A 51,533-nucleotide genomic window follows, 5' to 3' on the forward strand; every position below is an offset into this window, starting at 1 on the left:
GTTTTAACTTTTTTTTTTCTTTTTCTAAACGAATTCTAAAACTTGTTGTTTTGTTTTCAAGATCTTTGCCACAGCTTCCAATCCTTCAACACCTGCTACAAGGATACCGGTTTGTGGGGAATCTACTGGGTTTGTGATCCACTCCAGAGCGAGGTAAACAATACAGTCACGTTTCTCTTATAACAATATCCTCTCAATAATTATAAATCTTTCCTAGAACATGCTCTACAACGTGACACAAGAATGGATGCGTCTCTGCACCATGATCACCGATGCCGAAGTTGAACGTGCAAAGAACCTCCTCAAGACCAACTTGCTTTTGCAATTGGATGGAACCACACCAATCTGTGAAGATATTGGTCGCCAAATGCTCTGCTATAACCGTCGTATCCCATTGCACGAATTGGAACAACGTATCGACTCTGTGTCAGTGCAGAACATTCGTGATGTTGGCATGAAATACCTCTACGATAGGTGTCCAGCTGTTGCTGCCGTCGGACCAACTGAAAATCTACCCGACTACAACAGAATTCGTTCCAACTTGTACTGGCTTAGGCTTTAAACAGTTAAATTATTCAAGTAATAAAAAAAATATTTCCCAATCATACATAAATTAATAAAAGAAAATCCAATTTCAAACCAAGCTCCTGATGTAATCGATACCAAGTTAAAGAAAAAATATATGTTTATTTAATGTGAAAGAACGCACTACAATGATCAAGAGATGATGTTTAACAAACAAAAATAATAAAATTAAATACAAAATTATCTAAGTGTTTTTTATTTTATATTCTTTTTTTTTTCGTAGAAATTTTTTGTAGACATGTTTATTTTTTTGTACTGGTTTGTTTTGAAGACTTGCTTTCGAATAATTGCTTTAAATTGAGTTTGAAGATTTATTTTTATTCGCTACTTTTTTTCTCAAGACTCGCGAATTCTAATTGTCGGCCCTAGCGAGGTAATCCGTCGGAGCGGATTTTGTCCCATTTCATCCGAATCGGACAGTTTTTACCTGTCGGAGGCACACCTCGAAGCATGTTTCGTATAAAATCGGAGAATTTTCCGCTCCGACGGATACCTCGCTAGGGCAGTGTATGATGCAAAAAGCTCAAACATTGCATTGTACATATTCAATGTACACCCTCTGTCAAAAGTTTGGAATCACTTGAAAGAGATAAGAAAAAACTTATTGTTGCAAAGTTAATTTTTATTTTATCATATAATCATCAATATCATATCAATAGTCGATTGCACCAAGGTACGGTTATGTGCTATGCGCTGTTTCGAAGATAAGGTCTACGGCTTTCTTATACCCTCCTTTTTACCCCTGAAGACGTTACTGCGGCCTGAGATGCCGATATTCATTCTAGACTTTTAATCCTTCTTAGCTGGTTGCTTAGTGTCCTTCAGCCTCACGATTCCTACCTTAATCTCATTTCGTTCTGGTCGTTGGGGCTTTAGTTTATCAATGGAATTGACTTTTTACGACTGGTCGAGGGTGGAATGATGAGCTTCATTGTCATTATGAATATGTTATATTTTATAATCATCTTTATCTATGCCTATAATGCAAGTTTTTCCACTCTTCGGTAAAAAAACAGCGCATTTGATTCCTTCGAAAGAATCTCTGCAATTTTCTTGAAGATACCTAAGTACAATTCGTAATTTCTAGTCATTTAAGAAGTCTAATGGGATGAATAAGTCAATAACCAACCATCGATTTTGTGAAAATGTCACATAAAGCAGAAACAGTTGCTATTTGGGAGTGGCTTCGTTAAAAGGAAGCATTCTCTCGAGCAACGACGGTGTCCCTATACACGACTCTTATCATTCCAGTCCTATTTTATGGTCCAGAAACATGGTTATTGACGAAGGCGGATTAAAACTTAAGATTTTTTCGAGAGAAAAATGGAAGGGGAGCTCGATCAACTTGGCTTGCAAATCGGGAAGCAGCTGGCTGGAAAAGCTTTACAATGGATTGAAGCGTAGGTTAAAGGCACTGGTAATTCAAAGGAAGTGAGATATCCTTGAATACAGGAAAGAAAGGAGACGTAATCATCTAAAGATTTGCTGATGTCTTGCGTTGGTGGTTCAACGTAAGATTTTCAAGATTTACAACTACGATTTTTTTTTTGTGGCGTGAATATATGCATATTAGCTTCTCAGGAATTTAATTTGGAATGCTAAAAGAATATCAATATAAGAAGGAGCCTAGGTAGATGAAGTCACTTACTACCTTGTATTCTTTAAAACGTGGATGTTGAGGGTCCTTTTTTGAGGACATCATTAACTTGTTTTTATTCTCATTGGCTGATCCCATTTTTGTGACTTCTTTACCGAACCTGTCTGGCTGAATAGAATGTTGCAAATGAAGCTGTAGTTTGTAGTACTTTCAAAATTGTATTGAGGGAAAATCCTACAAAAGTAGGCTGCAGCTGAGGTAAAAGTTGAAAATTCTTCAACTTCCGCTACAAGCTACAACATTGTATTTAGGGGGTGTATGAGCAGCGTGCATTCTCCATCGTCATCCTGCAGATGCGAACGAGTTTGGCAAGAATTGAAAAACTGCACAATACATGGATATTTACAACTTGTCTCTATAGAAACTATCAAACCCGGCTTTGAAATCAATGAAAAGGTGATGGGGTATGGATTTGTACTCCCGTTTTTGTTCTTAGATCTGCCGTAATGTGAATGTGGTCTAAAGACAAACTGATAAGGACTTATTAGATTGTTGGCGGAAAGCTTCAGAAGTTCACATATTACGGCAGAGAGGACCATGTTAGGGAAGCTGATTCCTCTGTAGTTGGCGCAGTTCAGAGGGCTTCCTTTCTTCTGCGGACATGCTTTTATCCGACCATATTCGACAGGTGATTGGTGCATAGGCAACCGGGTCATCGCATTCAGCTGTAAACAGCTCATGAGCGAGGAAGTGAGCTCCATTAAATTTATTGAATGGTGTAATCTACCTTTGGGCGGAGTTGGTTTGGTCATCGCCATCGTATAGATCTCATCAGTCAATTCTCCAAATGCTCAGCATCATTGTTCTCTTGTCCGTCTTAGCAGGCTTTAGTTCTAGCAGAAATAGTATTTGAAAATTCTGTCTTTAAAGTGGAACAATCTACCCAAAAATAAAAGCTAGTGAGTGTGATAAATGTAATACGGAAACGGTACTTAGGTAATCTGAAAAAAAAGAAAACACTTTCCCAAACTGCTAAATGGAGAAGACATTCACTATTTTTTTTTAGGTTTTAGTGAGATGAATAATACTACGGTCGAACTATTTAAACAGATGGCATTTAAAAGATGGCTCTCATCAAAAAAAAATAAAAAAGTACTCTTTTTTGTAATTTTCTTTAATAGTACCTATTTTCTTATGAAAACATACAATTTATTGATTTATTTACCGTTGAGGAGCAGGTTTAGGTTTGGGAATTTTAGCCAGCAAAGCCTGTATTTCATCCTTTTCCTTCCAATCCTTCCACAATTCAAACAAATTTACTATAGAACGTACAATTTCCTGTACTTTGTCTAAATCTACATTCAATTCGGCAAACCATGATTTTAAGTCTTTTTGTAGAATAACACAAGCAATTTGTAGGCATCCAATCGCAATCTTTAATAAAGTAGTAAAGTTAAAACAGAAACAACATTTAAATGGCTTGTATTCTTACTTGATATGGTGGATACAACAAACAAACATCTGTCCTCAAAGAATCATTTATAATTCGCCAAGCTAGCGTCAAGAAATTATCTTCCTGCCCACCAATATCTTGAACCAACTGCAACAGCGGTCTGTATGGTTGATAAACAATCAAACAGCAGTCTAAATTCTCTAATAGATAAAATTCACACTCCAGAATGTGATTGATTCTGTAGGGGAATTCCTGGGCATAAGCATAATTGAATTTTGTCTTAATTACTGATTGGCAGATTGATATTAATCTCGAGTTGGAAATTACTCCAAATTCTTCTACTTTGGAGGCAAGTAGAATGCAAGTGGGCGCAAGTAACAAAGGATCTATGTTTTTTAATGAATTTCTTGCATAGAATCGTTTAAAGTAGACAGTGGCAGTGGCAATGACCTGCTGACGAAGTTTTAATTGTTCTCCTAGCACTTGAATAATGTTGGCAAAAAATATAAATATTTTTTGGTATTCATCTTCGGTGAGAGATTGTAGGTCGTGTTGACGTTCTCGGGCTAGGTCTTGTCTGTCTAGTATCCATTGTTGAGCGTGAGAACTTTGCCAAAAATTTCCAGCCATTATTTAATTAGTGTTTTTTTTTTATTATTTTATTAAATTTTGTTCGATATTGTTTAATACTGATAGATGCGTTGGAAATTTGTTTATTTTTCTTAAGAAATTTTTTTTTAGTTTATTTCGGTGGAAAAAAGAAACTTGGAACAATAATGAAAGTATTCAGAAGAAAGGTTAAACGTCAGATGGAAAAAGTGTGTTCAGTGAAAAAGAAAAATGTATGCTGTTTTCCATTTGCAGTTAGTATTTCACTCCGATTTAGCTCCTTAAGAGAACAGAATGCACCGCTTTTGGCTCAGCGAATACAATGACAGCAGCTGTCTAAAAATTCGCTTTCCAAAATGGCCGAAGAATAAATGAGCGGTCACGCAATGGGCTGTCACATTACATAATAAAAAATTGATTAACAAACTCGTTTTTGTAAAATGTTTGCATTTGCACAGGTGGTTTCATTTAAGCTGGCAATTAAAAAAAAAACTGCTAAACCAACCCTTGGACTTGAACCCACGATGCCGGCTCTGCAGTCAACTACCTATTCCTCTGTTCCACCCACTGGACTGGAGCCACTTCAGAATAAAAAAAAAAAAGCGAGCGCTGTTCCCCTCCGTTTTCATCCGACGATCCGATTATAGTTCTGGCTTGTCTTGAACACACCGGATGGTATGCGGTGTAACGGTGCGAGTACTTGTATGAACAAAATTCCAAACTGACACATCAGCCCTGTTCCATTGGAGGTGGTTGTTTACTCGTGAGTAGAAATCTAGTACAACAACTACACATTCCTATCTCCTCGAGAAGATCAAGTGTTAATTGTAGTACTAGATCTATTCATGAGTAAACTACCACCTCCAACGGAACGGGGCTATCAACGTTCAGATATGGAAGCCTTAATACAAGTACCGTTACCGCTACCTTAAATAATATGACCCCAAACTTCTTGCAAAGTTTGAATTATTGACGTCATTTTTAAAAATAGTACAGTCATATTTAATGAAAAGGAAGGCTAAAGGCTTTACAAGTACCCGCGTAGGTACTGTACCCATACCGCTACCGCATACCTTTCCATTGTGGTCTTTGGTCTTTCCTTAAACCTCGAATGAATGATGATAGACTAAAGCCTGGTACGCTGCTCGCGCTAAAATTTAGCTGAGATAAAATTCCCATACAAGGTATCGATAACTTGTATGGGATCCATTTTATCTCGGCTAAAAATTTTCGATAATTTGTATGGGAGCAGCGTACCAGGCTTAAAGTTTTGTAAATTTCTTTGTATAAACATACCAGCGTAAATTTTCAAACATTTAAACCCAAGTTGGATTTTTGCTAGTAAAAAGTTTGTGAGAAATAAATCCTCACAAAATCGAGTTATGATCACCTTGTGAGGTTTTTGTGACTTGTGAGGTTTCCTTTCCCAAAACAGGGCTGGGGGTCAATTCCCGATCTGTGAAACTGTGAAGTGATAAAAATAATATAATTTCAATTTTCACATCTTTTTTTTCATTTTATTATTCACAGGCAACCCTTATGCGATTCTCAAACTCAATGTGATAAGATGTGTACTTAAAAGTACTAAATGAAAAAAACTTTAATTTTTGAGAAAAATAGCTTATATGAACAAAAGTTTTCATAATAAACAAATTCGAATTAGCATTGTGAGTTGCCTTACTCTCCCGACCTATTTTCGAATCCGGGTGTAGTTGAGATTGTTTTTATTTTTTTTTAAATTGTGTTTGTTATTATGTGAAAAGATTTAGACATTTTTGTTATATTTCTTTCACAAATCAAGAATCGAATTTATTATGAAAACATGATAAAACTTATCACTTCACATTTTCACAGATCGGGAATTGATCCCCTGGAGTCTCTAATTTAAAATAATTAAAAAAAAAATATAAAAAAAAGCTTGAATGCCATTTATAAGGAAATTTTACACTTGAAAACGAAATTTCGGAAAAATTCATAAAACCGTTCTCAAAAAATTGATTTTTCAAAAGAAAATTTGATTTATTTTTTTTTAAATGAAAAATATGTTGTTTTTTTTCAAAATGTACCAAAATTTGTATACACTACGATTACCTTAACGCTTTTATATAAATTTTTTTGTTGAAATTGGCTCAATCGTAAACTCATCATGTGTGATTGTTATCATTTTACGGTATGTACCTATTTTCAAATCAAATTTAGAAAAAAACGCGAGTGTTCACATTGGAGAAGTTCCAAATTACTCTTAAATTTAGGTAGAGAAAAATTGAGCTTTATCTTTTGGGTTGAAGCAGGGTGGTACTGTAGCTTCAAGCTTACTTGAGAACTTTAAAAACCCAAAGATTTTAGGTTAATAAATTCCTTTATCTGGTCATAACTCTCTTTTATGAACAATAACCTCCTCATTCTTTCCTGGAAACATTAAAATAAAAAAACATCAATCTGTAACTTTTTTTTAATTAATTGTTTTATTAATTGCAATTATAAGCGAGTTTTATTGAAAAAGCGTATAAAAAATTGTCAAGAAAAAAAATAATTGTAATAAAATTAAGTCTCTAGTCATGTGTATAATTTGTTGGAATCCCACTTAAACCTTTCTGAATTTTTGCTGGTTCAGTACATCCCAGCTCTGGATCTAATCCCTTCCACGTTCGATCCTCAAACGTCAGCCCATTACTTGTTTCCATTAGATGCATTTTTCCAACTTGTGCTATCGCCTGTGTTCCATTTTCCACACTTTCCTCACCATCACCAATTCCCGAACTACGCATCCGCCCACTAACCAAACTAACATCATTTTCAGTAACATCATCTGCTTTGAATTCCATATAATTACTTCCTTCTGGAAGAATTTCCTTAAAATCAGTCACATACGCTTCTGGATATTTCATATGCCAAGCTGGATTCAATGCCATTTCAGCTTCAAACACCGAAACAATTGGTTTATAGAATTCCTTTGAAGTATACATATTATTGAAGGGACATCCAATCATGACAAAACAATCAATTTCAAGGAAATTTGCCAATTTTGCTGGATTTATCCGGCCAACGGATATAATTTGAGTTTTAATACCATGGCTTTTGGCCATTTCTTGTAAACGAGTGACCACATTTAAGTACCCGTCCGATGTAAGTGTGGCCACAATCAATCCAAGCATTTGTGCATCTTTACATTTTTCGATATAAAAATATCGGCGACGAATGTAACTGGCAGTGAGCGGATTCTTTTCTTCGAATATATTAAGTTTTGGATTGTAAATGAACCATTGGGCGGCTTTTGATGTTAGGGAAAGATTAAAGAAGCGATTGTTGTCGGCGCCGATAAAAATACAAATTCGATCGCCCGTTGTTTCGTGTTCCTCATGTGATTCTTCATCGAATGGATATGTTTTGATAGAAACTTGTGCTCCGGACAGCAAAACCCTAACGTTTTCAAACATATTATCAGATACCTGATCCAACAGGTAATGGTAGCCAATGTCTAAGTAAATTGATACAGGTTTACCTTCGACATTGAGAGCTTTGATGTGTTTTTCAAATTCTTCAATGGCAAAGGGTAACTCTGGGAACATGTAGAGAACTGGTAGACGAGAAACCTTACTGCGACACGCATTACCAAAATGTATCAAACTATCGGCTTCGACGTGAGCAGCAGCGATCTATAATATCATTTACATTTTTATATGAATCGATGAAGAAAGTAGACTTTAATAATAGTAGAGTAACTAAAGCTCAAAAAAGGGCAATATTAGGGAACCGAACAGTTCCGAATTTGATGATCTTTTTTTAAAACGTCGGTATTCAAAAATACTTTAACTCTCTACAGGTTAAAAACTTCCGCTGTTTCCGTATTGTTTTTTTTTTAATTTAATTGAAGATTTTTGTGAACAAAAATTTTTTTTTTTCTTTTTTAAAAACCTAGACGCTTATTTCTATTTTCTAAATTAGAATTAGGTAAAAACTCAAACTCAAAATTTTGAAAACAAATTATTGAAAAAATTTTAACATTTTTTTTTTGTAATTTTCGTAATAAAGTATTAAGTATGCATTTATTTTTCAAAATTTGCTGGCCATATTTGTTTTTATTTGAATTCAGAAAAATACTGAGTACTAATAAAACACGGCTAATATAAAGTTATTTTTTCTTCATTCAACAACCTTTATTGTTGAAGGTTAAATAGAGAAAGTTGAAGGTCTTGTTTGTCAAAGTCTTAAAGAAAATTAATAATTATTTCAATAGGAAAATTCGGTTTTTATCAAAAAAAAATCCAATGAAATTGAAGTAATTTTAAATTTTTTTTCTGTTTTCAAAACTTTAATATATATTACCTTTCCCTTTTTTGAATTAAACGAATAACATTTAAGTAGGGATGGGGGTTGTTAGTACAAAAACCGGTTTTCGGTTTTTTTTCCTTTCGGTTAAACCGGCCGATTTTAAACCGGGCCAATAAACCGGTTTTAGGAAAACCCGGTTTTCGGTTTTTTTGCTTGATTTGACAGTAAAAAAAAATTTAACCTAATTTGTCAACCAAAAAAAAAAAACTTCGAAGAAAATCCCTGATCAAAGCTTTTTTAGTTTGATTTTGTTAATAGTTTTTAACTCACTCTTAATAGGAGTTTGAGGAATTTTTTAAGCTGATATGGAATGAATGTTTTGAGGATTTTCAGTCATTTTGTCTCGTCGGATCTTTTTTTGTTGGACGTTTTTTTTTCAGCCGGTTTTTTTTTCGGTTTTTTTTTGTAAAAACCGGTTTAAACCGCGAGGACAAAAAAACCGGTTGACCGAAGCAAAAAAACCGAAACCGGTTTAAACCGGCCGGTTTTTCCCCATCCCTACATTTAAGCCTAGTACGGTGCTGAAGCGAAAAAAAATTTTGAGTCTCCAAAGTCAAAAGCGAACATGTTAAAGAAAAAGTACCATCGAGTATTATGTAAAAGTCAAAATAATAAAAATACAAATAAAAAATTAAAAAAAAACATCAGCAAATAAGTTTTTCATGGAAAAAGTAAATGCATATATTTAAATTAATTAATACTAAAAATTAAATTATGCTTTAATATTTATATTTATCTATTTGTAAAAAGTAAAAATAATGTATGAATTATTGTAAACTTGAAATGAAATTAATAAATTCTAATTCTAAAAAATTCTAAAAGAAAAAAAAAATAAATTTCGTTCGAAATTTCCTTGGATATTTCAAAAACTCTTCATTACATTTGATTTAAATTTAACCGATAGGAATTAACTTTTAGCTTTTTAAAAATGTACCTATATTAAAATATTGCAGGTGTTGCTGTTGTGTTCAAAATATTATTTTTTGTGTTTGAAGTCAGTTTGTGAGAAAATTGCATCTATCTCTTAAATTATGGAAGATTGTCCCTCACTCACTGGACAATCTCTTGGTGTCATTTTATATGAAATTTAAACAAAAAAAATTATTTTTCTTTTAAAGAACTTAATTTTAATTTAAAAAATATTCCGGCAACAGCGGCAGTTTTTAACCTATAGATCTTACGGCCAATTTCTTCACATGAGTCCTAAGTCAGCCTAGTACCCGATCTAGCTAGACCAGGTCCTAGCACTAGTACTCGGTCCTAACGTAAAGTTAGTACCTGAGCATTTCTTCACATTTATAGGACCTGATCTAAGTTCACAACGCAGTCCTAAGAATTAATTCGTATAAAACTGGTCTAACTGTCATTTTGACAATATTTTGATGTTTTAAATATATTATTTTGATAATTCAACAAATTAAACAAAACAAAATAGACAAAAAGCGTTTAAATTTAGTGAAATCACCATTGAGAATATAATTTAATTTAAAAACATTTTAATGACGCTTAAGAACCCCTAACAAGAAAAAATGAAAATAAAAAAAAAATAAAATTCAAGTTCTATCAAGAAGTGTCAAAATTAAAAATGGGATGTCATGATCTGTTAACTACGAGGGTCGCCTGCCGGAAGAAGAATCATATTAAGTTAGCCAATAAAAAAAGATAGTTTGCGTATTAGATGTTTGTACTTACAAAAATAATTTCAATAAAAATAACAGTTTTAAAAAGTGCAGTTTTTTTTTGTGTGATTATGTCTGATAGAAGTAATCGGTGAGAGTCGCGTTATTAACTATAACTTGAAGAAGTAAAAGGCGCCGACTTTTTATTAAAAACGTCTACCCACAACTTTTTTTAATTGCTGGACAGATGTCGTTTTCCAATTGTGCATCAAAAATTAAATCCATTTTCTTCAAACAAAAATTACAAAATGCACAATTTCGACAAAAAAATAAAATGCCAAAATCAGAATAAAAATCCGAAAAAAGCAAAAAATGAATTTAAAAGGACATCAAATCTCAAAACTGGTAATTAAATTTTTTGAATGAATGGAAAAAATCCAACCAAATCAAGTTTTATCGTCGCTAGACTGTCGAATTTTAGGTTCTAACTTTTAGCAAAAATCGGTACCAATTTGACAGTACTAGGGCTTAGAACTTGTGTGAAGAAATCACTTGGTACCAATTTGAGTACTAACGATTGGTATAATAACCAGGTACTACCTAATTTTGAGGACCTAGCTAGGACCAAGTCCTAACTAGTACTCGGTCCTAAATTGACAGTTCTAGGGCTTAGTACTTGAGTGAAGAAATGAGTTGATACCGATTTGAGTACTAACTTTAGGACTAGGACCGGTACCAGCGCTAGGACTCTGTGAAGAAATCGGCCGTTAAAGTATTTTTCATTACCGACGCACAGTTCGGTTATTTTCAAATTTCTCAATTTTTGAGAAAATTTCAAGAGATACCTTTTAAAATATGAACAGAAATAGTATTTCAAATTTTAAAAGAATCGGTGAAGTAGTTTTGAAGTTATGAGGGGGAGAGGGGAACTGACTTTGAAAACGTTAGTTGTGGGGAAAACCATTAAAATTTTTCAATCCTGGAATAAAACATTCATGAGCGAAGTATTAAAATATTCATAACTTCGTCAATTTTGCTCCAATCAACTTAAAATGTTGACGCAATATTCAAATGATCTCAACTCCATATGCGTTTCGACAGTGGGCTCATCAGTTAGATGCTGTGACTTGGGCGAAACGCATATGGAGTTGGTCATTTGAACTTTTTAAATGAACTTTTAGAAACAGGATTTTACGTTTTTTTTATTTTTAATATTTTTTTTCTCCCGGCTAATCGGGAGGCAAGTGGGTTAGCCCTAAGTAAGTCTTACTGTACCCAAAAAATGAAAAAGTTACATATTTGGTACCTAGCTATTTTTGTATGAAAAATTTGCCCAAATATTTTTGGGCAGTTTTTAGACCAAAATACTGCACTGTGCGACGTTTGAAAAAAAAAGATCATCAAAATCGGAGCTGTTCGGCCGGGTTCACTAATAATTTGCTTTAGTTACTCCACTAAGCTTTAAGGGACATTATTTTTTGTGAAATGTTACCTCATCAACACAACAACTGCCATAGGATGTATCGGCCAGAACAAAGACATTTGTTTTGCATTCGGCCTTCAAGCTGTCCGATATTCTCACACTAAAAGGAAGATAATTGTCTGGGAATTGTAGACAAACCTAGAGAAATACAATCAAAGTGTTGTTATTTAAAGTTAATTTATAAAAATAGTAATTGCTAACATTTTTATAATTATTTTGTTTAATCCAACCAGAGCAAACTTTCAAGTGTTTGTCAGACCAAATTTGTTCGAAAGGAGTGTCCAAATCGTTGTCTGTTTCTGCTTGACGTTCTAATGAAACACTTTCAGATGTGGAGAATGCTGAAGTGGACATATTGGATATATTTTAAAGTAAAACACTTTTGATAAATTTAATAAATTATATTTTTTTTTTTCAAGTGAAAATAAAAATATTGCAAAATGCAGTTTCGAGATGTTCGGAGAATTTTGATTTTGACAAAAGTGCAGAAGGCCAAGTCAGGGATGTCTGAGAAATTAGGTATGTTTGATATCTTTTTCAGTAATGAAAACTGTCCGTCCCATCCATTTTTAGGATAGTGTGTTGATGTAAATGGCTGCGTTCACGTACCGATCCAAAGGTATCCGGATACCTTTGTGTTGTTGTAATCCCATATAAAATCTCAGCTGATCGAACACATGTTTTAACAAGCAAAAAAATCCAAAGGTATCCTAAAAATTTCTGGATTCTTGTGTATCTTATGGGAGATTTGAAGAACAGCTGATTCGTGTTCACAAACGTAGCGGATACTTACAGGGCTATTCTGGAGTTGTGATGCTCACAAGTCACAATTTTTTGTGAGGTTTTTTTTGTGAGGTTTCTTATGAGGTTGTCACAATTTCGTATTCTGCGAAAAACCTCATAAGAAACCTCACAACAAATTCACCACGATAGAGGTGAGTTTCTTATTTTGACAACCAGCTGATTTGTCAGATAAAAAAAAAAACAATATTCAATTCACATATTTTAGAATTAATAAACTCTCAAGAAATTAATAATTTTTTTAACAATCCCAACTTAATTTTTGCATTTGATGATATAATTGCACTTGTTTATAAGAAAAGTGTAAACTTGGCGCAGTTCAAGACATTCGTCGAGATGGACTCCAACCTGTACCAGGCAGTCAGAGAGACTCAAAAGAACGTGAAACTCATCAAAAGATGAGATTTAAGTTTGGAAGTGTTTGGATCACCGGCATCGGATGGCATGAGTTACCTATTACAACGGCAAGTAGTATTGATTGCATTTAAATCAAGTCATGCACAATAAGTGAATGCAATCCTTCTCCGCTTTTTGTAAATGAAGATTTTTACTTTTAGGAAAACAATGGCTCTCAAAGCGTCCATATTAGGTTGATCAACTGAAAAGTGAATGTGAAAAGATTGCCACTTTGACTTAAAGTATCGGCAAAGGTGCCGCAACACCAATCGCTAGCCCGAAACTTATTTCGTTCTCACCCAAAGCAACAAAACTCCGCAATCTTGTCAAAAAAAGGACGACAAATTGGTTGTCCGTCTTGGTGGCAATGAAGGACTACAAAAATTTGATCTCTCTGGTTTGCTGGTACAGAGAATCTGATACGTTTAGACGAATTAAGCTGGAAAACAAAGGCAAACATGGAATTTAAATACGAACGCATAAATGTTGACAAAGAATTCTTCAAAACACGCTCACAAATCGGACTCAATAACCAAGCATATTTCATGCACATATGCAGGAAATATAAAAATTATCTAACAACACTTCCAACTAATGGATTACAACCTCCTCCAAATTATTTATATAAGTAATTCAATTTCACTTATGAATAAATGGCTATTTTTTTTATCAAACTGAATATACCATACAACCTTCGACGTAGACAAATTTCGTCATCAACAATAACATCCATACACCTTATTTACCAGACCGAAAATTTCAACCCGAAGTAGGCTGTAATTATTAGAACTGCCAAAAAAATAAGTAATTTCTCCCTTGTTTATATTATTTCGAATGAACCTTAAGTTTTAAAATTAATATTTTTCAGCAAACAAAAAAAAAAAATGGAATTATCAAACCAACTAGAATTGTATAATGGATCATTCACGCCCGCATCCGCCTGTTTAGGAAAAAAAAAGGATTTTCTTTACTAAATCTGCTGGGACTGCATTTTCTTATGTTAAAAAAAAAATGAGGTAAACCAAAAAACAAATCAAAATTAACTTATACAAAATCATCATTCCAATCTAATGCAGGAATATGGAGTAATCTAAAAAGGCAATTTCTTCTTGGTTTGGGCTTTCAAGGCCATATTAGTTGCATGGGAAATCACATTCGCACATTTGTTTCCAAACGTCATTGAGTTCCTGTTAGATGCTCAGATATTCGATGTGATTTTTTGCAATTGCAAATGGGCGAGTATACGACAATAGTGTTGTGATATATTGTGATTGGATGGAAGGTTAATGACTGTTCGAGTATTTGTTGCATCCTCTGTATGAGGTAAGATTGAGAATTAATTCTTTTTATTGAAAGAATATATAATATTTTCTTTTCAATTTTAAGACAAAACTACACATACGCAATTGATTCTCTTTGTATTCGAGAAGGTACTCAATGTTGAGCCCATTTTCTTTGCATTAAGAATTGGCGAGCGGTTTATGAAAGAACATAAAGCAAGAAATATTATTTGGCTGTCGTGACAAAGTTTTTGTGTCCCCATCTTTAAGAGTATACAAAAAACTCTCCATCTGTTCTCATCGGTGACGGAGGAATCAACACTTGCACCAGGTCGTGTATATTAATATGCTTGTAAGACAAATGGAGCTTGAACGCTTGTCTTTTGAACTCCAGTTCGCCTGCCATTTAGTAGATGGCGCAAACCCACGTATCTGAGAAAAAACACTTCAAATTTATGATTTTGGTTGCATTCATACGTTATTTTTATTGTAAGATGGGTTTTAATAAAATAATTTTTCTAAAAAAATATAAATCTCTAATTTCTAGAATTTAGGAAAGATTTTTGTAAATCAAAACAAATTAAATTTTTCAACAGAGTCTGCGATTGGTGATCTTTTGGTGAATTTGAGATCGGTAAAAACAAAATTGAGACACACAGTGTTTGCGGAACTTGGGGTATTGCTTATGGTCTGGTAGTTGCATTATGGCTGCATAAGTGCATACGCTAATGCTTTGGCATTGGCTTCTTGTTGCTATTGCTGATGTTGCTACTGTTGCCGTGGGTGATGATTGTGAGTTGGCCGTTGTAGTGTGGAATGATTTAAAGGCCTGAATCATTGACAATTGGCCTTATTTGTATCTTGTGGTCAACTGGAGGCTGATTTTGGCCTGTTGATTTATTGTGTCAACCTAAGAAAAATAAAGCTTTTGAAAATAGTATGATCTAAAAATCCTAAATTAAGGGTTTACCTGTGATGACTAAAAATTGCCAATTAGGCTAAGGAACTTCAACTGCGGACGTCATTAGACTCTGTTTATTATATTTGGTGTTTGGGGCTGATATACTGAAGTTGTTGTAATTGTTGTATGCGCACTTGTCGATGATGTTGCCGCTGCTGCTTTTAAGCGTTTTGCTATATAGTCTTTTTATGTTGTTTGCGATTGACACCAACTTCGGTGGCTTGACGCAGGTTTTTAAGCATTACTTTGTTTATTGGAAAGCTTCTTCAGCACAGATGGTGGACAATTGTCTATAAATTTAATAAGCTAGTTAGACACCATAGAATCTAGAAAAAAAAATAGCTTACCAGAATCGATGTCTTCCACAGCTTTGTGTTTCTTGTAACCAACCAGTCCACTGGACTGGCAGCTAGTTTGTAAATTCTTTCTTTCAACGGTGTTTGAGTCTCACGCATGAAATCCTAATGCTGGGTCAAAAATAACGTTGCCCACTCTGGGCTTATTTTGTTCGTCTCGTACTGTTTAGGAGAGCACTTGCTCTTGATAGTTTTAACCTGATTGAAGGCTTTTTTCCAGATTCAATGAGAATTTGATTTCGATACAGCAAAAGCTACTGTGACGATAGTCCTGAGTTTCCTACAGAAGTCATATGGGATTATGACTAGATACAACAAAATTAGGTCTAATTCCATTTTTATTGACTAACAAATAAAAAAACTAAAATTATTTGTTCTCAAAACATTTTATGGACATAAAAAATGTCAAAATTCTAGTAATTTGTGAGTTGTGACCTGCTCTGAAGGAGATCACAATTTTTACAATTTTTATGAGGCTCACAAGTTGTGAGGGTACGCCAGAATTCGAAAAACCTCACAAAATCAAACTCACCACACCTTATGAGGTTCTTGTGACTGTGAGGTTTTCGTTAGAATACGAAAAAGTCACAAAATCGAGTTTAACTGGAGTTATGAGGTTATTGTGACTTGTGAGACATCAGTGAGGTTGCCCAGAATAGCCCTGTTAGGTATCTTGGATAGGGTATCTGTGCGTACGTGAACGCACCCAATATCAGTACAAATTTTATTGCCTGGTACGCAGCTCGCGCTAAATTTTAGCTCCCATTATCGAAAAATTTTATCTGAGCTAAAATGGATCCCATACAAATTATCGATAACTTGTATGGGAATTTTATCTCGGCTAAAATTAAGCGCGAGCAGCGTACCAGGCTTAAAGCCTGGTACGCTGCTCGCGCTAAATTTTAGCTCCCATACAAATTATCGAAAATTTTTAGCCAAGATAAAATCGATCCCATACAAGTTATCGATAACTTGTATGGGAATTTTATCTCAGCTAAATTTTAGCTTCCATACAAATTATCGAAATTTTTTAGCCGAGATAAAATGGATCCCATACAAGTTATCGATAACTTGTATGGGAATTTTATCTCAGCTAAAATTTAGCGCGAGCAGCGTACCAGGCTTTACGTACATAATATGTATTATTATTATATTATTTCACCGGTTTTTTCTGTAGTTCTACGTTTGCTGGGAAGCACTCCATATATTTGCCCCGTTCCATTGGAGGTGGTAGTTTACTCATGAGTAGATCTAGTACTAGAATTAACACATGATCTTCTACTCGAGGAGATACGAATGTGTAGTTGTTGTACTAGATTTCTACTCACGTCACGAGTAAACTACCACCTCCAATGGAACAGGGCTATTATATCCTCTAAGCTCACGACTCGTGAGTTCCTTGCTCTGGTACATTGAACACAGCTTGTCCTGTCATTGGTTTATAACAACCCTGTCTTTGACATTTCAAAATTTCTGCATTGACGTTTGTTTGTTTATTTCCTACCTACTGAAAGTAAAAAAAGTTTTTTAATATTTTTCTGCAACATTTTTATTAATAAAATTTTACAAAATGCCCCGCAAAAATGCCAACATTGAAGAACTACAAACTTTTTTCAAGTCTCATAGTAAAATAAAAGAACAAAAGGCCCACACTTCCAAGGTAAATGATGCCGGTTTTGTAGCATCAATTCAATTATTTCAGGAACTACATTTTATCTTATTATTTCTTGGTTATTAGGTTCACTCAGTTGGTTGGAGCTGTGATGGCAAACGCCTAGCATCAGGATCTTTTGATAAAACAGTTGCAGTCTTCACACTAGATCGAGAACGTGTGGTAAGTTGTGTAGCACTTTAATAAACTCAATGGATTCCTAACCTTTTGCATTTACAGAATAAAGAAAACACTTATCGTGGCCATACTGGATCAGTAGACCAACTATGTTGGCATTCATTCACCCCAGAACTACTTAGCACAGCTAGTGGTGATAAAACGGTCAGAATCTGGGATATTCGAGCGGGAAAATGTTCGACAGTGACGAACACTAAAGGAGAGAACATTAATATCACTTGGTCACCGGATGGTAGAACTATTGCTGTTGGCAACAAAGAAGATTTGGTTACTTTTATTGATACTAGAACAAATAAAGTTCGAGCTGAGGAACAGTTCAATTTTGAGGTGGGTTAAGAAAACTGGAATCAGAAAGAAAGTAAACCATTTTATCTCATTTTATCTTTGTAAGCTTTTCGTTTTCTCTGATTTAGGAGTTATTCTCAACAATAAATTGACTTTCACTGACCATTATAACTTCATAGTTAAAAACGCTAATAAAATTCTAGGCTTTATTAAAAGATTTTTTCGTGACTTCCGTGATCCCTACGTCCTTCTATATATATTTTTAGTTAGACCCATACTTGAATACGGATAATATGGGCACCTTACTATTCTGTTCACATAAAAAGACTTGAAGGCATACAGAGAAGGTTCTTCCTTGGTCCGAAAGAACCACGTAGCCTCCATATTCTCACAGACCCTTGCTTGTAAATTTTCCCTTACTTTCGCAATATACACTCAGAGAAAGAATAGTCATTTTAAACTATTTTTAACTATTTTCATAGTTAAATTGGGGATAACTATTTTAAATAGTTCAACATATGTAGTTAATTGTGACTATTTTAATAGTCTATCCAAGTATTTTCCAAAAAACAGTCTCCGTCTTGCTCTCGATGAGTAAACATCATTTAGCAAATTTGACAGCGACTTAGGATCTCGATAAATAGCGTTATATCCGTCCTTTTCTCTCCCGAGTGGTTCATTACTAACCGGTTGTACTTTCTTTATTTTTCGCTAATAAAGCAAATCTTCATCGTTTGCACGTGGTAAATAAGTTTTTTTCCCTTTATCTTTCCCCAAAATGGGGTCAAAAGCTAAAGGGAATCGATATGAAGGGCTGTCTCCTGACGCCTTACTATCGAACCCTCCAAAAAAACAAAAAACTATAACACACGAAATATTCCCAACTCTCCCAAATAAAACTTTTTCCAAAAATCCCAAATTCGTGGTTATCTCACAAAAGAGCGATGAGAATCCCATCTCATCTGTCAGTATTTTTGTGTTAAAAAAAGTTATCGATGGTATTAGCACCGAATACGAAAATATTACACAACTACGAGATGGTAGTATTCTTATTTTAGCAAACAGTGATAAGGTTGCCGAAAAGTTCTTCAAACTAAAAAAAATTGCAGACACGTGTCCAGTGCAGGTTAAATATCACGACCGTCTCAACTCCTCAAAAGGCGTAGTATATGCTCCCTGGATCAAAACCCTTCCAGAATCCGATATAGTTGAGGGAATGAGCGAACAAAACGTTACTGAGGCCTATAAATTTAACAAATTTATTGATGGCAAATTCGTCCCATCTGGTCTTATCTTGCTTACATTCAACCTATATCAAGCTCCTTCTACGGTTGAAATAGGATGGAACAAAGTCAAAGTAAATGAATATATTCCCAATCCTATGAGGTGCCGGAATTGCCAGCTGTTGGGCCATACAAAGAAGCGTTGTGAGAAACCTCAAATGTGCGAAAAGTGTAATTTACCACCACACATACCAGAAATCTGCACACGAACCATGTGCGCTAACTGCCTAGAGCCACACCCTTCTTCCTCATTAGACTGTCCAAAATACAAACAAAACAAAGACATTCTCACAATAAAAACAAGAAACAAGTGCACAATGGCCGAAGCCAAGCGCGCTTACAACCAAATAAACCCAACAAACACACCCCCCAGCTCTAATGCCTACTCCTCCAAAGCTCGTGAAGCTATCTCAAAGACCCCAAATACCCAGACTCAATCAAAAAAACCAATAGTTCCTATCCGCACTCAATTTCAATCATCCGCAATCCCTTCCGGCACATCTTCAATTCCAAAAAATATCCAAACTCCATCCAACAATGAACAAATTTCTACATCTCAACCATCCAAAACACCTCAATTCAACAATTCTAAACCAAACAACAATATTTCATTAACAACAACAACAGCAACAGCAACAATATTAAGCTCTCAAACCCCTCCAAAATCTCCTTTCTCCTCGATTACAAATAATTTAATTGAAAACAATTCTTATTATATGCAAACATCTGATGATGAGCAAACATAATTCCAACAATAACAACCCAAAGCTCAGGCCACGATCCTCTTCGATCGCCGGGCGTGCTTGCCTATCTGATAACGGATCAGCAAGCACGTCTGGCGATCGGGGGGGGGGGGGTCGTGGCCTCCATCCGATCAACAAAATAAAGCAACAACAAATATACTCTCTCTACAAACAAATGATCCATCAAAAAATACCACCAATGATCCGGGCACAGGAAATCACACTCTTTTTGCTTCGTGCAAAAAGAAGCAGTGGGAGCCCTGCCAAATAAAAAACATGACTCTCAACATTCTGCAATGGAATTTAAAAGGTTTTTTCAATAACCTTGACGAGTTAAATGTTTTATTAAAAGAATACAACCCAGGTCTAGTAGCACTGCAAGAAACACACTTACCCTTCCGGTCATCGGTTAACGTACCAAAGAGCTACAATGGGTATTTTACAAATTCAGAAAGTAACACTACTGGTAAACAGGGAATAGGTATTCTTATAAAAAAAAATATCCCACACAAAATTCTTTCCATTAATTCAAACTTGCAAGTTATCTGTATTGAGTTCCAACTCCATATAAAAATTACCTATATAAACATTTACATTCCTCCCCAGCAAAATATACATGCAACCGATCTTAGCAATATTATTTCACAAATAGACCCTCCAATCATAATCGGTGGCGACGTCAACGCATGGAGTAGGTTATGGGGATCTTCTACCACCAATAAAAGAGGCCGTATTATTGAGGATTTCTTGTTAAACTCCAACCTAATAATTTTAAACGATGGTTCGCCCACCCACCTTTCAACCCATAACACCTTTACGCACATAGATATAACCTGCTGCTCTTCAGAACTATTTCCAGGAATATCCTGGAAAACTACAGCTGATCTAAATAATAGTGACCACTTCCCCATTATAACTACCCTGTCTCTTGGGAAAACATTAGAAAAATACCCTCCAAATCTCAAATTCAAAACCGATTTAGCTGATTGGTCCAAATATCAAAACACAATCCAAAATTATATAGCAGACAAACCAACTAGCCTCAATATTAACAAAGAAGCAGCTATACTTCAAAAAGCGGTAAGGTCAGCGGCAAATTCATCTATTCCTCAATCCAATCCTTCATGTAATCCGAGAGTTAAAAGAGTAGTTCCCTGGTGGAATTCGGAGTTAACAAAACTTCGCAAAATTAAAATGTCTGCACTTAAAACATTCCAGAAAAGACCTACACAAACTCATTTAATTTTGTACAAAAAGTCTAACGCAATATTTAGAAAAGCACTTAAAGACAGCAAAGCTAAAAGCATCGGTGAGTTTACTGCACAGATTTGCCCTAGCTCGACTCCAAAGAAAATGTGGCAAAATATTCGCCGCCTTACAGGTAACTCTTCACCATCTAAAATTACTAGTATAAAATGTCAAGATGTAATAATTACGGACACAGCCAATATGGCAGATTGTTTTGCCCAAACATGGTCTGCATATTCAAATGACACAAACTTTGACTCACAATTCAGGTGCAAAAAAACCGAAACTTCCAGCTACATTCCAGGGGAATTTACCACCAATCATTTCGCCCAAACAATTGAAAAACAAATAACGCTTCTTGAATTCGAAGCTTCTCTCAGTAAAACTAAGGGTAAAACTCCGGGAAGAGATAGGATATCCTATCCAATGATTAAAAATCTCCCCGTTGCAGCCAAGCTAAGGCTCATCCAGCTTTATAACAACATTATCGATACTTCCACGATACCCCAAAACTGGAAAAATGGTATTTTGCTTCCTATTCCAAAACCAAACAAGGACACTTCTCTTATAGAAAGCTATCGCCCAATATCGTTAATATCATGCTTATCTAAAGTCTTAGAAAAAATCATCGCGAAACGTCTTCTTTGGTTTACAGAGGCAAAGAAATGCATATCTTCTAAACAGGTAGCTTTCAAACCCAACAAAGGTTGCATAGATGCCCATCTCCATTTAGACCACTACATTTCCAAAGCTATCTCGTCAAAAAACCACGTATCCGTGATGGCCTTGGATTTCGAAAGAGCCTTTGAGAGAATCGGTAAACATGTTATTCTTACAAAATTAAAAAAATGGGATGTTGGTTTAAAAATTTTCAAATATGTCGAATCATTTCTCTCAAACCGCAAATTTTCTTCAAGAATTAACAATTGTCTCTCCAAACTATATACACTAGAAAATGGTATACCGCAGGGATCTCCCCTCTCGGTAATGCTTTTCACCATAGCTTTTGACGACATTAGCTCCATACTCAATGGTCATAAACTGCTAGACCACTGTCTCTACGCCGACGATGTGTATATTCTGAGCAAAATTTCCGACTTAACAAAATGCAAAGATCTTTTTCTAAATGCCATGCAAGATATCCTTGCATGGTGTTTAGAATCTGGAGCAAAATTGTCACTTACAAAATGTAAGACATTGCATATTTGCCGCAAACTTAATTGTCCTAATCTAACTTTATATGTAAATAATACACCTATCCCTAATGTAAATAACTTAAGTATTTTAGGATTAATTTTTAGTAATAAGTATTATTGGAAGGAACACTGTCTAGAATTAAGAAAATCCCTAGCTGCGAGATGTAATATAATAAAATACTTAGGTAGTAACAAATGTAATATCCATGTAAATACAATGTCACATATAACAAAAATGTTAATTTTAAGTAAAATTGATTTTGGTATCTATATATACGGCAAGTGTGCGAAATCAACCCTCAACATTATTAAACCTCCTTACCACCAAGCAGCAAGAAAATGCCTCAATGCTTTTCCAACAACACCAATACGGAATCTACTAACTGAAGCTGGACTTCCATCCGTAGAACAACGTATAGAAGAAATGACTCTGAAATTAACACCGAAATTAGTTTTCTCCAGGAATTCAGTGATTGACGACGACATAGTGAACGCACTGAACCAAAAGTCTATGAAGAGAATCCCATCAACTCTAAATCTAGCCTTAGTCAAAGCTAACCAGTTTCAACTTCCGACAAAACTAGGGTACAACTTCAAACCGTCATTTCCTTCTTGGCAAATCAATCCAGAATTACTAATCATGGACCTAGCTCAATATAATAAAAATGACACCAGTCACACCATTTACCGAGCTCTTTTTTCGAGCATCGCATCGGAACTTCGTACCAAAGGATGGAATTTCCTTTTCACCGATGGTTCTAAGACCCCAGACAACACATCATACGCAGTAACACAAGAGAATGGTCAAATAATGAGCATTGGCATTTTGCCGGGTTTCACATCCATTTTCACAGCTGAAGCTTTTGGTATTCTACAAGCAATCAACACAGCAGCTAAACAACGTAGTAGAACTATAATCTGCTCTGACAGTATGTCTGTGTTAAAAGCTACTATAAACCCAAACAACAATGTAGAACTAGTAACCGAAATAAGAAATCAGCTTTTCAAACTGCAAAATAAAATCAAACTGATGTGGGTACCCGGCCATACTGGCATATGCGGTAACGAAGAAGCAGATCGAGCTGCCAGTTCCACAAAAGAGGCACCCGTTTACTCCTTCAACATTTTTACAAAAAAAGACATGAACAAATTCATACAAAATTCTCTAAGAAAGAAGCAGCTAAATGATTGGAGCCAATACCATCACCACTATAAGGAAATTAACCGCTACAAAACATATCCTCAATACCCGGATCTACCAAAATATAAAATCAGAAATTTTATTCGACTTAGGCTTGGACACACAGCCGTCACTCACGAATACCTCCTCACCAAACAAAACCCGCCCATATGCACCACTTGCAACGAAACTTTAAATTTAGAACATTTATTAAAAAATTGCATAACATCTAAAAAGTTTTTAAAAAATAATAATGTATATGATCTACTTACAACTCCAAATCATACAAATATTGAAATTATAAACAATCTCATATCAAACCTAAAAATTAAAATTTAAATTTATTTTAAAATACCCAGAGCTAATAGTCCTCGCAGCTAGGCTCTTTAAAAATTTATATTAGCTAGTTACTTTTAAGTGCTCGTTAATAAATAATAAATAAATAAAAATAATTTTCCAAAACTAACTATTAAATAGTCAATTTAACTATTAAAATAGTTATTTGTGAATATTTAAATAGTTAGATGGAGGGAGGGGCTATGGGACTACATATATACAATGCATGAGGGGGGTGATTGTATAAAAAGGGAAATTGTATAAAAAAAACCACTAAAAATGAAAAAATTGTTAGTTGTATTTTTTTTTTTTATATTTAGAATCGTTTTTATACAGTGTCCCAAAAGCAGTGGTTCAAACGAAATGCTGATGGACCAAAATAAGGACTCGCGGAATTTGGTAGCTTGGTCTCCCTGTTCATAATTGATTTTTGTTTAACTGAAAAATGTTTTAAATAATTTTGAACAATTAATAATTAATACTAATTAATTATAATGATAATTTCTTACTTTTATTTGGAGCAACACCCTGAAAAAAAATTTGTATGATTTAAAACTGGGGTCGAATTACGGCACACGATTACGATCATACGTTAACATTTGACTATTTCTGTCTCTATTTAATTATTAGAAAAGGATAGGGACACATAGCAACCATTCGTTAACGAACGTATGCCGTAATTCGACCCCTGGTTTATCTCGAAAATGGAGACTTTTGTTTAAAAAAAATTAAACGAACAACAGGTTTAATTCTTTTTAAACAAAAGTCTTTATTTTTGTACCACACGACTTGAAACTTGTAGTCGCACTGGCACGCTTCGACAAGATAGTTTTCTGTAACTATACAAAATAGTTACTAATAACTATTTTGCTGTGGCATGTGATTATTACAATAGTTATTTCTAACTATAAACATAACAGTTAAAAATGACAATTTTAAAAATTATGTACCTACGTAATTATTACTGAATAGTATATTTTAACTATTTTTTTAATAGAACTTTAAATTTTTGCTATTTAACTTTCAACAGTAAGGGTTATTAAATGAATACAAAATAATTTTATGTTTAGATGTCGAACTTTAAAAAAAAAATAAGTTAAATTTTTTTTTAAAACTTTTATTAAAAAATGCAACACCGGCAATTTTTAATCTATAGAGTTTAAAGTATTTTTAATTACCGACGTTTGAAAAAAAAGATCATCAAAATCTAAGCTGTTCGGCCGGGTTCCCTAATATTGCCAATTTTTGAGCTTTAGTTACTCCACTATTATTGTTTTACGAATAAAATGAAAAATGAGTAGCTACTGAGTATTAGAAAAAAACACGTCTATGATTTATTTATTTTGTAGGTAAAATTTGTGTATTAAAATTGTATTTAAATAGCTTTTAATTCTATCGTTAGATCATTAACGAATTAATAAATATAAATATATCCCCGACCTTTCATTTAGGTAAATGAAATTGCTTGGAACAACACCAGCGATATGTTCTTTCTCACAAATGGTCTAGGTTGTGTACATATCCTCAATTACCCTGGACTCGAATTACAACATGTTCTAAAAGCTCATCCTGCCACTTGCATTTGTATTGAATTTGATCCAACAGGTTTGTTTGTTTGCATGTCCAATTTAAAAAGTACAATTATTAAGATATATTATAAATTTCCAGGAAAGTATTTTGCTACTGGATCAGCAGATGCCCTTGTATCTATTTGGGATGCCAATGAACTAGCTTGTTTGAGAGTTCTTTCTCGATTAGATTGGCCAGTGCGTACAATATCATTTAGTTATGATGGGAAGCTTCTAGCATCAGCTAGTGAAGATCTATTAATTGATATAGCTCATACTGAAACAGGTATAATCTTATGAAATAAATAAAGTTGAAATAAATCTGAAAACCTTCATTTCGTTTCTAGGAGAAAAAATATCAGACATTCCCGTAGATGCAGCTACTTTTACAGTTGCATGGCATCCAAAACAATATTTGCTGGCTTATGCATGCGACGATAAAGATAACAACGATAGGCGCCGAGAAGCTGGCAATTTAAAAGTTTATGGTTTTTCTGAATAAAATTTATTTTTCTTTTTTTCATGAGATGTTTTATTTTTGTACTAGCCCTATTCTATAACGGATTCGGGTGAACTTTCTATTCACTTGATTAATCACGTCGAATTGGCTTTAAAAATCTTTTATCTTTCAATAGCAAAACGTTTGGTTTTGAAAGTTTCAAGAAAAAACTTTTTATGCAGAAAATCTACCAATTTTCCATTTAAAACGGAATTAACTTAACTTTTATAGTCCTTAATAGACCCAAAAATGAAGAGTTTGAGGAGATAGTCCTATTACTATGGCCCTTTTTGCGAGTGTCGTTTTTCTATAGATAGACGACTTTTTTCGATCATCGAAATGACTTTTGGTATTGTGAATCTTTATCAATAGAGGACTTTTGTCGAAAATCGATAATGAATGTTGGTGTTGTGAAATTCTGTTGTGAACGAAATTTTTTTGTTTTATCGCTCGATCTTTTTCGTTTACAATTTTAATTTGGAATCAGAAGGAAGTGATTTGCAAAAAGTCAAATCTTTTCCTATGATTACGCAAAAAAACAGGAAAATGTTTCCAAAATCCTGGACGTAAAAAAACAATAAATATAGAAGGCCTTATTTAAATCGTTTTCGATTGTATGTCCAAAAGTGTCTGCAAGCATCTAGATTTTAGAAGTCTTCAGAATTTTTTAAATTTTCAAGCAAGCAATAAAATTCATAATTGACTAGATGCGACTCAAATTTTAAATGTTTGAATGTTTTCTTTAATGAGTGAATCTCTGAGGCAAACCAAACGAAAACGACATTTATCGTGATGCAAAATCCTAAATTTTTTGCTGAATCAGCCATAAACTGATTATTTAATAACTAGACCATTAAAATCGCACCATTTTTTGTTTTTCTTTTCTATTTGGGAAAAAAATTGAAAAAAACCCTTTCATTTGACTGTAATTTCGTATTCAGAGTAATTTTATGGTTAAATTTTTTGTTGAGCTTTATTTTTTTTTGGTAGAAAACATACTTACTCCACATCTGTCTTTCTTCAAGTTCGCTATCTTATTGGAACGTTGTTTCTCCTCTTAATATGGCAATAGCTGTGTGTTTTCGGCATTGCTATCCGTATCCGCAGTTGGCGTTTACATGCACAACAAAAACAACTCGCAGTTGCCGATAGGAATAGAAGCTTAACCAAGATGCGTATAGAATTTTGACGAAATGTTTAAGTTTACGTTTTTCTTTCTCTTTAACCTAATCTCTAATGCCTAATTTCAAATTACCGTCATGGACTCTCTCGTGATTGGCCATTAAAGCACAACTTTTGAAGTGCGGAACGGTGTCAGAATTAACCAAGTTCTATAACAACTTTGGCACTACACACTTATTTACAGGAGCCAATTCGAATTTGATGACCTTCTTACTTGTTTAACAAAGAAGCCAGGAGTTTCAATCTTGTAACATAGTCCAAATCAATCATTTCAGCTGCTTAGTAGTAGTAGTTCTTGAGATATAGGGTTCAAAATTAAAAAAAAAATGCAATTGTCAGATTATCATATGGAAATTTGACATTCAGGTAGCAAGGTAACGTTCTATTTCCGGTGAATTAATATAATATGATTAAATCTCAACATTTGAGATTTGAAACTCAGAGAGCGTGGCACTCACTCTTTTGTACTAACTATTAGGTACCTTATAATCGTAAAACTATGAATCTTAAGATTCACAACCGCCCTTTTAAGCATTTAAAATATCGATAGCTTGAGATTTTCTAAGTAAAGGGCGTGGTTAGATAACCCACAAAATGACGAAAAAGTAATATTATTTTAAAATTCTGCAGCCTTGCGTAATTTTTCACGCAGAATTAATGGCTAAGACACGAACTTAGAGTTAATAAAAGGAAATTTAAAATATGTAGTACTGCAACAACATCCACTTATTCAGCCTGTCTGTTAAATTTTAGTCAGATTGAAAACAATTTTGTTTTCAAAGATTCTAAACTGACTCTCCAAGGTTTTATGCAGTTTAGTTTGTTTTTGTTATATTTTTCATTTCAATGAATCTTTGTTTGCAGTTTTTGTTTGATATATTTATTTGAAAACTCTCCAAAAAAAAAAAGGATGAAAAGATTCCTGTTTAAAAAAACTTTTATCTTAATTTTCATAGAGCGAATCTTTTTGATTGAGCCTTTCAGGTTTCGGAAAAATTACTAATGCTGATGTTTGTTGTAGTCCTTCTCCCACACGTAGCTTTAAAAGAAAAATACCGTCATAAACCCCTTGTAACCGCATTTGACTGTCTTAGCAAATTCTCATCCTTTCCAATAGTTAAATAAAACATCAAACAAAACAAAATACGATTATATCCACCCATTGGAAACAAAAAAATTTATGTTTTATCAAATAAAAAAAGAAGAAACAAAAAAATAAAGAAACAAATTTTTTACAATTATATTTATGTTTTCTAGTGCAATCTTTCTTATTTATTCAAATCTCGAACTTATAAATGTAGTTGTTTAATTTTTTGTTTTTGTTAAATGGTTTCCTTTTTTTTTTCTTTTCTATATAAATCACTTCTATATAATAAGTATGTATAACTAAAATAATATTTAATAATAATAATGAACAGAAAAATTTATTTTTTTCTTCCTTTTCTTTAAAAAAATTATAATATCCTAAAAATAAAAAAAAAATACATAGTAATAAAAAATTATTTAACACAATTTTAATTGTAACTAAATCAGGAGAAACAAAAAAAAAAAACTCAATAATAATGAAAATAATTCTTATTACAAAAAAAAAAACAATTGGTATTTTTTTTTTGTTTTTTTCCTTTGTTTTTCATTTTATTAATATTATTTATTTTACAACAAAAATGCTTCAGTTAATTTATTATTATGTATTGTTATATCATTTATTTTTGTTTGCTTTGTTTTTTTTTTATTTTGTGGTTAATTCTATGAATGAATTAAATGATGTTTGTTTTTTTTTTTGTTTTTATTTTGAATGAATTGTATAATGAATTCCTATCTCATTACGATATTCACTTTTATTATTATTAATTAATATATTTATAAATTTGTTTTTTGTTTTTTTTTTTGTTTGTATTTTATTATTTATAGCTAAGAAAAACTAAATATTAATAAGAGAATTATTATTATTTTTTTTTATATTTTTTGTTGATAGCAAAACGTTTATTTTTTAAACAGGGACGTTCCGTTGTCCGTTTAAAAAGGTTTTGTTTTTTTTTTTTTTGTGTTTAATTTTAAATTTATTGTGGGTGTGTATGTATGTGTGTGTGTGTGTTGGCTTTTAGGATTCATATAAGATCGTTTTCATTTTTGTTTTGTTTTTAGGGTTTTGGGAATTTAAAAGCAAAAAAGCCACGAGCTATTTATTTCACAGATGAAGTGTTGCTTCTAGTTCACAAAAGGTTGTTTCTTTTTTTATTATTATTTGTTGCTATTCCCGTTTAACAATGGATTTTTTGTTTTAATCGAAAATTATGATTGCTAAGCGGAGCTTATTTTTTATACTTTAACTTGGGGTTAGAAAGAGTAAAATAAAATGCACAATTCTGATCCTGATGTGTGTGTAGGTTAAGAAACTCTCCTTCACGAAGCTAAAAGTGCGACGATCATGCTTGCACTTAAAAAAAATTCTTATTGATTAATCATTTTTTTTTTAATGTTTTTCTTCAGTAGTATTTTTTTATGTTTTTTTGTTTAAATAAATACCACGTTTAAAAATGTGTTTTTTTGTTTTTATGAACCGGTTTTTTTTTTGTTTAGACAATGTATTATTTATTGTTTCTACTGTCATTAACAACGACCGTTGGCCCTCCCCGGATACGGATTGAGGGACGCCGTTCGGGCGTATCGTAAGGCCTAGACGAATTTGTTGCAACGGCCATTGAGTCATCGATAGCACCAACAGCGCCACTGCCAGTGCCGCTAGCTCCAACCATGGGTGCATTTCCACCACCGCCGCCACCACCAGAATTGCTGACCAAACCGCCACCGCCTCCAGAACTTGGCACCACAGCTGTATGACTGCTAACAATCTGTGGATTTTGTTTGTTCGCTGCATTCGCCTCGCCAGTGCCATCTTCTTGCTGCTGCTGAACGGCCGGATTGCGTGGTCCGCCGAATTTCAGGAGATTCCAGTCGAAGACATAGTCATAGGTGAAGCCCAAACGATGGAACAAATTGCGGAACAACTTACGCAAGTAGCAGTAATCTGGACGTTGTTCGAAATGCATTTGACGGCAGAAATTTAAATAGTTGACAAACTCATTGGGGAAACCCTTGCACAGGGACAATATCGTTGTGGAGAGTTTCTTCTCGGAAATACGTTCATATTTTTGTCGTTTATTGGCGGCCTTCAAGCCTTGCCAAGGGAGCGCACCCAAATTGAAATACATGAGAACATAGCCTAAGGATTCTAGATCGTCACGACGTGATTGTTCAATTCCTAAGTGGGTATTAATGGAGGCATAACGAGCAGTACCGGTGAGATTTTTATTTTCTCGATACGGTATATGTCGCAGGGTTCGTGTATCACGGAATTTTTTCGCTAAACCAAAATCTATGATATATACTAAGTTACCCTTTTTGCCGAGGCCCATTAGGAAGTTGTCTGGTTTGATGTCCCGGTGGATGAAGTCTCGTGAGTGTATGTAGTCGATACGTGATATCATTTGATCGGCCAGCAAAAGTACGGTTTTGAGTGAGAAACGTCTCGCACAAAAATTAAATAGATCCTCTAGAGATGGACCAAGTAGTTCCATAACCATGACATTATAATCGCCTTCAGAGCCACACCATATTATGCGCGGTATACCAATACCGCCTTGCATCATTTTATAAAATTTACTTTCAATGTGCAATTGTGGGTGTTTTGTTCGGATACATTCTAATTTGATGGCGACTTCTTCGCCCGTGTTGATTGTTGTGCCCAGGTAGATATCACCAAATGAACCAGAACCGATTTTTCGGCCTAATCTGTATTTGTTTCCAACACGTAACTCCATTTTTGTAGTTTTTTTTTTCTGTTATTTTTTGTATTTGTTGATTAACAAAATTTATATATTTTTAAAAATTGGTTTGGTGAGTGTAATCTCTTCTTTTTCTAATTGTTTGTGATTAAATTATTTCTAATTTATTTTTTATCAACTAAACAAAAGTTTCGAATTCTAAAACCAGAAATGAAAAAAAAAAAAAAAATTTATAAATTGAATTTGGATTTTATATAAAGAATAGAACTAACCTTAAGTGGTATCAGTGTTTTTGTGTACAGTTCTAAATCTTAATACGATAAATGCCAACTTGTTGCACTTGAGTTTCCTTTCGATCTGAAAAAGTAAAAAAAAAAAATATATTATAGCAGTTTTTCGTTGAATAAATGTTTTAGAGAATTATTTAAGGGTGCCAAGTTAAATACCAAGGAATTCTAAGGACGTGGGTGGTGAAGTGTAGACAGATTTACATTTTCATAATTAATACTTTCGATCAAAACAAATAGAACACACGCATAAAACAAAAATGTACTACATACAAACGCGTCTAACTCTAACAATTTTAACTATTACATTTGAAAACTGGGTATCTTCTACACTACAATGCCTTCAAGTCCAAAAACTTGAAAAGTAAAAAAAAAAGGGAAGATTACCGATCAAGCCCGTGTCGAGCACACCAATCCCCTTGGACGATGACAGTCAAAATATCCATCCACCCGATAAGACGTTCGAAAGCAATATTAATACTCAAGGCGCATTTGCTCAGAAACCTACACAATTTGTACAATTTGGTCGAAAGAAAGAATGTCTAATGAATGTAAACTCGTCATAGTGAGCGATTTCCAGTCCCTTCATGTACAAGAAAGAAGATGCTCTAAATTGGACCAACTACAAAGGTGTTAGGCTCCTTATGCCTCATAGTTAGTTTTTTTTAAAGTTTATTCCATATTTGTTATTTTATTTGTTGCCATCGAAATTAAAATCATTTTTAAGAGAGTAATAATAAGTAACATTATTAATGAGAAGGAATCTACAAATTATTTCATCTTTGGGGCAATTCCATGATAACTCACGTTACATTCACAAAAATTTCCAATACATAAATCATTTTTTTTTTTTGTCAATTTTAATATAAATTGATGAAAATACTGTCCATGAATGTAGCATAACTTTTACTTTCATAATAATCAAGCAAACAAATTTTCTTTATTTTTAGCATTTGTTTGGGAAAAATAAAAGTCTGTTGGCAACTCACGTTACAATAATCGAACACGAGTTTTAAGATTCCGACAGTATGAAGTTTTTCTGTGAAACTAAGTATCTTAATTTGTTTTTAATGAAGATTCCATACATACAAAATTAGAAGCTTTTAAAATTAATGAAAAAACCAAACATTTGTGCAATATCCCGAGAAAATATTTGAAAATATTTAGGCAACTCAAGTTACATTATTTTGGTAACTCATGTTGCCTGCGATTTGTAGTTGCAAAAGCAAAGAATAGATGCATTTTCATTCAAGTTATTTTAAAATCGAATATTGTGTAACAAAGCTTGCTTTAAAGTTAATTTATTTTAGCAATCACGAGGGGATACTGTCATCCTCACTATTAGATTTATCGTGTTTTCTGTGGGCTTGTTTTTCCGCCATGTTCCATGTTAAATTCTTCTGTAGTTTGCAAACTTATGCTTTAAAAATGCTTTTAGATTATTTATACTCCCTGAATTTAATTTCAAGCCATAAGGGGACATAACAAAGAATTTTTTCTTGCAACTTTCATAAAGAGTTGCCGTTTGCAAAAATTAGTTTTCTATTGGAAAAAGTAAAAATAACTGCATAATTTGTTCAAAATTGTGTCCACTTTGTCATGCAATTACCCTTTACATTAAATTGCTTTAATTTCATCTTTTATATTAAAACTTAAAAAAAAAATCGGGAACTTTTGCGCTCTTTAACTTCTGAAGTAGTAACTACAGAGCGTCAATGCTCAAATATATTTTCCTCTCACAATTTTCCTTATAATCTATAGGAAATTAAATGAGTAGTAATTAAATTTGGGAGAAATGCGGGAAGGAGGAATATCGTCCCGTTTCTGCGTGAACCACGTATCTACACAGAAAATTTTGTTCAGTTCTTAAAAGAAATATACATTTTTCTTGAAATTAAAAATATGAATTGAACAAAAGGAAATCAAGTTACGTTTAAGACATATTGATTGAGTTGTTTTTAAACTAAAACCCGTGTATCTATTCTTTCTGTAAGTTTGAGAGCAATGTTTAAGAGAAAAAACAAATCTTTAAAAAAATTTACTTACGAGGTTCAAGCAGAAACGAAACGATATGCCGATTTGTATTTTTATACCTTAGACTTCAAGAAACAATAAATGCAAAGATAGTCAGATTAATAATGAAGTGTCCCCAAATTCTTGTTGAATTTTATTGTACTATTCGCTAGGCTTTCAAGCATTGAATAATTACAAATAGAAGTGACACCGCAGATTACTCATGCGACTATAAGAGTACCGGAAGATAGATGAACTACATGTTTGCGCCTCAACTATTATGTATTTTCGAGTTGAGTCTTAACTAATAATTTTTTTAAACCTTCATAAAAAAATTAATAATTTATTATTATACATATCAAAGAGCTTATATTGATATAAGTTTTCGTATATTGAAAAGTCATATTAGTCTAGAGAACAAGGACGATGCCTTTTACTCCTACTGGCCTAGGTTCAAATACCGGTAAAATTTGAAATTGTTTTTTTTTTTTTTGCGGAGATTTTTTTTGAGAAATTTAATTAATTTTTATTCTAGTAATGTAAAAAAAAAAAACAATCTCAATTTCCCGTCAGATTCGAACCTAGGCAGGTAAACTTAACAGACATTCACCTTATCCTCTAGGCTATCTCCATTTTTTAAAATAGGAAAACTTTTATCTATATGTATAAGCTGTTTAGGATTTGATTTTGGGTTGCTGGATTTGCTTTTGGATTGTTGGCTTTGCTTTTGGATTGTTGGATTTGCTTTTTTAATTCAACGCACGATACTAGCGACGACAATTTTACAGCGGAAGTTTCCCTGGGTGTCCACTTCTATTTGTAATTATTCAATGCTTTCAAGTCAATTGATGATTGAAATGTTAAAAAGCTTTTGATATTTAAAAAAAAAAAAAATATTTTAAAAGGCTATGCTTTTCCATAGGTTTTTTCTTGTTTTGATCCAACTTTTCCAGTCTATGAAACTTAGAATTAGTCCAGTCAAATTATGTTTAAAAGTATAAAGTTTTGTATATTGTTTAAACAACCCGTGCGTTTTTCTACAACTTTTGATTTTTAACGCATTTTGTTTTGATTTTGATTCGCGAATAAAATTGTAGAAAAAACTGGGTTACATAACCTGGACCTAAAAATAAGTACTAAAATGTTACTCTAAGTGGAGTGAAGGAAACAACATAAAAAGTGACCCGCAATCTTCAACACTAGGTTCCAGACAACAAGGAAAACGGTGTATTGACTATATTTTAATGACCAAAACACCTCGGATACAAAAACGCTTAGTCACGATGACTAAAAACATCATGCTCAGGATCAGGAAAGATCTTTGAAGCATGGTTGGACTGACTGTATTTTTTTTAGTTCCAAATTTTAAGATGTAATAATTATCTTAACATAAACATCAATATTTTTACTTTCTCCAAAAGATCGATAAGTAAAACTTAAGAAAAATACTAACTTATGACTGAGAAAATCAATTAAGCGACCTAATAAGTCACATAACTTCCACAATTAAACTGGATAAAATTACACTTGAAAGAATTTCGATGAAAATTGTTATTTGTTTGTTTAATACAAAAAAAAGTTGTATACAAATATTCTTTGTTTTGAATTCACTTCATTCAAATTCTCACCTTAAGTATTAAAATAAATTCTGATTGTCACTATCATTTCACTTGAGTTCTTGAAAAATATTACTAATCACAGTTTATCACTCATCAGACTTTTCTACATAATGACTAATTTAGTATTCGAAATTCAAACACATTCAAGACACCAAGTCGATCAACACAAACAATAAATCTGCATTTAACTTATCTTTTAAGATAAATACATAACACATAAAATGAATGTTTCTATCTCACGAATAGTTTTGAATACTCAATGACTTTCATATTTTTCCTATAATATCAATACTTGTAGATTTATGACATCGTCTTTATCAAAATGTTAGTAAACAGTCAAAAGAGGAAGATTCTTTTTTTTTCTAGGTTATCCGATTATCAAACATAAAATTGTAATAAAAGAAATACAAAAAAAAAAAAACATCAATATAACAGCTGGTTAACACTTGAATGCTTGCTTCACATCTTCTTTGCACTCTGTTGCTATTGCATCTATGCAATTAGAATACTAATCGCATATTTTGTTGCCACTTTCATTTGAGATTGTAAGTTATATATATAAAGTACATGACTGCGTCGTACATTTTTACTCTAATTTCTGTTTAAGGGCTAGACTTTGATATTAATTTCTATAATAATTACTTTTCTATCAATATCTGAAGATATCAGAAATCATTAGAACGAGATAAGATTGTTTTTACCATAAGGAATGTTTTTTTTTTATCTACCTAGCTTGAAGTTCGCTTAAGTTCGCAAGAGTTTACGGATCAAAGTCGATATTAAAATGTTCTTGGGAGTAAAAACTAAACCGTTTGGGCTCTAAGAGTGTCATTTTTGGCGTCCACGTCCACCGATGCAGGAGCTTAATTAAAGAAACACGGAAAAAAACTGTGAAACACGGAGGTGGATGAATCGTGGTGTAGGCTCCGTTCTTAGGGCACGGTGTAGGTCTTATAATAAAAATAGAGCAGCGTATAGAAAAGTATCCGTATAAGGACATCAAACAAATGGAGCTCTTTACTGACGATAATTTGCCATTTACGTGGACAATTATGCACTATAATGGTCTTTAGCATACTTCGCAGTTCGCACCTTGTGGCTTTTCCACAATGTTTAAATAAACCTTTTGATGGCCTTGAATACAAAAAAACAATTTTTGGAATTGTTTCTCTCAAACACAACAAATGAAAGAACGAAGGGGTGAAAAGTTCCTTAAAGTGATGATCCGACCTAAAATACTAACGTGCTAAAAAAGGCGTAGGCACTAAACTATAAAAAACTACTTGGAGACATGTTTACACTCCTGATACTTTAGCCGAAACGAATAGGTCGTTTTCTTCAAATTTTAAATTTTTCTACAACTCTTATTGATAAGAATTTAAAATGATATATATTTTTGGTTTAAAAAAAAACTATAGCACAGTATTGTAAGTGTTAAAAGTTCCCCTCCTGCTAAAAAAGGGGCAAGGTTCGATTTCATGCTTGTATTGACCCAACCTACACGTTCTAGCATCTTATGCATATCAATTCGGAATTCAAAACAACATGAAATATAATTAAAAAATGATTTTAAATTGTAATGCTGTACCCTTAAGATAAATGTGAAGATAAACATTATTTTAAGACACCACTACTTTCCCTTTAAAGTAAATATAAAACAAAAAAACAACTTTGTTCAAAATTTCAGAATTCTGAAATAGTACAGAATAACAATCAACTGATACAATGGATTGAAAGACCCATGTTATGTTGTCTGTGAAGTTCAACAAACAGGTAAGGTTTATAGTTATTTTTCTCTACTACAGTTTCTTTCCTTTTATTTTTTTTTGCAATAAAAAATGAGTATTTTAATATTTTTAATGAATATTCTGAAAGCAAAAAATAGAAAATTCTGATTAAAATCAAAAGATAAATAAACATAATTCATGCGTACAGAGCAAATTCATATATGTACTTGTACTCGTATAGTATATGCATATATATACTTTGTGCTATTTGCTGATATTGTTTAGAAAAAAAATAATAACACTGGTCAACGTGAGATATTCCGATGATGAGGTAGTTCTTAAAATAGACACTAATCTGATAAGAGGTTCTGTAAGACTTTGAGGCGGTACAATGTGTAAATCAATATTGAGATGTAGTTGTTCGATTTATCTGTGGTAAACAATAATAATAGACAATAGCAAAAATGAAAGTGTTTGACGATAGATTTAAAGCACAATGCACGATGACGGACGTAAGAGGTGCAATGCCACCTACTGCGAGATTTTAATATGAAAAATATAAACACTTTGTGTTCACTTGACTTTTTGTTAACAAAAAAAGATTGTGTTTCATAATTTTTTTAATAAATAAAATTAACAAATATTTCTATTCACAAATTATCGTTTCTTAAAAATTAAAAGTACTGACAAAGGTTTCCTACTAGAAAATTGGACAATGAAAATAAAAATGTGCATTTTTTCACTGTTTCTTTTTTTGTACTAATGTCATCATAAAAAAGGCTTCTACTAGAAAAACGTACTCCAAAATTTTGGACATAGACACTTAGTCTAGGTCCCTGTCACTGAAATTAAATTTATAAACAGTTTCGGGGGGTTGTGATTCGAGATAGCCAATATGGTAAATAATAACGACGGCCAATCATCGAAAATCTATCCATAATTTTCCAAAAATCTGTTCACTTACTGAAGCTTATGATATTTCATATCATTGGGAGAAAAATTCGAGCAATCAGTGGTTTATGTACCTATCGATACATTTTTTTTTGAATGACTATAAAATCCATTTTATAAAAAAAAAACTATCTTTCCAAATCATATTTCTTTAATTCAGAAATAACAATTCAAAATGTTTTATCTTTTATGGAAATAGTTTCTTATTATAGAATGTTGTATTTCCTTCTGAACCTTGACATGTAGGGACGCTGATTCATATCCATTTTCTAAGGCAGCAGCCGTGACAGGCTACAGTACCCATTCAGCGTCCCAAAACCTGAAGCAAGTTCCTTCAGCTCAAAACCCGTTGTGTAAGTCTTTTACTCAAAAAGATTTCTGTGACTATCATTCACTCATGTCCTTATTGTCATTCCTCGATTTTAGGTGCTTTCAGGTTTATTAGAGATGTTGGGCTTTTTATTGCAAGTACTAACATGTTTAGATCGTAAATTTTAGTCATCGGCCAAGGTACCTGTAGTCTACGTGACGTGGCTTAAGCTCTTGCGTCCATTCAACATCGCAAAAACGAAGTAAAATTCTCTTACTCAATCATGTTATTGTGAATATCACTCGCTGGCGGTGTTGCATTTCCTTATTTTTAGAGCTTTTAAGTTTTGGAAAGCAGGGGCTACATAATTTGAATTATTATCTCCATTAACCACCATATTCTCTAAGAATGGGGTGAGGACCATTCCTTGCATGTAGTAAGAATATTTCTTATTACAGTTTGTCTATAAAACTCAAATGACCTCTAACATCACTTAAAAAAAATGTTTCAATGAATTGTTTCGGTGTTATTTTTATTTATTATTGATATCATATCGCCATTTGGAATAACGTTTATCACCAAGATGATTATCGTTAAGGTAAGGAATGCGGAAATTGATTAACTCATTGACTAAATTAAACTATAAAACACAAACAATGAGCTTTCTTAACGTTACGTTGACATTATTTTACTTTTTGTTAAGATTTTTTAAGTAAATCGTCCATGGGGATAAGCCTTGCCGTTGCGGATGGGGGGCTTACGGTGACTCTTACTAAGAACACTAGAGCTATGCGATTGCGAAACTTGTTTTCAAAGAAGGGCCTCCCATGGTCGACAAGTCGAAGCAGAGTAGGCTGTTGCTACTAATTACTCCGCCTCCTCTAACGAAGGAGCGTTTCCACCAGGGCACTTTCAACAAATGACGGTAGCGGAAGATTTCTTTTTGTAGAATTCACGGTAGCGTCACTAGTGCAAGTAAGGCCGAACTACTTTGTGAACACCTTATATGAGGTACTCGGACGTTTTCAGAGCACCGGTCTATAAGGCTTAGCCAACCTATCTTCCTTGGAGTCATTAAATGCCGTAGCCCTCCAGGTTGGGTGCTTCAGCCATCGGGGTAACTGCCCGACTAGAAGTAGGATGTAGTTTTGGAAAGACGACAAACCTCGGATACGGACGGATTTACTAATGAAGACCCTAGCAAACGAAATAAGGACAATGAGGTGGCACAAACAAGTGGGGACCTTAATCAACTTAGCGTGCGAAATTGGAAACAGCGAGCTAAGAATAATTGATGGAACAGAATGCAAATTCGCTGGTAGTTAAGAAAATCGCCGTGGTACAAAATGTCAAATAAAATCGCTCAAAATGTAGAAAAGATGAACAAAATATGTGGCGTACTGAAATATCAAGTGCGTTGAAAAAAAAAATTTTTACTGAACAACCCGAATAGAAACGTCAAAAGTCATTGCGCTGGTAGCTTGAAGTAAAAGTCGAATCGACTTGTACCACAGCGAATTACCTTGCTACAGCCACAGCTACAAGCGAAGCTTGTTGGTTAAGGCCCAAATCTACAGCAGATTGTAGTTGCCTGACCACGTTGGTCAACTTAATTAAGTAAGTAAATCGTAAATCGATTAATTGCAGTTATTAGATCATCGCCTGAAAATAATCTTACCGGAAAATAAAATAATCTGAAAAACCCTCTTTGACGACCTAATTTTGAAAAATAATTCGACTACTAAACTCAGGGGTCAAATCGTCGCATACGTTAATGAGTAACTCGTGAACGAAATCTAGGGTCGAACTACGGCATACGTACGTTAACGTATTGACGCTTTATGTCCCTATCATTTTCTTCTAATTAAATAGAGAGAGCAATGGTCAAAGCGTTAACGAACGTATGCCGTAGTTCGACCTCTGTTAATTTGGCATGATGTCATACGTACGGCAAACGACTTCGTATTCAACTAAACGGAATGTCTTTCGTTTGGTTTGAAGCTTTCGAACAAATTGTTAACGGGTTCAAAAAGTAAAGAAAATAAAAGTATATCTTATTTTAAAAATAATTAAACTGTTTGAAATCACGAAAACTACTTTAGGGCATATATTAACAAAATAAAATTTCACCAAAAGAGTTCAAAGCTCCAGCACCAACCCCCATTCAGACCATTGATTAAAGAAAAAAAATAATTAATCACATTAGAATTATATGGAAAAAATTAGATTTTAAAAATAAAACGACGTGATTAGCCAAAAAATAATAAAACTCTTAAAATAAAAATAATAAAAAAAAAAATTCTTTCCAAAAAGTTGGACTCGAACCCACGCCATTTACACTCTCATATCTTTAGAAGGCAATATTGATTCTTGAGTCAGGCGCCTTATAGGGGTCGACGAAGTCAAATTTGTCACACAATTATATTTGGCCTATATGCAGTTGTAGATTCTACCAAAAATTACGTTCTGTTTGCTAATGTATGCCGTCATCCCAATCGCTGTGCTCGTTTAATGTAACACGTAATTGTCTTTCGTAAACTTGAGGTTTCGTCAACGGATGCGATGATTTGGCCCCAGAATTAAACATAAAGAGTAAGTATCTATTCAGTTGATTTGGATTTTATGCAACAAATTCTGCGTGATGAATCAGTGTCTTATTTAATCAAATATTGAAGAACTTTATTCGTCACCATTTATTTTGATTTTGAGAATCCAAAGACGTGAACTTCTTAAATAACCTGATATTTTTCTATTTTTTTTAATGTCGTTTGTAAGACATTGGGTCGTATGCAATAAAAATCTGTTATCTACTTTTTCAGTACATTTTTTTGAGATTTATTTTATTTTCTTGGGATAGATCGTCGGCCCAGAATTAATAGGTTCTATGTGCACTTTTAAGTTTTTGATGCTCAGATTTTGTACTAAATGACTATTAATTTAAGTTTGAATGATAGCAAACGATAGATAATTGATAAAATATAATTAAACAATAATTAATTTATTTATTAATGAAGAGGTTTTCTTTAAATTTTAATTTAAATTTTTTTCACAAAGTTCTATAAGCCAATTGAAGTAGTTCAAACTTCGGTGGTGGTTCTATGTACCACATAAAACCATGTAATGGTTAAGTAAGCATATATGGAGATTGCTTATAAAGCTATATAAAACTATTATAAAAGCAGCAGAAATCTGGTTTTAAATGAATATCAAATAAAAACTTGATTTTAACATAGTTTTAAGTAAAAAAAAAAAACATATTGTAGTATTTGCGTAATATGTATGAAGTACCCAGTGCAGTATTTTTAGGTACTTTATGGATAAAATTACTTAAATTCTTTAAATAAAAAAAAAAAAAGCTATAATCTTAGGCATCTCGGTAAACCTCTGTGTAAATTTGAGTTGTTAAACATTAAAAAAATGATATTAATTTAATTATTTTATTAACTAAAGATTTTGCAATACTGAAAAATTTACCCAACAACATAAAACCCACTCATAGAAATTTGATTTTTTTTTCGATAATTTGATAACAATTAGAAGGTTATATGTACAAAAATAAGAAACACAAAGTTCTATTTCAATAAAATTATGGGTAAATTTTTTACTGACTAAAATAAGAATAACAAAGTTCTATCAGCCAATTTTGCTACATAGAACCTTATAATTCTTAAAATATCTACATTTTGGTTGATAGAAACATAGTTTTTTTCGTTTTACGTTTTATAGGGTAAATTATGGTACATGCCAGTACGCTCATTCGATAGCGTTTGAACCCAACGATACCCATAACTAATTTTTTGTAAAAATGGCGCTTAGAACCTTGTAATTCTGGGCCAACGAGATCTCAAGAGAATGTACTGAAAAGTGAAATAGAGCTCATTCTATGTCATTAAGCTCATTCTTTTGGCATATGAGCCGCTATCTCAGGTTACATTTTCATCTTTTAAAGCAAAGTTTTCAGGCCTATTTTGCTATTCTATTCACGTGTAAGTATCAAATATGAAGAGTTTAAATGGCAGTATAAAAAAAAAAGTTTTTCTTGAAAACTTCTAAAACAAATGGAAGCGTCATTTGCTTATCCAAATATACAAGTTTTTCAAAGTTAATTTCACGTAATTAATCAATAACATAATATGACTTTTAGTTTTATTTTCTAAATTGTTGTTACTTAAATGTAAATTGCAAATATTAAAAATATATTTAAAACAAAAAACCTAACAATAGTACATGGAGCAACTCAAATGTTTTTTAATTTTTTAAGTTGCATACGTCAGAAGTTAAAAGAAAGAACCTACTTTGTTTAGAAAAATATTATAAACCTTTTTTTTTGGATAGAAAAGAAAGAATATTTGATACACATCTGATCTACGCATGTTACACACACAAAAAACAAGAATAAGAATCGAATAGCAACAGAGAGAAAAGAAAAACAGACGAAAAAAAAAACATGAAAACACAAACCCCTTTCTTTCCTGATAACTTGGCTTATTATTTGGCTATAAATAAAAACAATATTTTTACAAAAATAAGAAAATATTATAATTTGAACCAAACTTACCTCCAAAATCTTTAAAGATGCGCTGCTTTTCGAATTTTATATTAAAAATAAAATTAAGAAAGAAAAAAAAACACAATCGAAACAAATGTTTTGATATCCACCCCTTCTTCTTGGCTTAGAGAGATGATGAAAAATGTTCCGCAGAAAATTGAACCTTAATTCCAGAACAGGTTTTCTTTTTTTTTTGTTTTATTTTTCTTATAGGACACTCAACGAAGACGTCGAGGCAACCTTTCTCGGGTTATAGCTTCTTCTCTCCAATAACAACAGTTGTTTTTGTGTTTTTTCTTGTTTTGGGTGCACCTTTCTCGTTTTCCAATTGCAATCCTTTTTAACAGTCAGTTGACGAAGGATTACAAATTTATCATCATCAAAATCGAGAAAACGAAAAAACACTCGAAAACGATGTCACAGCTGAATCACAGCTTTGCATTGTGCTGTGCAGCAGCAATTCCACAAATCCGGAAGCTAACTTTTTTCTTCTTCTACTTTTGCCAGAGCAGAGGTGGTGTAGAGAGAAAGCGACACGACGAACGACGAGATTGCAGGGATTCTTTTTCTTTTCCACTCTTTTCTTTTAATATTTTTTTGTATAGATTTTGTTTGAATTTTTATATAAATTATTACAAAATAAAATATTCTTTCAACGAAATTATAAATAAAAAAAAATAAAGAAATATTGAAAAATTCGTGTGAACAATGATGAATTTTGTTGGATGATGATGTTGGTTGGTTGGTTTTGGTTATTGTGTGTGCCACCACGAACACGAAAAACACATGCGATATGAAGAAATTTTTTCTTCTTTATTTTTTAATTCTTTTTGTCTTTGATTTGTTTTTTTAAATTAAATTATAAAACAAATAAAAAAATGTTCTCAATTTGTTGTATGATATTTTTATAAATCTATGGCGATTTTATTTAATTCTACTTGGGCATTTTTGAAGAAAAAAACGAATTAGAAAAATATATTAAATTCTGCGATCGCCATTTTGACAAAAAAAATTTTTATTTGACATTTTTCACGACATGGATTTTTTCTTTCAGTGGAAAACATATACAGATGTAGATAGTATTGAGCAAAATGACATCTAGTTGTATATGGATAGGAAATTTGTGTAGTAGTGTGTGTTAAAATTGATGATGATGTGTGAAAATTTTGTGTTTTTTTTTTTCTTTGTGTTCTCGGATTTTAGTTGTAGAGAGAAAAATTTAAAGCAGTGGCGCTGTGGGCATTTGAAAGATTAAAACTTAAGGGCACGCACAAAATGGTATGTTAAGCTAGGGCTACATCTAGTTGGTTGTCACAAAAAAATCGGTTATGATTCCATCAGGTATTGAATACAGAGGATGCCAAATTCACATTTAACTTTTGGCAGCAGGTAGAAATTTAAATAATATTAATTATATTCTTGGCACAAGAAATGCACATTATTTAGCCATTTTAAAATATTGCTACATTTTGAAAAAAAGTGGACGTTTACATAGAAGTTAAAAAAATTGCCATTTGAGTGGCCATTTTGAAACATTAATATGTTTTATTTTTTTTCTATCTCTCTATTTCCTTTAGGTAGAAATTAGGTCTCTGTCTGTGTTTGTTATTTTTTACTTTCCAATTACATACATTCTGGTTTTTTACCCATTCGGCTTCCGCGTACAAATTTTGACAGCTCATTTACAACATTTACCTATCATTTTACCATGCTAACATGGTACCTATACTTTTTATGTTTTATGGCCGTGTGTGAATTAGGTTAATATTTAGCCGAGGATACATTTTTGACATAATTGAGGTGAATACAAGAATTTTCAGCTATCAAAAATTTACCCTGCTTAGGACCCAGTTAAATTTGTATCTTCAGAGAATGCATTTTTGCAGAAAGATTTATGTAATTTTTTGTAATAAATAATCAAAAACTGAAAATAAAGAAAGAAAATTGGGAAAGTAATAGATTATTATTATTATGAGTGTGAATTAAGGGAAATCAATAAGTCTGTTCACTGACGCTGTGCTGGACTGTTCTAGGCAGAAAAGTACAGCTTTTTGCTGTTCATTGAGATTTTTTCTGTGCTGAACTGTTCTAGTTTCCTGTTCATTGACAAAACTAGAACAGTTTAGAACAGGATTTTCTGTTCTTGCTTTTGAGTCAGATCAGGTTAGAACAGATGCGTGAGAAGTGTCAAAAGCAAAGCTGTCATTTTTTGTTTTTGTTTTGATTTAATTGTGCGAATATTTCTCGGGTGCTCGTGGTTTTTCTAACTAAAAACAATTTTTAATTATATTTTCCGCAGTAAAAACTCAAAAAATATATAAAACTAACGAGAACCGATAAGCAAAAAATTCATATAATTTACAATTTGTTTTTTTTTTTTTTACTTTGACACCTGACGTTTAAATGACTGTTCTAACTTGATCTGACGTTTCTCACGAAACTGTGCTGTCCTGTTCTGTTCTGATCTAGAAAAATCCTCGCTGAACAGACTTAATATTTTTCAACTTAATAGGGGTATTCACGATTCGATGCAAATGGTCTTGTATCGTTGTAAAAGTGCAAAAGTGTAACATTTTCTTAAAATAAAACAACCAAATATACACACTACAATTTTTTTTACACTTTTGCTAAACCCTAACCCTATTGCAAAAATAAAATACAATGGTGCAAAAGTTGTCTATTGTAGTTTTAGTAGTAGAAAACAAAATTTTGCATTTTTACACTTTTTTGAATACCCCTAATATTATTTCACTTTATTGTTTATTGATGATGAAAAAAAAAAAAAAATTGTAAGTGAATGTAAATGCAAAAATAAAATTCACAGGACAAAAACGCTTAGTGGATGTTTGGAATAAACCCCTTCGAAATCACTAGTTATAACGAATTTTCGAAAGGTGGCCGGAAACTGGAGACGGCCGAAAATAGGCAACTCTACCCTAAATTGTAAATATTTATATTTATAACGTGGATCAACCTTGGTTCAGGAATTTAACTCGGATGAGCTGTGGGTCAACTTTGGTTTTATGTTGAATTTGGCTGTTTTAACATATATAATGAACCTTGAACCAGTGCTAAACCCCAGTTATACCACCGATTTCAGAAGATAAAAGTAGCTTATCCACGGATTAAATATTTTAAACAGTATTAATTCTTTTGCTTTGCAACAAAAAAAAAATATGTAGCTAAAAATAAATGTTTTATTCAACAGACATACAAAATGTCAAAAATATATCCTCGGCTAAATATTTAGTCAAATTCACACAGCCTAAGATATGGGTGTGTTTTTTATTACGATTGGGCTTAACTGGACAAAAAAAAATGCAGTCTGGGCTAAGCAATTTACGTGTTAAATGCAACTACATCTTAGCCCGTCGGGCTTAATTGTTTAAGCCTACCGAAACAAATTTTTCAATAAATAATTTCGTTAACGAAATCTTGAACGAAATTAAATTGATTTTGTTTTTGTTTAAAACTAATTTTCTGATGTTTTTTCTTGAATTTTTTGATTTGTACTTTTATTATTTTTACTTTGCTATAAGACCTGATGGTATTTTTCGTTAACATGTTCGCTGTTGACTTTGGAGACTTCAGCTGCGTACTAGGCTTTAGCCCGGAGAATTCTCTGGGCTTAACTTTTTCAACAGATTTAAATCGTTCTGTGCTACCAAACTAATTTGTTCGTCAATTATTTTTTTTAACTATTTGTTTGTTAAACTTTTTTTTTTTTTAAAACATACAAAAAAAAAAAACCAATAGTGAAAAATATGACAGCTCAATGTTTTTTTTGTTTCTGCTGATTTCGGAACATTTAACCCTTAACTGATGTGGGGAAATTTACTGACGTATCTAAAGTCGTGGGTCCAGTGGACTCAGGTGTTTTTAAATGATAAAACAAAATACAAAATTTAATTTTTTTTTACAAATTTCTTTAAAAACTTTCAAATATAACATTTTCCAAACCAGTTAAAAAAATAAAAAAAAATGGGAAAATTAGTTTTCAAAATAAAATTTGCACTTTAAAATTCAGTCACAACGGGTATTTTTTAATTTTTAAAAAAGGCGTGGGTCCCCTGGACGCACCACATCGCCTAAGGGTTAATATGCAGTACTGCCAATTTAGCCCGGTGGAATTAAAAACACACCTAATTTCGCAAATTATCTCTTTCGAATGTTAAATAGTATAGAACAAAATTAAATTTGAAATTTGAACTGACCGAAAAATAAGTCAAGAAAACTGAAAAAAAAACATTTCACATAAAATTTCGCGTGATCTGCGTACTATAGGCAGGATGAACAGATGGTTTGATAAAATGTTTCAATTATAGCCTGATGGTTTTGGTTTCACTAGAGGCCAAATGAGACAATTTTTCTTGATTAGGAAAACAAATAATGGGATCAACCCGGCTACCATGTGTGTGGTCATTTTTATATTTTTGCCGATTTTTTTCCGTTTTCATTCTACCAAATTTAACTGATCAAATAAAATCATCAAATTTTTATTTTATCTTTTTAACACAATATACATAAATAATTACAAAAACGCACTTGAAAATTTGATTGTGAAAAAATCAAACACTTCCCAACATCACACTGTAGTATGACACTATAAACATTTCCCAACATCATTATAGTGTGATACTATACAAACCTCCGGAGAATATTTAAACAATACTTATAGGGAAATTTTCATCGAACTTTTAGGACACTGTGTGTAACTTTTTCCTCTCGTGTTAAAATTCAAGGTTTAAGTTAGATTACACTGGTCAACAAAAAAATTACACTTTTTTTTTGTTACCTACAGAAACCAAAATATTTTTTTCTAAAGGTTTTGCTGAGCTCGAATCCGAAATCAGAAAAATTCTATCACATCAAGTTTTTGAGATAATTCCGTCAGAAAATTAAAAATGCCGCTTTTTATCAGTTTTCGAGGCTATTTCTTAGGGTTTGGTAATTTGTTTAAATTAAATTTGTAAAGGTTTCTAAAAGAACTAAGTTTAGTCTTTTTAAATCCGTTTTAATCTTTTACATATTTCTTTCTTCTTCTAGAAATCTTAAGTTGAAATCAACGTGTTTGGTATATCTCATGCCAATTTACCAATCGCTTTCAAATTTTGACACAACGTTTAATTTACATTCCTGTAAGTTTTAACATCGTTTTTAACAAGAAAAAGTTACAATTTTCTGTCTAGTACATTTTTAGTAAAACTACCTGACACGGTCAGGCTGTATCTTACCGTGATTCACTTATTGTGCAGATATAAAAAATTATTATTCTGTATTATTCTCCGTGATAATGATCATGTGATTTTTTTTATATTTAGCTTCCCGAATCCCGATCCGATTTTGATATTGATTTGTTAGTTTTGAATTTTTCTTTCAATGAATAGTTGCAATTAAATCAACAGGTGTTAAATGACACAAAAGTATAAAAAAATAATGAAATAATTATATAAAAATATTGACAATTTTAATTTTAATATATTTGGGGTTAATTCCATTTTTCGGCATTATTTATTTTTGAAACCGAATTGTCAATTTTGAGATTTGATATTATTTTGTTTAGCATTATTTCACGTAAATATTCTTATTTTAAATCTCGAGACAAAATAAAAGTTCCATGTTTCGTAGGTAATGTATTCTTCCTTTTTTACAATTCTCAACTCAACTTATTACAAGTCTATTTCTTATCAGATACAAATTATTTTAAAAGATAGGTGCCATTTCATTCGATTTCCCCCTTTTTAAAAAAAAATGTTTATTTGGTCTTTTTTTGTTCATTTTATTTGTTATATAAGCTAATAATGTAGATAAGGGTAACTTTTACTATCTCCTTGTTTGTTTTTATGATTTTATAAAAAAAAAAGAAATATGTTAAGGGAAGCTCCTTAGCATATTATAACGTCTTACGGTTTTTTTGTTGTTGTTATCAATAGATATATCCAGGTGAAATTCTTATCAAAACAATAAAAATATTTTTTCACACGTGCATGTTGACTTAAGAATTTGATTATACAAAATAATTTTTACGCTTTATTAAATTAAATAATATTAAATGTTAATTGAATAGAGTTAAACTGAATAAAAGTGCCCTTGATATGATATGTTTATAAATACTTACCTACATGGTATTTTAGAATTATAAGCAATTTACATGATAATGCATGAAATAACGTAAGACCTATATGGTTAATTGTATAAAATTTTCAATACACTAATTTAAGGTAGGTTAAAGATAAGAAGAGATTTTTTCTTTACAAAGTGGATTTAGAAGGTACATTTTATCAATCTAATTTTTGTGAATTTAACTGGCACAAAACCATGTTTGTAATCGTTTAATTTTTGTATTTTGCAATTTTGTAAATTTTAATTTTTGTGTTATAATTATAATTTTTGTATTTGTTTTGAACCTTTAAACCAAGGGTTTGAGGTTTGACTTTCCGGCTGCTAAGGCTGACATCGTATTTAGGTATAAGCGAAAAGTATGCAAAAAGCAGATACTGGCACTCAGTAGAAATGGTCCAAGAAGTCGATCTTCGAACGACGCAAGTGCTGTTTTCAAGTTGATTGGAGAACTTTCTGGAAAAAAAGAAGGAAAACACTATATTTTTTAGTAGGTAATGGCAAGAATTTTAAATTTATTGGATAGAAGTAACTTCCCTTTCTCTACCCGGCGAGAAAGCGTCCGACGGTGTTGTGATTCGAATTGAGCGCTTAAATTAAATAGTGAAATAGTGATCTTCCACTTTTGAGCTCCAACCAAATCCTGAGAGATTAAATCACAATGCATTCCAAAGGTAATATCGTCTCAAATAAGGTTAAGAACAAAAGTAAGCTTGTACTCAGATCGCGTTAAATTTTTGCTGACATATTTTTACTCTGTTTTTCTTGACTATTTTTTAAAATCAATTTTAGAATGCATTGAAAATAATTCTGTACAAAATATTATTATTTTCAGTACAAATTTTTTAATTGAATTTTATTTTGCAATAAATGATTCTTTTTAATATAAATGAATTTTATTTAGTTGATTTTTTTAACAACCCTGGTTCAAATTATGTGTCTGCTTAACTACATAATAGTAACACTTAACAAATAATTACTTTTGATTTAAGCTTTTATGTTAAAATAAAACTAAATTTTACTGATTGGCATTCTTGATATAATCTTTTAGTTAGTAAATATTATGAAAATCCTGCATAATAGCACTACATATTTGCTTATCCCTTTTCGGATCAAGACATACTGAATGCGATGTCAGAAGTTTTTGAAATATTACCATTACAAAATGCAAAAAAGTTTATTCTTTACTACTTTGGACGTTACTTTGAACGTTTTTGTAACGGTTTCCATAAGAACTGTTTTCTTTATTGGAAGACCTGTTTAAATCTTTCCGATATCTTTTTAACTGCCCAAAATATTTTAAGATGAAGTACATAATAAAAATGATAATGCAACCAACTGGATCTATTTTATGAATGTTAGGCGTCTGTGAACTTTATACCCTGCCTATCTGCCTAAGCAAACTGCATCCACATCCAAGGCTTGCAAAGTTGATTTTCTTAATGACACAAGTACATTCTTGGAAAGCTATAAATAAATAATTTGAAAGAACACTATAAAAAAAAATATGTACACTCTGGTGTATACGTACTATTTTTTAGTTTTATTTAATATTTTTTGACTTATTTTATGTTTTTGGGATCGCTGAATACGAATCTGAAGATCTACACGAAACTTCATACTAAACATGAAAAACAGTTAAAAATGATGGGGGAAAATGCTGACAATACGATATAAAATAAGTTTTTATTTAAAGAGGAGCAAGTATCAAAAAAAATCCCAAAACTTTTGTCCCTGCTAGCGTCTGTCTGATAAAAAGAAAGTTTCGATATATAACGGGTTTAACATTTTTTTTTTTATATAGTCTATATAACCTTTTGCCTCTTAAATAGCACAAGGAGTCAATTAAAATAAAGTCCGAGAGTTTCAGTTCACTATAATTGCTGTCATCACTTTTTATTCCTTCAACCAATTGATGCAAGAGTGCGGCACTTAAAAAGAATTATGGATGTACTGTTACATACATACATATACCTACTTGCAAATTACAAAATGTTCATTCCAAAAAAACATATTGAAATATTTATCAATATCAGTTTGTAATCAAACTAGAGCGACCCATTAACTTTTCGTATAGGTTTTTGCAAACAAAACCAAAAAAAAAACCTCTAAAGAACGTCGCGATGATAAAATGCGCCTACCACCGACACCATCATCAAAGTCGTTGCATCTCTAAACCATTAAGCCGACTTTTTTAAATGCATAACAAATGGCCAGAATCTGAGTCTTTGATGTATGCCGTCCGTTTGGCTTTTTTTTTTTATGTATATGTGAAATTGGATCATCTCTCTCTAATTAAATGAAACCAAATGGATGGCTACATTTATTTACTAGCGGCACAACTTATCATCCAATATCGCACGCAAATCCTTTCAAACGGCTGTCGTCGCCGCTATGCTACTGTTCGCTACTCTATAGTGTATATTGGAAGTTAGGGGTAGTGCGGCAATACCTACATACAATAGAGGCGAAATGGAACGGAAATGCTTTCAACGCAAAGTTGTTCATCTTTCATCCACCCTCCGCCACCTTCCTCAACTAGAAAATCTATCGCTAAAATAAAAATGAACGTGTGTGTGGGACCATTGCAAAATGCCATCAAAAATGTCAAACGTTATGGAATTCGATGTCGAGAATTGGATTTTGTTTACTTTTTTTTTACCGAGAAAACTTTCCAGCTTTCGAGAAAAATATTGTTTCCCATAAATCTTTGGCGCAGCTTCATAAAAAAATTCTCATGACAAATTGTATTGTCTGGCTTTGCTGTGACACTGCTGACAGCAGTTTGTGTGACGTAACGCTGACACTGCTTTTTTGAGAGCAATCGCACCGCTTTTGTTATTTCTTATATTGCTTTTGGAGTTCTTATGTCAATATGCAGAGATGTCTTCTAATAAGATTTCGGATTTCTCGACGTGAATGTGCTAAAATTCACACCAACAGCCAGCAGCCACTGGCCGCGACAAGTGGAATAAGTTTAATGTTTGCGTGCATGAATTAGGGTGGGAAACGATCTTGTCGTATAGAGAGCTCCATTAGCACCTTTTAGACGGTTGTTGTTGTTCGTGATCATGATCTCCCCCTATATACACTGTAGTTGAACATCACTTGGTAATTAATTAATTTTTATTTTTTCTCTCAAGTTGAAAATCTGGTGTTGGATTTTGTATAGGGGGAATAATGAGATCTGTTGTAGCCAATGAGATGAGATGACAGGCGGTCTTGGTACGTTGGACTTAATTAATTGACATGAATGAGTTGACCAATCAGCTTGTCGGTTGTTATTTGAAATGAGGGACGATGTTTTTAGCAGGTGTACTTTATTGTGGTT

The 51,533-nt window shown here is 32.6% G+C and overlaps 5 protein-coding genes and 2 long non-coding RNA genes across 12 annotated transcripts in view; 3 read left to right on the forward strand and 4 right to left on the reverse strand.

The window, feature by feature from the left end:
• Nucleotides 1–768, forward strand: part of LOC129913997 (mitochondrial-processing peptidase subunit beta) — an 8,954-nt gene extending 8,186 nt beyond the window's left edge. For both annotated transcript variants that reach the window (XM_055993012.1, XM_055993014.1), the window contains exons 6-7: nt 62–153; nt 218–768. In XM_055993012.1, the coding sequence (XP_055848987.1) occupies nt 62–153; nt 218–562 (437 nt within the window). In that variant the 3' untranslated portion in view covers nt 563–768. The remainder of the gene's footprint in view (nt 1–61; nt 154–217) is intronic.
• Nucleotides 769–3,335: 2,567 nt separating this feature from the next.
• On the reverse strand, nt 3,336–4,441 carry LOC129914264 (cyclin-C). The gene is made up of 2 exons (XM_055993432.1): nt 3,675–4,441; nt 3,336–3,616 (listed from the first exon to the last, which is right to left on the reverse strand). Exons 1-2 carry the CDS (start codon nt 4,263–4,265, stop codon nt 3,404–3,406), a joined length of 804 nt encoding a protein of 267 aa, XP_055849407.1. The 5' UTR covers nt 4,266–4,441; the 3' UTR covers nt 3,336–3,403.
• A 2,241-nt stretch (nt 4,442–6,682) lies between these two features.
• On the reverse strand, nt 6,683–12,165 carry LOC129916063 (2-(3-amino-3-carboxypropyl)histidine synthase subunit 2). The gene is made up of 3 exons (XM_055995827.1): nt 11,880–12,165; nt 11,688–11,816; nt 6,683–7,900 (listed from the first exon to the last, which is right to left on the reverse strand). The coding sequence occupies exons 1-3, from the start codon at nt 12,030–12,032 to the stop codon at nt 6,797–6,799; spliced, it is 1,386 nt and encodes a 461-aa protein (XP_055851802.1). The 5' UTR covers nt 12,033–12,165; the 3' UTR covers nt 6,683–6,796.
• Nucleotides 12,166–13,060: 895 nt separating this feature from the next.
• Nucleotides 13,061–15,752, forward strand: LOC129915554 (uncharacterized). 3 transcript variants are annotated; one of them, XR_008772323.1, is made up of 5 exons: nt 13,061–13,503; nt 13,579–13,679; nt 13,744–13,891; nt 13,952–14,198; nt 14,262–15,752. It is a non-coding gene; the product is annotated as an uncharacterized LOC129915554 (long non-coding RNA). The 3 variants fall into 3 exon arrangements; XR_008772322.1 differs by having other exon boundaries at nt 13,070–13,679; nt 14,262–14,644; nt 14,703–15,752; XR_008772321.1 differs by having other exon boundaries at nt 13,065–13,679.
• On the reverse strand, nt 14,752–16,129 carry LOC129915555 (uncharacterized). Of its 2 annotated transcripts, none has more exons than XR_008772325.1 (4): nt 15,908–16,129; nt 15,464–15,752; nt 15,126–15,406; nt 14,752–15,065 (listed from the first exon to the last, which is right to left on the reverse strand). It is a non-coding gene; the product is annotated as an uncharacterized LOC129915555 (long non-coding RNA). The 2 variants fall into 2 exon arrangements; XR_008772324.1 differs by having other exon boundaries at nt 15,823–16,129.
• An 823-nt stretch (nt 16,130–16,952) lies between these two features.
• LOC129915408 (THO complex subunit 3) lies at nt 16,953–25,683 on the forward strand. The gene is made up of 6 exons (XM_055994923.1): nt 16,953–17,132; nt 17,211–17,306; nt 17,364–17,648; nt 25,044–25,197; nt 25,261–25,446; nt 25,508–25,683. Exons 1-6 carry the CDS (start codon nt 17,043–17,045, stop codon nt 25,660–25,662), a joined length of 966 nt encoding a protein of 321 aa, XP_055850898.1. The 5' UTR covers nt 16,953–17,042; the 3' UTR covers nt 25,663–25,683.
• A 3,070-nt stretch (nt 25,684–28,753) lies between these two features.
• On the reverse strand, nt 28,754–43,103 carry LOC129914048 (discs overgrown protein kinase). Of its 2 annotated transcripts, XM_055993088.1 has the most exons (4): nt 42,092–43,103; nt 41,995–42,029; nt 30,899–30,983; nt 28,754–30,824 (listed from the first exon to the last, which is right to left on the reverse strand). In XM_055993088.1, the coding sequence occupies exon 4, from the start codon at nt 30,660–30,662 to the stop codon at nt 29,430–29,432; it is 1,233 nt and encodes a 410-aa protein (XP_055849063.1). In that variant the 5' UTR covers nt 30,663–30,824; nt 30,899–30,983; nt 41,995–42,029; nt 42,092–43,103; the 3' UTR covers nt 28,754–29,429. The 2 variants fall into 2 exon arrangements, with proteins under 2 accessions (XP_055849063.1, XP_055849062.1); XM_055993087.1 differs by lacking the exon at nt 41,995–42,029.
• Between the last annotated feature and the right edge of the window lie 8,430 nt (nt 43,104–51,533).

The sequence above is a fragment of the Episyrphus balteatus genome, chromosome 3, assembly GCF_945859705.1.
Source record: "Episyrphus balteatus chromosome 3, idEpiBalt1.1, whole genome shotgun sequence".
NCBI lineage: Eukaryota > Metazoa > Arthropoda > Insecta > Diptera > Syrphidae > Episyrphus > Episyrphus balteatus.

Bases quoted from the DNA above. Each gene is read 5' to 3' on its own strand.
- LOC129914264 (XM_055993432.1), bottom strand. From the start codon at position 4,265: ATGGCTGGAAATTTTTGGCAAAGTTCTCACGCTCAACAATGGATACTA. The intron at 3,617-3,674 runs GTAAGAATACAA...ACTTTATTAAAG, and splicing joins TGTTGTATCCACCATATCAA to ATTGCGATTGGATGCCTACA.
- LOC129916063 (XM_055995827.1), bottom strand. From the start codon at position 12,032: ATGTCCACTTCAGCATTCTCCACATCTGAAAGTGTTTCATTAGAACGT. The intron at 11,817-11,879 runs GTTAGCAATTAC...GTATTTCTCTAG, and splicing joins AACAAAATAATTATAAAAAT to GTTTGTCTACAATTCCCAGA. The intron at 7,901-11,687 runs GTAACATTTCAC...ATGATATTATAG, and splicing joins GCAGTTGTTGTGTTGATGAG to ATCGCTGCTGCTCACGTCGA.
- LOC129915408 (XM_055994923.1), top strand. From the start codon at position 17,043: ATGCCCCGCAAAAATGCCAACATTGAAGAACTACAAACTTTTTTCAAG. The intron at 17,307-17,363 runs GTAAGTTGTGTA...TTGCATTTACAG, and splicing joins CACTAGATCGAGAACGTGTG to AATAAAGAAAACACTTATCG. The intron at 25,447-25,507 runs GTATAATCTTAT...TTTCGTTTCTAG, and splicing joins TATAGCTCATACTGAAACAG to GAGAAAAAATATCAGACATT.
- LOC129914048 (XM_055993087.1), bottom strand. From the start codon at position 30,662: ATGGAGTTACGTGTTGGAAACAAATACAGATTAGGCCGAAAAATCGGT.